Source organism: Callithrix jacchus, chromosome 14 (assembly GCF_049354715.1).
Source record: "Callithrix jacchus isolate 240 chromosome 14, calJac240_pri, whole genome shotgun sequence".
Taxonomy (NCBI): Eukaryota; Metazoa; Chordata; class Mammalia; order Primates; family Cebidae; genus Callithrix; species Callithrix jacchus.
In genome coordinates this window covers 88,199,595-88,267,649 of record NC_133515.1, presented here as the reverse complement: position 1 = coordinate 88,267,649, position 68,055 = coordinate 88,199,595, and the positions used below count along the sequence as shown (strand labels likewise).

The 68,055-nt window shown below is 47.8% G+C and overlaps 2 protein-coding genes and 2 non-coding genes across 5 annotated transcripts; all 4 read left to right on the top strand.

Annotated features, from left to right (window-relative positions):
* The first annotated feature begins 28,301 nt into the window (after positions 1-28,301).
* SLC35F6 (solute carrier family 35 member F6) lies at positions 28,302-46,386 on the top strand. The gene is made up of 6 exons (XM_002757954.7): positions 28,302-28,445; positions 37,157-37,229; positions 37,927-38,098; positions 38,347-38,559; positions 39,263-39,373; positions 41,213-46,386. Exons 1-6 carry the CDS (start codon positions 28,369-28,371, stop codon positions 41,680-41,682), a joined length of 1,116 nt encoding a protein of 371 aa, XP_002758000.1. The 5' UTR covers positions 28,302-28,368; the 3' UTR covers positions 41,683-46,386.
* LOC118147498 (U6 spliceosomal RNA) lies at positions 33,609-33,715 on the top strand. Its single transcript, XR_004733955.1, has one exon. It is a non-coding gene; the product is annotated as a U6 spliceosomal RNA (small nuclear RNA).
* Positions 46,387-50,517: 4,131 nt separating the features above from the next.
* On the top strand, positions 50,518-50,581 carry LOC118147584 (U7 small nuclear RNA). The gene has a single exon (XR_004734028.1). It is a non-coding gene; the product is annotated as a U7 small nuclear RNA (small nuclear RNA).
* Positions 50,582-52,715: 2,134 nt separating this feature from the next.
* On the top strand, positions 52,716-61,510 carry CENPA (centromere protein A). 2 transcript variants are annotated; one of them, XM_035273586.3, is made up of 5 exons: positions 52,716-52,980; positions 58,851-58,960; positions 59,457-59,534; positions 59,847-60,028; positions 60,741-61,510. In XM_035273586.3, the coding sequence occupies exons 1-4, from the start codon at positions 52,887-52,889 to the stop codon at positions 59,979-59,981; spliced, it is 417 nt and encodes a 138-aa protein (XP_035129477.1). In that variant the 5' UTR covers positions 52,716-52,886; the 3' UTR covers positions 59,982-60,028; positions 60,741-61,510. The 2 variants fall into 2 exon arrangements, with proteins under 2 accessions (XP_035129477.1, XP_035129478.1); XM_035273587.3 differs by lacking the exon at positions 59,457-59,534.
* The last annotated feature ends 6,545 nt before the right edge of the window (positions 61,511-68,055 follow it).

Below are 68,055 nucleotides of genomic sequence, written 5' to 3'. Positions count from 1 at the left end.
GAGTTCGAGACCAGCCCAACCAACATGGAAAAACCCCACCTCTACTAAAAATACAAAAATTAGCCAGGCGTGGTGGCGGGCACCTATAATCCCGGCTACTTGGGAGGCTGAGTCAGGAGAATCACTTGAACCTGGGAGGTGGAGGTTGCAGTGAGCCGAGATCACGCCACTGCACTCCAGCCTAGGGGACAGACTGAGACTTCATCTCAGAAAAAAAAAAAAAGAAAGAAATCCTATTCCACCTCAGGCCCTCCCACATTTAGGACCATTTAGCTCCTTCTGCAGGCTCAGCATTGCCCCCTACTCCCAAGCCCAATAGCCTTTCCACAACTTATCTCAGGAAGCTAGAGGCAGAGAGGCTGTCCAGGACCAAGGAAGGATATGTATAGGAGAGACATGTTACCAGAAGAAAGACGCACTGCCCACAGTGACCAAGCCACGCTCCCTCCCTTGCGGCTCACATCACCATCTCCACTGAGCAGCACGAAGCTGTGGCCCCCTCTCAATCCCAAAGTCAGATTCAGGTAAGAAGAGTGAATAACTCTGTTTCCCAGGTAACCCCTGAAAAGTTCAGTTATGAACTCAGTACCTTCTTCTTGCCCAGCAAGGCAAGAGCCTTGATGCTGGAAAAACGGCGTCTTTTTATTATTATTATTGTTTGAGATGGAGTCTCACTGTGTCGCCCAGGCTGGAGGGCAGTGGTGTGATACCGGCTCACTGCAACCTCCGCCTCCCAGGTCCAAGCGATTCTCCTGCCTCAGCCTCCCAAGTAGCTGGGATTATAGGCGCCCGCCACCATACCTAGCTAATATTTGTATTTTTAGTAGAGATGGGGTTTCACTGTGTTGGCCAGGCTGGTCTTGAACTCCTGATTTCAAGTAATACACCCTCCTCAGCCTCCCAAAGTGCTGGGATTACAGGTGTGAGCCACCATGCCCGACCCTTTTCTCAAAGGTTGCAAAGATATACACACAAACACTCTCTCTCTCTCTCTCTCTCTCTCTCTCTCTCTCTCTCTCTCTCCCTCTCTCAGATAATTGTTGTAGCTCCTCTGTTTCAGAGGAAGGATTTGAGTTCAAGGTGGAAGTGACATATTCAAGGTCATGAAGCAAGATAGTGGTGTAGCCAGAATTAGTATCCACATGGCCTAACTTTTCAACACACACACACATACATACACACACACACACACACACACATACCCACACACACACATACACACACACACACACACACATACACACACACACACATACCCACACACACACACACACACACACATACACACACACACACACACACACACCCCAGTTAAGGGCCCAGCCTTCTCTGACTGATTTCAGATGAAGACTGCTAATCTCTGAGGTTGAGTCATTCTGATGCTGGAAATTTACCACATCCACATCTGGACAAACACTGAGACTCACACCCCTGCCCCTCAGTCTCCCAGCTGCAGGGGAGGGCCTCGTGGGTGGTGCCAGCCCCGTAGGGCAAGGACTGTGACGGAACCGACCTCTGGGACCCTCTCTGGCCAGTGAACCGCACCCCCTTGAGCATCCATATTAACAGCATTTTGCATTTGCAGAGCTCTCACGTCACTCTCATTGGATCATCAGAACAGCACTATGGCTTCAGTCAGGATTAACACCACTGTTTTACAGATTACAAAACCACAGCTTAGAAAGACCTGAGGTCCTGCCAGCAGGGACTGTTCCACATTCAGCCTGTCTGAGAGACACTGGGCAGAGCCACAGACATTCCCACGGTGATGGATGCGCTGGGCCAGTGCTACAGCCGAGTCGCAACAGCTCTGGGCCAGCAGTGTCCCGCTGTTCACCAGGCTCCCAGCTCACTGCGTGTGTTCCCATGGGTTGAGGAGCCCCCAGGTGGACATGGTTCACACAGCCCAGTAGCCAAAGGAGAAGGAGTTAGGAACACTTCACCCTCTTCACCATGTGTCCTGAGCAAACCCTGCCCAGAGCCTACCTAGACTCGGGACCAGGAACAGCAAAATGTTCAGCCAATGACCTCTGCTCTTTGACTGGAGGAGACCAAGGTTCCTGGGGAAAAGGTCATGACTTTGACCAGGCTGACTCCATATATATGCTGGACAATGGGAGTGAGACAGCCCCCAGGGACCCTTGCCACGTCTCCCCATGCTCTTTGCCCTTGTTCAAACAAGCACTAGGAGCAGAGCAATGAGCTCATTTCAAAGTAGACATTCAACGATCTCCCCTTCCTGCAGTTTCTATGAGAGTCCTGGGGAGCCTGCAGCCCCAACGTGGCTAGGCTTTCTCCCCGAGGCCGACAACCCACAACTACAGGCATTCTCCTCCCTCTCTTTTAGTTATCCAGGCTGGAGAGAACTGAGAGCATCTCTTTGTCCTTGGCTGTATATTCAGTTGGCAAATTCCAAGACAAGAGAAAAAGTCAGTGCCTGTTACGTTCTTTCTTTTTTTTTTTTTATTTGTTTATTTATTTATTTATTTTGAGACAGAGTCTTGCTCTGAGGTCTAGGCTGGAGTGCAGTGGCGCAATCTCAGCTCACTGCAACCTCCGCCTCCCAGGTTCAAGCAGTTTTCTTGCCTCAGCCCCCTGAGTAACTGGGATCACAAGCACCTGCCACCAGGCCTGACTAATTTTTGTATGTTTAGTAGAGACAGGACTTCACCATGTTGCTCAGGCTGGTTTCAAACTCCTGACCTCAGGTGATCCGTCCACCTCTGCCTCCAAAAGTGCTGGGATTGCAGGTGTGAGCCACCAGGCCCGATCTGCTACTCACCTTTTGAGCCAGGCCTCTCCTGTGCTAAAGCTGAGCAGTTGCCCTTTTCAATGTCAATGCCAGACTGCAGCTTAGTGCCACTGGGCAGCTCCAGGCTTTTGATGATGCTTCAGGTGTTGAAGCCTGGCTCCACTTAAATCTCTTCCTGCTCTCTCCTAGCCGCACATCACCCACTAATTTGGTAATCCAGCCTTCTGTGCCATTACTCAAGCCTTTGATGAAAATATCAGCGGACAGAATCAGATAAGGGACCCTTAATTCAGGGTGACATTTATTCTGGCGTGTTCTTGGTGAACTGTTGCTGGCTCTGGCTATTCATCACTCCTTTTATCTGTTCTTGAAAATTATCTGTTTAATCAAAGCCAGCAGGTGGCTGGGCTCCAGTGATATCAGCACAGCTCCCTAGTCCCTAGATGTCAGTGACCTGGCTGGGGATTTGAACTTGCTAAAGATAGAAGGTACTTCCTGGCCAGGCACGGTGGCTCATGCCTGTAATCCCAGCAGTTTGAGAGGCCAAGGCAGGTGGATCACAAGGTCCAGAGTTCAGGACCAGCTTGACCAACATGGTAAAACCCCATCTCTACTAAAAATACAAAAATTAGCCAGGCATGGTGGGGTGTGCCAGTAATCCTAGCTACTCCGGAGGCTGAGGCAGGAGAATTGCTTAAACCCAGGATGTGGAGGTTGCAGTGAGCCAAGATTGTGCCACTGCACTCCAGACTGGGAGACAGAGCGAGTCTCCATCTCAAAAATAAAAGAAGGTCTTTCCTTGCCTGACAAAGCCTTCACCCTTTCTCCCCTAGCCACCACCATTTTATCTGGGCTTCTTCATTTAGCCAAGCTCTGCCCTACCCAAACCCCATCCCTAGCTCCTGACCTGGGCATGGCCCTTCCCAGCCCCTTCCCAGCTCAGACTTAAGCCCATTCTTCTCTCAGGCACCTGTTCTGTCCTTGAAGAGAGGGAGCAGGAGAGCTATCCCTTAGCACTCAGGACAGCCTCCAAGGGCTGAGATCTGCCACAGGAAACTTGGTGGCCAGGGCCCTTAGATCAGCTGGGGCTGAGGTGTGTGGGGGAAACCGTAGATATGAAGCATGTGCCAGGAGTTGGGCTGAGTGCTGCCCAATTCTCCCAACACCCCTGCAGAGGGAGGCACAATGATCTCTATCCAGGGGTGAGAGGACTGGGGCTCAGGGAGGTCATCTTACTTATCCAAGGTCAACCAAGTGGCAGAACCAGATTTTGAACCCAAGGCCAAACGGCTCCACCTTCCACATCCATCCAGCTGCCACACCCTCCAGGCTTTGGGGCCACATTGTTTTCTTGCCTTCCCAGGTGTGCCTCCCAACCCCATCCCCACTCCTGAACAACTGGATGCTGCTTCACACAGAGTAAGCCAGAGCCCATACTTTCCTGATCCTTCCTTCCCAGAGGGAGCAGCAGGTTGGTGGGGTGACATCAGGCTGTAGGGAAGCCACTTCGTTGTTCCTGAGACCCAAGTTTGGAGTTAATCTCCAAATCTGGCACCACAGACACAATAGGAACCCGCTGCCACCGCCCCCTCCAGCCTCATCACAGTGAACAGATGGGCAGACCCCTCTCCGGGGTCTAAGTAGGGCACTACCGAGGTTGCTGGGAGGCAGGGAGGGAGGCCAGTCAGCTATGGTGGGGGAGGGGGGCAGTGGAGGGAGTAGGGATGGGACAGACCCAGCTCTGCCCCACCCTGCCCTAGCCGCCCAGGGTTGATGGGATTCAAGGGTCAGCGCTCTGCTGCCACGGTGGGCTGGCTCCAGCAGATCCTCAACACACATTTCAGGGGACTCATGCACCCAGTCGGGTGACCATACAGACAATATTTCAGGTCGTTCCTGGCTCCAGTTCTGTAGCCTAAGCTCACTAGAGCTGAGGGGCCACACACCTCCCACTTGAGTTCCAGAATGAGGCTTGGGCAGTGCAGAGCCCAGAACCCCTACGTCCTGAGCAGGCCCAGCCTCTGCAATTGGCCCTCACTGTCACAGGAGCACAGCAATAACAGAGAAAAATGAAGGAAGCCACCTGTCAAAGCCAAGGGGCCCTTAGGAACTGTGATTCCAATGCTTCATGTTTCAGAAGAGAACAGTAACACAAAGAGGGGAGGAAATGGGCCTCTGGGCTCCCTGGCTAGCGTGCTCTCCATCTGCACCAGCTGCAAAACTCTATCTGTAACAGGTCAAAACTGGAAACAGCCCGTGTGTCCATCCACAGGGAAATGGATATATTAGCTGGGTATATGTGTGCCAAGGAATATTACACAGCCATGCGAAGGAAGAAGCCAAACAAACAGGGGCACATATGGGAGGATTCCATTACTCTAAAGCTCTGGAAAACAGAAGCTAATCTAGAGGGGAAGAAAGCAGATGAACAGTTGCCCTGGTCCAGGGGAGGGGGCAGGGATTAAAAAGTGGAGCAGCCAGGTGAAGTGGCTCACGCCTGTAATCCCAGCACTTTAAGAGGCCAAGGCAGGTGGAGTCCTTTAGCCCAGGAGTTCAAGACCAACTGGGCAACATAATGAGACCTGGTCTCTACTAAATAATCAAAAAAATTAGCCAGGTGTGGTGGCGTGTGCCTATAGTCCCAGCTACGCAGGAGGCTGAGGCAGGAGGATCACCTGAGCCCGGGAAGTCTAGACTACAGCGAGCTGTGATTGTACCACTGCACTCCAGCCTGGGTGATAGAGTGAGACACTGTCTCAAAAAAAAAAAAAAAGCAGGGGGTGAGGGGCAGGAGGGGAGCAAGGGAAGGTTTGGGGCAAAGGACACATTTGCTCTCTGTGATAGCTTCACAGGTATATACACTGTCAACTTACCAAATTCCACATTTTAAATACATGTAGTTTTTTGTATGTAAATTTCATCTCAAAGAAGCTGTTTAGGAAAAAACAAAGCATGGAGGCTTTGTTCACGGCCCACCAGATGAGCTAAGCACTCCCACCACACTCGGGAGGGGGTGTAAGTTCCCCATGCCTCTTGATGAGAGGGTCACCGGGGAGGCCACCAATGCTTCTGGTCAACTTCTGCCCACCCCAGACCATGCCAGCTGTCACCACAGGTGTCATCAATGTCACTTGAAGCTGAACACATATAGTATATGAATGTTATAAGCAACCATGAGGTCCCCATAGGGTGTTGCTGGCACAAGCCAGACATCAAGCAAAGGTCAATGGGGCAGGAGCTAACCTAAAATGTTGTGCCTCTGCCTAGGGAAACAGGGTCTCTCAGGACCTACGAGGCTGAGGGTAAATGGAAAATCCCCAGAATCTTTGAAACTGCATTTATTTGGCTCTTTCTTCACCTATTAAAATTACCCTCGGGCCGGGTGTGGTGGCTCACACCTGTAATTCCAGCACTTTGGGAGGCCAAGGCAGGCGGATCACCTCAGGTCGGGAATTCAAGACCAGCCTGACCAACATAGAGAATCCCATCTCTACTAAAAATACAAAATTAGCTGGGCATGGTGGCGAATGCCTGTAATCCCAGCTACTCAGGAGGCTGAAGCAGGAGAATGGCTTGAACCTGGGCGGGGGAGGTTGTGGTGAGCCAAGTTCATGCCATTGCACTCCAGCCTGGGCGGCAAGAGCAATACCCCATCTCGAAAAAAAAAAAATTACCCTCCTATCTTTTTCCAGGAGTCCCAGAGGGCCTCATCCCATCTAAACCACTATGGGGTGACTTCCTCAGCTCCTGGGCTGGCACAAACACCAGGGTGAGGGACAAGATGCCATGTGACCCAGTCATTCTGCTACCTGCTGCTTAGGGCTGGAGCTGCTCAAAGAGACAGGGTCCTCCTCTCCTATTACAGTTGGGACAGGTGGGCTATCCTGCTGTTCAGGCTGCAGAGTCTGCCTCAAGGAGCACAGAACTCAAACCCCACCTACCTACTGTAGCACTCCATTTTGCAACTTCAGAGCATGGTGTCTTGTGCTCCAAATTTTCATGGTGGGTTTAGTGAAAACACTTTGGGTTTTTAGTCACAGCCCCCTCTGTGAATTAGCCCTCTGTCCTGAGTGCATGAGGACTGGGCTGCGTGGTAGGAACCAATGCTTGTGAGCTGTCTGCTTCACTTCAGATGAGGCTGGCCAAGAAGCACCACAGATCCTGATGAAACTGCCCCTAAATCCCTTCAGCCCGGTCAGGCAGGTCTGCATTCCCGGATGAGTCCAATGCTGGTCCCATGGGGACCCACCACCCTCCTCTAGTACTAGCAACTGGGCCCCAGGGACAGACCTGGATAGGACCCACTCCTGCCTGCCACCGTGAGTGTGGGCATAGGGCTCATGGAGCTTTGCAGAGAGAAATGAAGGTCAGGGTAAAGGTGTGTGGGCTGAGTACCAAGTGAGACAGAGAGGGCTCCAAGGCTGGGGAGGCGAGGACACGGGGCCGGGCTGGCCCTGACTGAGCTTGGAAGGAATGGTGGGATTTAGCACTTGGCAACAGCATTTCAGATGCAGGAAACTGAGCACAGTCCCCACAGGGGAATGGCCCCAGAGGGCTGGAGAACAATGAGAAGAGCCCAGGGTCTCCTTAGGAAGGGGAGGAAATGGGGCTCCATGAGTCCAGGGCTGTGGCCATCTCTTTTGTGGTTTCATCTCTGGAGCCTCATGCCATACCTACACATCAACAATGGTTGTGAAGGTGTGGGAAGGAGGGATGGAGGAAGGGAAGGCAGGGCAGAATGGAAGCGAGACATTGGAGGCATCCACCAGACAGGATGTTCAGCCCTTAGCTCTGTTACTCGCAGGCAACAGGGAGCCAGCAAAAGTTTCAGAGTGGAGGAAAAATGCATGAATTTAGAGTTTCTAGAAGATTCACCTGGCATCACTCACTCCTGACGGATGTTCCTAGCCCAACACCTGCTCTCTGTAAGAGCACTCTCTCTACACCAGCCCAGGTAGGTGCACAGCAGGAGGGCACATAGCAGCCCTTCTCTGTGGGCTGGGAGGGCCTGGGATGCCCCAGCTGCTGCTTCCAGAGCTGAGAACAAGCTACTCCCCTGCCTGGCAGGGAGGCCAAGGAGAGCCTGTGGCACAGCCAAGGGAGAAGATTGTCAAAACACTCTAATGGAATCTTCCGGGCTCTCCTCGGCCTCACATTTGCACAGCAGCCTCCAGCTTAAGAATCAGATGTCCCAACAGCCATGCCTTGGTGGGCCCAGCAGCCCTGCCTTCAGGGCAGGGAGCAGAAGCTATGACGGGTAGGAGCGTATTGAGGCTGGAGATAGGCCAGTACCACGTGTTCACGGGGCTCCCTACCACCTAGCAGCTCAGGAGCCTTAGAAGGCCCACATCCCTCCCCTAGGACACCACCTCCTGTGGGGTCAGCCCTTGGCTGGGAGTGGTGGGGGGCAGCTGAGGGGCTCCAGGATGCTGCGGACAGATTGCTGCCAGAGCCAGGCTGCTGTCAGGCCATGTCAGTCCAAGCACCAAAAGTGAACAGCAGGCCGGGCGCAGTGGCTCATGCCTATAATCCCAGCACTTTGGGAGGCCAAGGTGGGTGGATCACCTGAGGTTGGGAGTTTGAGACAGCCTGACAACATGGAGAAACCCCGTCTCTACTACATATGCAAAATTAGCCGGGTGTTGTGGAGAATGCCTGTAATCCCAGAAGCTGAGGCAGGCGAATCGCTTGAACCCGGGAGGCGGAGCTTGTGGTGAGCTGAGATCATGCCATTGCACTCCAGCCTGGGCAATAAGAGCAAAACTCTGTCCCAAAAAAGAAAAAAAAAATGAACAGCAGTTCCCACTTCCCGCCTCTCAGGGCTGCAAAAATGGGCCTCGTAATCTTCCATACCCAGCACAGCACTTTCTAGTGGACCCTTCTGTTCACTCCCTGAACCTGTGAAGCAGGCAGGGCAGTCAAACTGTGCCCACTCTACGAATGAGGGCTTCATGCTTCCACTAGGCCCGAGGACCTGTCTAAACCCCATGGCTAAAGTGCTCAGGAAGAGGGTGCTTCGGCTTCCCAGCCAGCCTCAGCAAGGAGGATGGATGTGCAGCAGGAATGTACGGTCTCACGGTGGGACCACGTGCGTCTGCCTTCACAGAAAGCCCCTACAGAGACCACCTCTTCCTACCCCTCCATTTGCTAATGAGGAGGCTCCATGCAGAAAGCTCAGACAAGCTCAGAGTCACACCAGAAAAGTAACAGAGCCAGGCTATAGCCAAAAGCTGCTCTGATTTGAGCAATCATGAAGAGGACCTCTCCCTTCCTTCTGATTGGTTCATGGTGAAAAATCTGACCATTGCTTTCAGACAAAGCCTCATGTCCGTGGGGACACCCTGAGAGCAGTCAGGAAGTCATCCAAGATCCCCAGGTGACACCAGTAGCAGGGTCACCAGGTATGACAAGGTTTCCCTTCCCGGCCTCAGTCAGCACAGAGCAGAACAAATCCTCATGTGATTTTCAGCCAGAGCTGGAAGGAGCCCAAAGGCATCTCAACCTGCCTCATTTCACCCCTAGAGAAACTGAGGCCTGATAAGGACCCACGAGGCAGTCATGACCATCTGTACTTTCAGTTGCCGTAAGAGACCAAGAATCCAGGAGCGACTGGGACAGGTGAGCCAAGGAGGTCCGCAGCAGGGGCAGGGGTACATGTGGGTACTGTTATAAAGGACAGAGGCCTAGCTCACTCCCTCCCCTACCTCACAAGAGACACTCTGAGGCCTGTTCACCCAGGGGCCTGCGGGCCAAGTTCAGAAGATCTAAAGCAAGGAAGAGAACCACTACCTCTGTTGAGTTTCTATCTGATGCCAGGCAGGAATCACCATGCCCTTCTCACAACAAGTGAGGTCCAAGTGGCTGCGTGACTTGCCTGAGGTCATCCACTCCTTGGACTGAAAATGCAGTGTTCTTCCAATCCGCCTCCTTCCTCTCAGTCCTAGCTGCTGTCCTGGTATTTGCTTTGGGGTGGAATTGCCCTACCCGCCTGCTCAGCCGGCACCCCTGAGGTGCCCTGTGGCACCTGAGCTGGCTCCCTCCGATCTGTGCTCTGGGGTCTCCCCATGTCCCTGTCATCCCCTAGCCCCTGCTGGAGGGCTGAGGCAGCTGGAACTGCTTCTCCCCACCAGGCCTGCCAGGACCAAGTCACCAGACCTACCCCCTCAAGAATCACTGCCATTAGGCCACTGGGAATCTGCATTTTAACAGGAAGGTTCTGGAAGCACTGTTTTGGAGAAATAAAGACTGTGATCTTCTGCTCTCAGGAAAGACTTTGGTTCTGTTTTTGAGGAAGGAAGACCAATTCCCACTCCATTCCACCAAGACCAAAGCCAGCTGATATGCTCCCTTAGTGGAATTAACAAGGATCCTCTTCCAGGAGGTACAACTTCATGTGGTGAGCAAATAGCCCCCATCCATGGGAAAAGAAGAAAGAAGAAAGAAGAAAAAGGAGTCCCTTCCACTAAGCACATAGCTCCAAGATTCCTTCAGCTGAGAAAGAGAAATACAGAGGCCTCAGGCGGAAGTTCCTCCCACCGGGTCACTTTCATTCGGAAGAGTGTCCCACTGCCGCGTTTATCCTGCCGGCACCACTCCCCACTAACGCCAGTCTCTGCTCTGGAAAAAAGGTCACTTTGCCCGGAGTCGCTAAAAAGTACACATTGACAGCCCTAGTGGTTTCCAGCAGTTTCAAATGCTGGCTTCAGCCAGAAATGTCTTAAAAGGCCACCCGCTCTTTTTAATCCATAGCATTTATATTTTATAACCTTTAAGCAGAACGATTTTAAAGCAAAGATATACAGGACTTTCCTCACATGTCCCCATAAAATGGAAAACCTGGGAGATATCTGCTAACTTGGTGCAAAAGTGATTGCAGTTTTTGCCATACATTAGACAACTAGGGAATTCCTTCTGAGCCCAGCAAGGATCAGCTCCTACAGGGTACCACTGCCTCACACCAGGGATCTCCCTCCTCTGAGCAGCTTTGATGCCTACCCTCTGGTCTAGGAGCCCCAAGAGAAAGTGTCCTCTGTAGAGGCAACTTCCCTGTTATATATAAACATAAGAGCTACATTTACTGAGTTTTCTAATGTTTCAAGAACAAACATTATTAAAAGGATGACAATCAATATCACAATTGACAGGTTAACCCCATTTTACAGATGGGAACAGTCTCAGAGAGGTCAAGAGACCTGCCCACCCCTGATTCCACGGCCCAGGCGCTTCATGGCTCTCTGCCCCAGCCAAGGCCTCCCCAGCTCACAGGGAGCCTGAAACCTCCTGCCAGCCTGCAGTCTCGCCAGCCTCTTACACTAGGCCACCCTGCCCTCCTGGTTGAGGGCACTCAACTGTGTCCTCCACCATCTGACTCCTGGAGAAACGCAGCCCTCGGCACCTCTTTTTGTTTTTCTGCATCTCCCTGAATCACACCCTATTTGATGCTTTCTTTTTTTTAAATAGAGATGGGGGTGCCGTGCAGGGTGGGTGGTTCACGCCTGTAATCCCAGAACTTTGGGAGGCCAAGGTGGGTGGATCACTTGAGGTCAGGAGTTTGAGTTCGAGGCCAGCCTGGCCAACATGGTGAAACCCCATCTCTACTAAAAATACAAAAAAAAAAATGGCACATGCCTGTTATCCCAGCTACTCAAGAAGCTGAGACAGGATAATCGCTTGAACCCGGGAGGCAGAGGTTGCAGTGAGCTGAGATCGTGCCACAGCACTTCAGCCTGGGCAACAAGTGGGAGACTTCGTCTATAAATAAATAAGTAAATAGAGATGAGGGTCTTGCTATATCACCCAGGCTTGTCTCGAGCCCTGGGCCCAAGGAATCCGCCTGCCTCAGCCTCCCAAAGTTCTAGTATTACAGAAGTGACCTTTTTGATACTTTTGATATTAAAATTCCCTCTGGTGACACCCATCATTTGTAAAAGCTGGATGGGGCTAGCAGCATCTCCCTTTAGCAGCAGGGTCAGTGCGCCATCTGGTGGTTGTCTATGAGCCTCGCATTTGGCAGAGCCACGGGGGCAGAGCCTGGGATCGGTGAGGCCCCTAGCAGTCAGGTGTTCCAGCAGAGGTTCAGAGATGGAAAGTGAGGGGCCTTAAGGCACACAGCAAGTTAGAATCCATCTCCAGGACCATAATCCAGCCCTTGGGCAGCAAGACTGTGCTTCTCGAATGTCCCTGGTGTTTTGGAGAAGCTGCATATCTGGAACCATATCTGATAGTTGTGAAGTGAAGGCAGAGTCCTAGTCTCAGGATGCACCATTTTCCTGGCACGGCATCCTCTATTCGGTTTATCATTTTGAATAGATCAATTTACACATGGTATAAAATGCAGTGAAAAGTGAGTCTCCTAGCCAGGCGTGATGGCTCACACCTATAATCCCAGCACTTTGGGAGGCCAAGGTGGGCAGATCACAAAGTCAGGAGTTCAAGACCAGACTGGCCAACATGGCAAAACCCTGTCTCTACCAAAAAATACAAAAATTAGCCGGGCATGGTGGCACACACCTGTAGTCCCAGCTACTCAGGAGGCTGAGGCAGGAGAATTGCTTGAACCTGGGAGGCAGAGGTTGCAGTGAGCCAAGATCATGCGATTGCCCTCCAACCTGAGTGAAATGAGCAAGACTCTGTCTCAAAAATAAAAATGAGTCTCTCCCACCTAGCCCTCCACCACACAATTATCACTTTCCACACCTCCACCCAGAGATTTTCTCGGTATTTACAAGTATAATATATACATGTATTTTAACTTTTTACATAAATGATAATATATCATACACAGGGCTTTTTTTTTTTTAACAGGATCTCACTCTGTAGCCCAGGTGGGAGTGCAGTGTAGTGGCGCAATCTCGACTCACTGCAACCTCCACCTCCCTGGCTCGAGCAATCCTCCTACCTCAGCCTCCTGAGTAGCTGGGGCTACAGGTGCACACCACTACACCTGGCTAAATTTTTGTATTTTTTGTAGAGACAGGATCTTGCCACGTTGGCCAAGCTGGTCTCCAACTCCTGAATTCGAACAATCTGCACACCTTGACCTCCCAAAGTGCTGGAATTACAGGCGTGAGCCACTGTGCCCAACCATACATGGGGCTCTTAACAACACATCCTGGAGATCATTGCACATTGCACATGAGCGCATCCTCATTTCTTTGTAAAGCAACACTGTATTCCCTGTGCGGCAGTATACGGAGGTGCCAAAACGTTGTTTTGTTTTTCGTTTGTTTGTTTGTTTTCTTTGAAATGGAGTTTCACTCTTGTCACCCAGGCTGGAGTGCAACGGCTCTATCTTAGCTCAGCGCAACCTCTGCCTCCCAGGTTCAAGCAATTCTCCTGCCTCAGCCTCCTGAATAGCTGGGACTACAGACATCTGCCACCACACCCGGATAATTTTTGTATTTTTAGTAGAGACAGGGTTTCACCATGTTGGTCAGGCTGGTCTTGAACTCCTGATTTTGTGATCCGCCCACCTCGGCCTCCCAAAGGCCTATAATCCCTGGTTAAATTATAATCCCTATAATTTAGCCAGGAGTGAGCCACCGTGCCAGGCCTCATAATGTATTTAACTACTCTTTTTAAGGTAGAAATTTGGGTGATTCCCAATTCATTGCTATGAAAAACACATAGGGAAAACATGTTAGAATAAATTCCTGGAAGTGGAATTGCTACAATTGTCAGTTTTCATTTTGGTCTCATAGACCAGAAAACCCAACATAAGAGTTTAATTATGTGAGGTCTCATTATCTTATAGCAAACAAGCCCAGAAGAAGATAGTTCAGGGGCACATGGCAGCTCCAGGCTGGGACAAAGGGTGTGAATATGTTAATTTTATAGATATTACCAAATTGCCCTTTTCAGAGGCTGAACTGTCTTGATTTCCACCATCAGTGTACAGTGTTTTCTTACAGCCTGACCAATAGCACATTATCTTAATTTGTTTGAAATTTCCCCACTGAACAGGTGAAAATGATACTCATTGTACTCTTACGCCACTTTTGCAGGCTCCAGCAATCCTCCCAGCCTCAGCCTCCCAAGTAGCTGGACCTACAGATATGTGCCACCACACCCAGCTAATTTTGTTTGTTTTTTGCAGAGATACTCTTCTCACTTTGTTGCTCAAACTGGTCTCCTGGGCTCAAGCAATCCTCCCATCTAAGCCTCCCAAAGTGCTAGGATTACAGCATGAGCCACCATGCTCAGTCTTATATTTCTCTCTCTCTTTTTTTTTTCTTTTTGACACAGGGTCTCGCTCTGTCGCCCTGGCTGGAGTGCATTGGCACAATCTCAGCTCACTGCAGCCTCTGCCTCCTGGGTTCTGGTGATTTTCCTGCCTTAGCTTCTCGAATAGCTGGGACTACAGGTGTGTGCCGCCACACCTGGCTAATGTATTTCTCTTAATATGAGCACTGTTGAACATCTTTCATGTGCCTAAGAGGTACTTCTTTTCCCATGGATTGTCTGTTATAGTCATTGTTCATTTTTCTTTTGTGTTTTTGGCCTTGTTTATATTAATTTTTTGTTAACAGCTTTATTAAGATACAGTCCACATACTGTAAAATTCACCTACATGAAATGTACAATTCAGTGGTTTTAATATATTTACAGGGCTGTGCAACTGTCAGCACAATCAAATTTTAGAACATTTTGTCTCCCTGTCAAAAGAAACCCAGTACCCGGCCGGGCACAGTGGCTCAAGCCTGTAATCCCAGCACTTTGGGAGGCTGAGGCGGGTGGATCATGAGGTCAAGAGATCGAGACCATCCTGGTCAACATGGTGAAACCCTGTCTCTACTAAAAATACAAAAAATTAGCTGGGCATGGTGGCACGTGCCTGTAGTGCCAGCTACTCAGGAGGCTGAGGCAGGAGAATCACTTGAACCCAGGACGCGGAGGTTGCAGTGAGCCAAGATCGTGCCATTGCACTCCAGCCTGGGTAACAAGAGTGAAACTCCGTCTCCAAAAAAAAAAAGAAAAAAAAAAACCAGTACCCATTAGCAGTCCCCCCACCATGCATATACCATACACCTTCGTGCCCCCTACCAAACACCCCCACACCAAAGCAACCACTAATCTACTCTCTGTCTCCAGAGTTTTGCCTATTCTGGACATTTCATATAAATGGAATTATACAATATGTGGTCATTTGTGGCTGGGATCTTTCACTTCACATAATGGCTTCAAGGTTCATCTGGGCAGGCATGGTGGCTCATGGCTGTAATCCTAGTAATTTGGGAGGTCGAGGTGGGCTTATTACCTGAGGTCAGGAGTTAACAGCCTGGACAACACGGCGAAAACTCTGTCTCTACTAAAATGCAAAAAATTAGCCAGGCTTGGCAGCATGCGCCTGTAGTCCCAGCTACTTAGTAGGCTGAGGCAGGAGAATTGCTTGAACCCAGGAGGTTGCAGTGAACTGAGATTGAGCCACTGCACTCCAGCCTGGGCAACAGAGCGAGACTCCATCTCCAAAAAAAAAAAAAAAAAAAAGGTTCATCTATGGTGTACTACATATCAGCACTTCATTCCTTTTTCACTGTTGCATGATGTTGCATTGTATAGATACGCCATACGGTCCTCTTTATATGTCAAGGAAATTCAGCCTGTGTCTGTGGTGTGAACTGCAAATACTTTTCACAGATTGTCACATGCCTTTTATATTATTTACGTTTTTTTCCCCATGCAAGATTTTGCGTCACACTCAGAAAGTCGTTCCTACTCCAGAACCATTACAATGCCTTCAAAATGACTCTTCTATGTTCCTTTCTACAGATTTTACAATTTATTTTTTTCTTCCAGTCACATCTTTTATCTGGCTGGAATTTGTTTCAGTGTAAGGTAAAAGGTGGGAATCTAAACTTATTTTTTACAGATACCTACCCAGTTGTTCCAATTTAAGTAATCCTTACTGATTTGAAATGCCACATTTGTACTGTATTTACTAAATTTCTGCATGTGTTAGGGTGCATTTCTGGACTTCCTATTCTGTCACAGTTACTCATCTATCCATGGACCAGTACCACAGTGTAAAGATATAATAGAAAATGTCAAATATGCAAAAAATTGGAGAAAATAGTACAATAAGCCTCTATGTACACAGAACTCAGCTTTAACAATCACTGACTGGGCATGGTGTCTCATGCCTGTCATCTCAGCACTTTGGGCCAAGGCAGGCAGATCACCTGAGGTCAGGAGTTCGAGATCAGCCTGGCCAACATGGTGAAACCCATCTCTACTAAAAATACAAAATTAGCTGGGTGTAGTGGCACCTGCCTGTAATCCTAGCTACTTGGGAGGCTGAGCCAGGAGAATCACTTAAACCCAGGAGATGGAGGTTGCAGTAAGCCAAGATCATTCCACTGCACTCCAGCCTGGGCAACAGGGCGAGAATCTGTCTCAAAAAAAAACAAAAACAAAAACACCAGTCATCAACTTTCTTCCATTCCTGTCTTCTAAGGGTTTTTCCCCCCTTTCTCTTCTCTTTTTCTTTCTTTCTTTTTTTCTTTTTTTTTTTTTTTTTTTTTTTTTTTTTCAGAGATGGGGTTTTGCCATATTGCCCAGGCTGGTCTAGAACTCCTGGACTCAAGCAATCTTCCCACCTCCTAAAGTACTAGGATTACAGACATGGGCTACTGTGCCTGGCCTAGAAGATTTTAAAGCAAATAATTTCACCTATAATCAGTTCACTCTGTAACAGCTAAGGACTTTTTTTTTTTTTTAATGTAATCATGATACCTCTTATCACAACTGTGGTAGGAAGAATCACGGCCTCCCAAAAATGCCCATGCCCTACTTCCCCAAGCCTGGGAATAAGTTGCCTAATGTGACAAAAGGGACTTTGCAGATATAGATCTTAAGATGGGCAGAGTATTCTGGATAACCCAGGTAGTGCCAGTGTAATCACAAAGGTCCTGTGAAGGCAAGAGGATGAGAGTCAGAGATGTGACTAGAGAAGCAGTGGTCAGAGTGATGTGGGGCCAGCAGCCAAGGAATGCAGGTGGCCTTTTGAACCTGGAAAAGGCAGGGAAATGGATGCTCCCCTGGGGCCTCCAGAAGCAGCACAGTTCGGCCAATACATTGATTTTAGTCCAGTGACTGAATTTCAGACTTCTTCCCACCAGAAATGTATAAGTTTCTGTGGTTTTAAGCCACTCACTCTGTTTGTAGTCATTACAGCAGCAACAGGAAGCTAATATACCACTAAATTAGCAAGAAGTCATTCTATAGACCATGTTTACTTTCTCCCAAATGTTCCAAAAATATCTTTTGTTTTTTTATTTTTGAGATGAGGGGGGTCTCACTTTACTGTCCAGGCTGGAGTGTAGTGGCATGATCATGGCTCACTGCAGCCTCAGCATCCCCAGGCTCAGGTGATCCTCCCACCTCAGCCTGCCAAGCAACTGGGACTACAGGCATGTGCCACCACACCCCGATAATTTTTTTTTTGTAGAGATGGTGTTTAACCATGTTACCTAGGCTGGTTTGGAACTCCTGGACTCAAGTGATCCTCCTGCCTCCGCCTCCCAAAGTGTTAGGATTACAGGCCACCATGCCTGGACAAAAATATCTTTTTACAGTTCATTTTTTCACAGTTCGTATTACTTTAAATGTAATTTGTAGGGCAGTGTGTTTTTTTTTTTTTATTGTCAGGTTTAAACTAGTTCATAAAAATTGAATCCAAATAAATAAATACATGGAGTTGACCGGCTCACAGTCCTTTGCTATTGACCTGAGCAAGTCACCTTCTTTCTGGGCCTGGGTTTTCTACTCTGAAAAGCAAGGGGTTGGATAAGAAGTTATCCCAGGGGCAACCCATGCCTGGGCTTCATGAGATCTGGGAATACCCTGAAACTGTGCAAAGGAGGAAAGTGTTCTCAATCTGTGCATGCTCAGAATTTTCTGGATGCCCAGCCCCAGACTACTGGAGTTGATGATCTGCGTCAGTAGGGTGTTAAATACAAGGCCAGGACCAGGCACAGTGGCTCACGCCTGTAATCCCAATACTTTGGGAGGCCAAGGTGGGTGATCACGAGGTCAGGAGATTGAGACCATCCTGGCCAACATGGTGAAGCCCCATTTCTACTAAAATACAAAAAAAAAATTAGTCGGGCATGCTGGTACAGGCCTGTAGTCCCAGCTACTTGGGATGCTGAGGCAGGGAATTGCTTGAACCCAGGTGGCAGAGGTTGCAGTGAGCTGAGATGACTTCACTATACTCCAGTCTGGCAACAGAGCAAGACTCTCTCAAAAATAAATAAATAAATAAAATACAGGGCCAGGTGCAGTGGCTCATGCCTATAATCCCAGCACTTTTCGAGGCCAAAGGATGAGGATCGTATGAGCTCAGAAGTTTGAGACCAGCCTGGGCAACATAGCAAGACCCTGTCCCTCTCTTTTTTTTTAATTAACACATTTTTTAAAATTTTTTTAAAAAGAGAAGGGTGTTAAATACAGGAATCTAGACTTCCCTAGGGTGAAGGCCATGTCCAGGGAGGCTGGTATCAATTTAGATATATAACTGAGTCCTCGGGAGAAACAGCACATTAGAAAGGAAAATGTGCCTGAGATGCACCAATTCAATTTAGCCGCTGTCATGGTCACCCTCTCTGAGCAAGGGCACTGAGCTGGATGCCAGACCAGCAGGGTGCCAGACTGAGAAATGAAATGCAGGATGCATATCTAATTTGAATTTTAGATAAATAATGAATCATTTTTTACTCTAAGCGTAACTGTAATAGATTTGTTGCCTGACACTCCTGTCAAATCAATACACCCACACACGGGGTTGCAACAGAGAAAAAGGTTTCATACAGGGCCAACTGAATGAGAAGACAGGAAGGAAACCTCAAATCTATCTCCCCAAGGAGTTGGGGGCTAGGGTGTTCTTTTTTTTTTTTTATGTTTGTTTGTTTTTGAGACAGGGTCTCTCTCTGTTACCCAGGCTGGAGTGCCGTGGGGCAAAAATGGCTCACTGGAGCTCGACATCCTGGGCTCAAACAATCCTCTGCCTCAGCCTCCCATACGGCTAGTATCACAGGCATGTGCCCATGCCTGGCTAAATTTTTTGATTTTTTTATAGAGACAGGGTCTTACTTTGTTGCCTTGACTGATCTCCTGGGCTCAAGCAATTCTCCCACCTTGACCTCCCAAAGTGCTAGGATTTCAGGTTTAAGCCACTTCGCCTGGCCTGGGGCTAGGGTTTTTAAGGGTTTTGGAGAGGCCTGAAGTGTGGAGATCATTGATTAGGCAAAGAGTGCATGAAGTCACGGGACGAGGAGTTGAAGAAACTATTCTTTTGTTGCTTTGGTTCATCTTTGGGGGTCTTCAAACTGGTTGGCATCAGCTGTTTCACTGGAATTCACGGATCTGAAAAACATCTTAAGCAATTCTTAAAAGCCTTATGATTCTTTTCTTTTCTTTTTTTGAGACAGGATCTCACTACGTTGCCCAGGCTGGAGTGTGGTAACACAATCATGGCTCGCTGTAGCCTCAACCTCCCCAGCCTCAGGTGATCCTCCCACCTTAGCCTCCCAAATAGCTGGGACTATAAGCACAAATCCACCACACCTGGCTAATTTTTGTAGAGACAAGGTTTTGCCATGTTGCCAGGCTGGTCACTGAATTCAAACAATCCACGTGCCTCTGCCTCCCAAAGTGCTGGGATTATAGGCCCAGACAAGCCTTATGATTCTAAGATCTATAGGAAAAATGGGGATGCAAATGGTCAGTATCTAGTGCTATGTGATTTTCTGTTACAAGGAAGTGGGTAAAAGCGCAGCCTCATTAATGCTTAATTACAATTGTATTTCTGTCCAGAATGTTTGTTAACCTTGTGAGGACAGCTTCAAAAGTCTGTCCTAAAGTCTAGGGACATATTCATACTACAAAGTGGCTCATTGCTTACCTGAAATCAAATTTAACTGGGAGTCTCTGTTTTATCTGAATGTGACTTGATCCTGCTCCTAGAGAACCAAGCTTCCAGAATCCAATGACCACCTCAGGATTAGTGATCAGGGCTGGGCGTGGTGGCTCACACCTGTAATCCCAGCACTTTGGGAAGCCAAGGTGGGTGGATCACCTGAGGTCAGGAGTTTGAGACTAGCCTGGCCAACATGGTAAAACTGTGTCTCTACTAAAAATACAAAAGTTAGCCTGGCATGGTGGTAGGCATCTATAATCCCAGCTACTCAGGAGGCTGAGGCAGGAGAATTGCTTAAACCTGGGAGGTGGAGGTTGCAGTGAGCCGAGATCGTGCCACTGCACTCCAGCCTGGGTAACTATGTGAGACCTTGTCTCAAAAAAAAAATTAGTGATCAGCACCAATGGGAACAAGAGGTGGGAGCAGGGAGGTGGGCAGAGACCAAACAAGATGATAAGAAAGGAAAGAGAGGCCAGGTATGGTGGCTCATGCCTGTAATCCCAGCACTTTGAGAGGCCAAGGCAAGCGAATCAATTGAAATAAGGAGTTTGAGACCAGCCTGGCCAGCATGATGAAACCCTGTCTCTACTATAAATCCAAAAATTAGATAGTCTTGGTGGTGCACACCTGTAATCCCAGCTACTTGGGAGGCTGAGACAGGAGAATTGCTTGAACCCAGAAAGTGGAGGTTGCAGTGAGTCAAGATCGCACCAGTGTACTACAGCGGGGGTGACAGAGCAAGACTCCATCTCAAAAATAAAAAAGGAATTTAAAAAAGAAAGAAAAAAAGAGAAGGTTTGTGAATGACCTTAGGAGGGCCTGCAGCTAGAAGGAACAAATGAGTTATAATCTGATCATCTCCGGTCACCATAGAAACCAGCTATAAATTCAGCCAGAATGAGCTGATGAGCTCCAATATCCACGCCTCTCTGCCAGTGTAGACAGTCCACACTCCCTTCCCCCAAGACCTACTCTTGTCAGACCTGCTTCCAGGTGAGGACCTACCCCAGTCCTCTGCCTCCCAAGCCCCTTGTATCTCTTTCTAGCCACAGCTTCAGGCAGCTGCCCATCAATACCGAACCTGCGGGGAGAAACAGGCAGCAAGACACCCAGTCCTTGCCCAGGAGGAAGTCACATTCTAGCCAGGGAGTAGACTACACCAGAGGGAAACCACCCAAGGATACGCAGAGAAAACTTGTTTAAAAACAAAAACAAAAGCAGGTCTGACCTGGCGTGTCTGCCAGCATCTTTCTGTCCTTTCCAGGGTAAAGCAACTCTCTCTTAATCCAGAATGTAATTACACTGATGGGGAAATGTTCAGTCTTTCAGACAAGCCACAGGCTGGCAATAAGCATTGAATACAAATGCAGGGTTTGCAGTGACTGGAAATCAGAGGCTGCTTGCAGGTAGCATGCAAATGTGTTCAAAATGTCCCCAACTTTGGGAGAAAAGGCTGGAAGTCTGGATCAAACTCATATGCAAACCATGAGGAGTAATTTTGAAGGCACAGCAGGCTAAGGGCTTTCTCCATACCTCCTATTAAGTGGACTCTGGTCTTACAGCAGTGTAGTAATTCTTCCCAGGGGCTTGCACTGTACTTCCACATCTGTCCTCTCGCTACACAAGCTATGAATGTCATTGCCATTTTACGGATAGGAAAGTGGGGCTCAGTGACCCAAACATGATCACTTTGCTTAAAGTGGCAAACCCAGCCAAAAGCCCTCCTCTGACTTTTCCCTAGTTAAGGACAATTTGCATAGGCATCCTTGCATGTCTGAAGATTCTGCATTCTTAGGGATACATGAAGAAATTCCTATGTCTCCCACCACCCCATCCACACTTGAGGATTCTGTGACAGAGGCACCCTTAACAGTAAAATTCCTTCCTTTGCTAGAAATTTGCTGAATTCATGGCTGGATACGGGGGCTCACGCCTGTAATCCCAGCACTTTGGGAGGCCGAGGCAGGCAGGTCACCTGAGGTGGGCAGTTCGAGACCAGCTTGATCAACATGGAGAAACTTGTCTCCACTCAAAATAAAAAAAATTAGTCAGGTGTATTGGCACATGCCTGTAATCCCAGCTACTTGGGAGGCTAAGGCAGGAGAATTGCTTGAACCTGGGAGGCAGAGGTTGTGGTGGGCCAAGATTGCGCCACTACACTCCAGCCTTGGCAACGAAAGCAAAACTCCATCTTAAAAAAAAAAAAAAATTTCTGAATTCCATCCCTTTCATGATCTGTAACTTTATATAAGCTGTTTTTTTTAATCAGCTTTAACAAATCAAATTGAGCAATTAGGAGACAATTGTTCTTCTGACAGCTGACCTCACCAGAGAAGGAAGGCTGGCTGAACTTTCACTTTCTAAAGACACAGAAAAGGAAGGAGAAATCTGTCCCACCTCACCCTAGCCCTTGTCTTCACTGACTGCAGGCCACAGCCAGCAACTGGCTTCTCTGGGCTGTGACCTCAGGGATACCAGGAGTGCAGAAGGGTGATCCAGGTCCAGCGTTAACATTTGTGCTGGTCTGCAGATATAATATTTTACCCCGGAAATCAGGGTTTCCAAAAATATTAGGCAAATTTTTATCCAATGTACATATTAAGTTCTGTCCCTGAAGTCCATCAAATAATAATCTGATTTGTGAAAATAAGTAATTCAAAGTTTAAGCTGTTGGAACTTTAAAATATACTGAGCCTTAAGGGAATGTGATTGTGAGGCCTGGGTCACATGACAGGCAGCTGTAACCTAGGGAGCTATAACCTCTATTTCTCTGATTAGATTAGCTTCTTTCTTTGCCTACATTGTTTTGTAAAATATAAATGACTAAAGGGTGCCAAGGAAGACCCCTTTGCTTCACTGTTGATCTTCATTACAGATTAACTTTTTGGGGGCGGGGGACAGTCTCACTCTGTTGCCCAGGCTGGAGTGCAGTGGCTCAATCTCAGCTCACTGCAACCTCTGCCTCCTGAGTTCAAGCAATTCTCTGCCTCAGCCTCCGAAGTAGCTGGGATTACAGGCGCCTGCCACCAGGCCTTGCTAATTTTTTTCGTATTTTTAATAGAGACAGGGTTTCACCAAACTTGGCCAGGCTGGTCTTGAACTCCTGACCTCATGATTCACCTGTGATCCCAAAGTGCTGGGATTACAGGTATGAGACACCATGCCTGGCCATTACAGATCAACTTTCTGTACAAAGATTTCATGACTATCACGTTGTCTAAGATGGGATGTTAAATACACTCTTCTAAATTGGAAAGGAAATAAAAACAAGTTGTAAAGAAAAGAAAACAAGCTGTATAGAAAAGAAAAACTAATTGTTGTAACTCATAAACCAGCCTCTTGTAGAAAATGGTATAATCCTACTAAATGTCTTTGTTTACTGCCCGTATAATCAAAACCTTAACTTTTTGGTTTTACCCCAGGACTTCCAGGATGTGAAAGACCTTAACTTTGAATTTTAAAGTGCTGGCCCCATTTCTCTGCAGTCTGTGTCTCCCAGGTGGCTACCCCCAGCTTTTCACTTTCTTTATAAACTCTTTAAAATTGAACTCTGATCATTTTTATTATTTCAGGTGGATAGATAGATTTTTCAAAGTCTATGCATGCACATATTCACCCTGATTCTGTTACTGGAAAGGGGTCCCAATCAAGACCCTAAGAAAGGAGTCTTGGATCTCAAGCAAGACAAAAGAATTCAAGGTGAATCCACAGAGTAAAGTGAAAGCCAGTTTATTAAGAGAGTAAAAGAATAAAAGAATGGCTACTCCATAAGCACAGCAATGACATGGGCTGCTCACCTGAGTATACTTATAGTTATTTCTTGATTATATGCTAAACAAGGGGTAGATTATTCATAAATTTTCCAGGAAAGGGATGGGGATTTCCTGGAACTGAGGGTTCCTCCCCCTTTTTGACCATAGGTCATTTTTGTTGCCATCTTGGTTTTGACCAGCTTCTTTACTGCATCCTGTTTTATCAGCAAGGTCTAGCAAGGTCTTTGTGACCTGTATCTCATGCCAACCTCCTGTCTCATCCTTTAACTAAGAGTGCTTAACCTCCTGGGAACGCAGCCCAGTAGGTCTCAGTCTTATTTTACACAGCCTCTATTCAGCATAGAGTCACTCTGGTTCAAATGCCTCTGACCATTCCTCTCTATTTTTCTCAGAATTCCTGTCCCTTAAGGCCATGATACCTTAGCCCAGGCTCACTACTAACTGAGGGCTCTAATGTCTATTCTAGTTTTCTCCCCTAAAGCACATTCTAGCCAGGTGGCAGAGACCTGGAGCCTCACTGTAGGTGAGCCCGGTGTAAGGGCTGATCAGCCACCCCATGGTGTCCACGTGGTTGTCTCTGGCTGGGATGACCCTGCCTTCCCCACCTGGAGAAATCCTGCTCCTCCTACAAGTCCCTGCTCAGGTTCCCTCTGATTCCAGTTCCACAGGGCTACTATGAAAACCGAGGCCAGAGAGGTCAAGCTCCAGGCACAGGCCTGACACAGACAGGGCACCTGGTCCAGGACAGTTCTGATTGTCACTGTTGTCCCCTCCTTGCCCACTCCCTTAGTTAATCCATCCTTCCTTCAACCCCCTCTGCCTCTTACACATTCTCACCTTGCTACATGGTTAATGCAGTACTGACCCCTCTCCTCCACTGAATCTCAAATTCCTTGAGGACAGTGACCTTGTCTTGCTTCCATCTTCCTTAGGACCCCATATCTGGCTCTAGGCCTTACACTTAGTGGGCTCCATGTGTATTTGCCAATAAATTCTGTCTCCTGGATCCACAGACAGCAGTTTGATGAATGGTCAGAACATTGTGATAAATCAAAATTCATCATATGATGTGGCTGTAGAAACAGACACTGTGCTGCTAGTGACATCATGTCGGTCTGGTCATTAATAATGATCATTAGTAATGTTTACTTCAGGATGTTTCCTTGGTCTGGGCACACGGGGAAAATGGTCCAGAGCCTCACCAACTGAGTCACTGTGGCCTATAGGAATGGCCTCTGAAAGGGATGGGTGTCTGCCACTGCAGGCTGCCCCAGTCTGCCCCTTGGGCTGTATTTTATTCATTCTAAGTCTCACTAAACATTTTTTATTTTTTTTTTTGAGATGGAGTTTCGCTCTTGTTACCCAAGTTGGAGTGCAATGGCGCAATCTCGGCTCACCGCAACCTCCGCCTCCTGGGTTCAGGCAATTCTCCTGCCTCAGCCTCCTGAGTAGCCTGGATTACAGGCACGCACCACTGTGCCCAGCTAATTTTTTGTATTTTTAGTAGAGACAGGGTTTCACCATGTTGACCAGGATGGTCTCGATCTCTTGACCTCGTGATCCACCCGCCTCGGCCTCCCAAAGTGCTGGGATTACAGACGTGAGCCACTGCGCCTAGCCTGTACATTTTTTTTTTGAGATAGATTTTCGCTCTTGTTGCCCAGGATGGAGTGCAATGGCTCGATGTCGGCTCACCACTACCTCGGCCTCCCAGGTTTTCAGCGATTCTCCTGCCTCAGCCTCCTAAGTAGCTGGGATTATAGGCATGCACCACCACACCCAGCTAAGTTTTGTATTTTTAGTAGAGATGGGGTTTCTCCATGTTGGTCAGGCTGGTCTTGAATTCCTGTCCTCAGATGATCCGCCTGCCTCAGCTTTCCAAAGTGCCCAGTGCTGGTTTTTCTCACTGCTCATCATACGCTATTTATAATGCATTAGCATGCTAAAAGACACTCCCACCAGCGCTGCAGCAGTTTACAGATCCCATGGCAATATCTGGAAGCTAACCTATATGGTCTAAAAAGGGGAAGAACCCCCTTCCCAGAAAACTCATGAATAATCCACCCCTTCTTTGGCATATAATCAAGAAATATCCATAAAAATAGCCAACCAGCTGCCCTCAGGGCTGCTCTGCCAATGGAGTAGCTATTCTTTATCCTTTACTTTCTTTTTTTTTCTTTTCCTCTTCCTCTTTGAGACAGAGTCTCCCTCTGTCGCCCAGGCTGGAGTGCAATGGTGCAATCTTGACTCACTGTAACTTCTGCCTCCCAAGTTTAAGCAATCCTTCACCTCAGCCTCCAGAGTAATTGGGATTACAGGCGTGTGCCAGCAAGCCTGGCTAATTTTTTGTATTTTTTAGTAGAGCTGGGGTTTCACCATCTTGGCCAGGCTGGTCTGGAACTCCTGGCCCCATGATCCACCCGCCTTTGCCTCCCAAAGTGCTGGGATTACAGGCGTGAGCCACTGAGCCCGGCCTATCCTTTACTTTCTTAACAAAATTCTTTTTACTTTATGGATTTCCCCCAACTTCTTTCTCATGCCTGATCCAACAACCCTCATTTGGGGTCTGGATCAGGACCCCTCTCTGGTAACAAAAGGGCCTTGCCTCTGGCATGACAGGGCATGGGTGCAGACTAGAGCACGGGGGAAGATATATAGGAGCAGATTTTTTTTTTTTTTAGACAGGGTCTCACTTTGTCACCCAGGCTGGAGTGCAGTGGCACGATCTTAGTTCACTGCAACCTTCGCCTCCAGGGCTCAAGTGATCCTCCTGCTTCGCGTTCAGGATCCTCAAGTGATCCTGAGTAGCTAGGATTACAGGTACTTGTCATGACACTTGGCTAATTTTTGCATTTTTAGTAGAAGTTTTGCCATGTTGTCCAGGCTTGTTTGGAAATCCTGAGCTCAAGCCATCTGCCCGCTTCGGCCTCCCAAAGTGCTAGGATTACAGATGTGAACCACCAGGACTGGCCAAGAGCAGGAATTTAAAAGACAGAAACCCCTGAGGACTAAGCTTCGATTTGTTTTATCTTGCCCAAATTCCTTATCTAAGAGTTCTAGAGACTCATACCCTACAAACCATAAATTCTCATCAGATAGGTTTTATTCAGCCCTATATATTGTGACTTACTTTCTAATCTGACTCTGGCATAATATTACGTGACAAAGTAGAAAGTTTTACCCAAAACATGTTTCTTTGCCATATCTTGAAACAGCCCTTCAAATCTGCCCTTTGTTGGGGAAATTTTGCATCTGTTAAGAATCTCTATTGTCTGTAATCCCAGCACTTTGGGAGGCCAAGACGGGTGGATCACCTGAGGTCAGGAGTTCAAGACCAGCCTGGCCAACATAGTGAAACTCGTTTCTACTAAATATACAACAAAAAAAAAAAATTGCTGGATGTGGTGGCAGGTGCCTATAATTCCGGAGGCTGAAGCAGAAGAATTGCTTGAACCTGAGAGGTGGAGGTTGTAGTGAACCAAGTTTGCACCATTGCCCTCCAACCTAGGTGACAAGAGCAAAACTCCATCTCAAAAAAAAAAAAAATCTCTATTAGCGTAGATAGATCTTTTCCCCTTTCTCCCCTACACCCTCCCCTCCTTCCGGCTTTGAGTTGTCCCACCTTTCTAAACGAAACAAATGTATTTCTTAAATGTATTTCATTGATGTCTCCTGCCTCTAAAACGTACAAAACCAAGCAAGCTGCACCCCCACCACCTTGGGCACACGTTCTCAGGACCTCCTGAGGGCTGTGTTATGGGCCGTGATCACTCATATTTGGCTCAGAATAAATCTCTCCAAATACTTTAGAGTTTGACTCTTCATCAATGCCCTCTTCAAACAAACCTAGGGATGGTCTTTCTGCCTGGATGTCTCTGAGCTGTGACCAGAGTCCACAAAGGTGCAGTGAGCAGGGCTTGGTGCAGGGGCCATGCAGAAGAGACAGATTTTTGGAGACTAGGGAACTCCAACGCAAATCCCTACCCTACTGTTTGTTCACCAGCAAGTTCTTAAGCAAATCACTCAGCTTCTCTGGATTTACTGTCCTCAGCTATAAAATGGTATCCTCGGCAACTGGAGCTAGATTCCTTCACCACTTTGGTGAAAGATATGAACTGTACCCAAGGTGGGCAGTGTCAGAGAGGAGCCCTGAAGTGGAAACGTCCAGCGTGGGAACCACCTCTCTACAGGGTCCCCAGGGAACTCCTGGCAGGCCCAGTTCGGGGCTTCTCTCTGACAGAGCCCAGCTCAACCTCTCGAAACGATTTACAAAACTAACATCCATGATGCGCCCTGATTGCACCGTCCCATCAACCCCTTTCACAAACAGGAAGTCCCAAAGATAAAAATAAGAAATCAAGGCAGGGAGCAGTGGCTCACGCCTGTAATACCAGCACTTTGGGAGGCCAAGGCGGGCGGATGACCTGAGGTAGGGAGTTGGAGATCAACATGGCCAACATGGTGAAACCCTGTCTCTACTAAAAATACAAAAAATTAGCTGAGCGTGGTGGCGGGCGCCGGAATCCGAGCTACTCAGGAAGCTGAGGCAGGAGAATCGCTGGAACCTGCGAGGCAGAGATTGTAGTGAGCCAAGATCGTGCCATTGCACTGCAACCTGGGCAACAGCAAGACTCCTTCCCCCCACAAAAAAAAAAAAAAAAAGCAGGAAAGGACAGGGAAGAGAAGAAAATAAAAATAGGATGACCTGGGCCATGATTTGCCACGGCCGCGGTGTGGCCACCAAAGCGCTCCGGCCGACTCAGCAGAGCGCTGGCACCGCGGCTGCCGCGCGCTCCCCAGGGGCGGGGCGAACGGGCTGGCGGGACCGGCGGGGTCACGTGACGCCCGGCCCGGAAGCGCTAGTGCTGGCGACCCCCGGGTGTCGGGGCCCGGCACCGCTGACTGGATCGAGCCCAGCGTCCGCCGCCATGGCCTGGACCAAGTACCAGCTGTTCCTGGCCGGGCTCATGCTCGTTACCGGCTCCATCAACACACTATCGGCAAAGTGAGTCTGGGCCCTGCCGGGCCTGTGGGCCCTTGGCGACCCCGGCCCTCGTTCTCCGCCTTCCTCCATCTCGGCCCTGCCTTTCTGGGTTCTACTTGCCCACTTGCTCCGGTCGGTTCACGCGCTTTATGACCACCCAAGAGATGCGAGATCCGGGGAAGTGCAGAGCCGGGCTGCGCCGGGGGCTGGAGGATCCGAGCCCCGGCTTTGATTTGCTGTCACTTTCAGTCTCAGCGCCTGTTTCCACGACTTTAAACAGGAGGGTTGGACCGCTTCCTTTCCACGGCCCTTCCAGTGCTGGCGTCCGAGCCTGAGCACCTCCCTCCACTACTGGGAGAGGCCCCAGGACTTGTGCCCACGAGCTGCAGTAGTGGCTGTGCAGGCCGAGTGACCCAGTGAGCATGGACGGCTCAGGCTGCAGACAGGGAGGTGCCCCATGAACCCCGCAAGGTGGAAGGGTTAAAGCTGCGCCTTGAAGCTTAGGTGGGATTTTGGAATGCGACTGAGACTTTAAGGCAAGGAAAGTCTATGGAAAGGCCAGATCAAAGTCGTTTGTAACCGGCACCAAATGCCCAGGCTAGATTTTCTCCCATAATCAGAGAAGTGCTTTTGAGCCGGGGAATGACATGTTGAAAGTCATTGTTGATTCACTCCATGGTCCACATGAAGAGTCGTTTGGTGCAGGTGAGACCACTCCAAGGCTGCTGCATAGCAGATGAGCAGAGCTAGGAGGTGGCAGTGAGAAGGGAAAGGAAGGGAGAGTCCAGGTGCCAAATGGTCACAGGCCTGACCCACATGAGCAAGAAACAAGGATCACTCCAGGGTTTCCGCCTGGGAGAAGAGAATTGCCATTAACTCAGACAGAGATGGCAAGTGGGCCGTCCGGTTCTGATGTAGAGGGTGAGATGGGGAGAAAGTTGCCAGGAGATAAGGGACTGAGGACCCAGGCCAGTCATGAGGCTAAGGGACAGGGCATAGCCTCTGTTGTGGGCAGGATGGCAGCTCTTTGCCTCTCTCTGTCTCCATCTCAGGGCAGGGCCTTCCTGCCCCTTCTTTTCACCATAAGGGCTGTAGTGCCCAGTGGCCTTTGTCTGAAATGATAGCAAGTTACGTGGAGATCAGTGGACAGTGACCCTCTCCAAGTCAGACCTCATGTCCACCTGGGCCCTGTCAGGCTCCAGAGCGAGGTGGGGTTGGTGTGGTGTGGAAGAGCTCTCATCAGGAGCCCTCATCAGGAGCTTTTCCACTCTGAAGGTGGTGTTCCAGGTTCTATCTGGCTTCATACTTTGAGAAACTATGAGCCTTTTAAGGAGAAATAGCCATTTCTTACTCATTTTTTAGGCATCTATACCTAGCATATTCTCCAGACATTCTTGGGGCATTTAGAGTTGTTAAAAGTATAGAAACCATCCAGCCTAATCCCCACAATTTATAGAAGAGGCCCCAGGAGAAGTTTCTTTCTGTGACTCAACTGGTTGGTATCTGAATGGGGGCCTCTTTTATGGCTGTGATATCCCAAAGTTCCTCCTTCCTGGGGGTTTCCTCTCACAGCTCCTGAGGCCAGAAGAGACAAGCCTGTGCTTGTGGAAGTTGTAAACCTGTAAGTGGCATCTGCCCTCCTAGCCTTTATGTGTCTTCCCTCCAGGACTGGGCAGCAAATCTCTCAGCCAGCCAAGAGACCCTGCTGTCACCACCCTGCTTGTCCTCCTGCTGGAGCCCGAGCCACTCAAGGTTGACACTGACAGCCTGTGGTTGCCTCTGGCAGTTTCTTGGGCTGTGACAAGAGCATGATGTTTCCCTTCCCAGGTTCTTGGGAAGACAAAAGGCAGGGGATGAGGAAGCACATGTGAGCACATGCTGCCTGCTGTGCTGGGGCCGCAGGTCAGCTTTCCTCTCTGCCCGCTCAGCAGGCTTTGGGAGACTGCAACCAGCCATGTTGGGCCTGTGGCCCCATCCCTGGGTCCTGGCAGGGGACCCCTCCCTGAGAAGTAGCTTCTTCTTTCCCTGGCTGTTTTCCTCAAAACCTCACCAGCGCCTTCTGTCCATCATCTCCCTTAGGCCAAGCCATTTCTATCTGCCTGAGCCAGTGCCCATCTGCAGGTGCTCGTATCAGAGCCCAAGTCTCCTGAATCCAGGACGTTCTGCAGCTGAAGAGCTGGAGTCAGCTGGGCACTGTGGCTCAAGCCTGTAATCCCAGCACTTTGGGAGGCCGAGGCATGAAGATCACTTGAGCCCAGAGGTTCAAGATCAGCCTAGTCGACATAGGGAGACCTTGTTCTTTACAAAAAATAATAAATAAATAAATAAATAAATAAATAAATAAATAAATAAATAAAAAGAACCAGAGTCAAGTAGATGCCCACTAAGCAAGGCTCAGCTCCCCTCCTAAGTTCTGCAAGCTGTAGGACCCTTCCACCCAGCCAGGGATATCAGCCTGACTTCCCTTCATGCCCAGACCAGGAACCTTGCCAGGAAAGTGGGAGGAAGCCTGGAAACCACTAGGCCTCTACTAAAGAAGAGGTGTTCACTCTTCTTCTGTGTTGTTTCTGTGCTAGCTCCAAAGTTTGTCCTTGGTGGCTGCCTCCACCACCCTTGGGTTCCATGAACTGGCATGGGATTGTTGGGCCAGCTTGACGAAGCGTTAAATCAGGAGGACAGTGTGTAGTAGAGTGGAAAGTGCATGAGGCTTGGGAGCTGGAGAGTAGGTGAGGCACTGGACCTTTCTGAGCCTCAGTTTCCTCATCTGTAAAATGGACTTGATGATCCCTGCTCTACCTTCTTACCAGACACTGAAGATCTACTAAGAAAGGTTTTCTTTTCTCTCCTTTTTTTTTTTTTTTGGGGGGGGGGGCAGAGTTTCACTCTTGTTCCCAGCTGGAGTGCAATGGCGCAATCTCAGCTCACCACAACCTCCACCTCCTGTGTTCAAGCAATTCTCCTGCCTCAGCCTCCTGAATAGCTGGGATTACAGGCATGTACCACCATGCCCAGCTAATTTTGTATTTTTAGTAGAGACAGGGTTTCTCCATGTTGATCAGGCTGGTCTGGAACTCCCGACCTCAGGTGATCTGCCTGCCTTAGCCTCCCAAAGTGCTGGGATTCTTTCTTTTTTCTTTTTTTTTTTTTGAGACAGGGTTTCTCTCTGTTGCCCAGGCTGGAGTACAGTGGTATGATCTTGGCTCACTGCAGCCTTGAGCCATCCTCCCACCTCAGCTTCCCAAGTAGATCAGACCACAGACACCCACCACCATGCGCATTTAATTTCTGTATTTTTTGTATAGACAATGTCTTGCCATGTTTCCCAGGCTGGTGGGCTCAAGCACTTCACCTACCTTGGCCTCCCAAAGTGTTGGGATTACAGGCATGTGCCACCATGCCCAGCATGAGGAAGGTTTTCTAGTCCATAGAGATGAGAGGGCTCACCATTGTCACCTCAGAAGCCAGGGCTACCTGCTTTGGCACCCCAGAGGGTAGAGAAGCTTTGGCCCTTCTGTAGGTCCCCGGCAGGAGAAAGAAGGGGACTCACTGGGCTTGAGAAGCTAGGGACACAAGAGGAAGTGGCAGAGATTCTGTGGGAATGGCCACAGCTAATCTGCCCGAGCCAGCCCCATCACCACTTCCTCAGTCTGTGTTCGCCACCCCCGCTCACATGGACTTGCACACTTCCCAGAATGCTGAGCTTTGAGTTTGGGCCTGGCCATGCTAGGGAGTGACTCACCACCCAGCGCAGGGAGCCCACTCCCCAGCCTGTCTGCCCACCTGCCAAGGCGCAGGGAACTCTAGGTCCCCATGGGCCTCCTGCTCTGGAGGCCATTTCCCCAGAATGCAGTGTTTGCAGAGAAGACAGGCTCATCTGCCGGGCTACGCCTCTTCTCCCACCAGCCAGGGGAGGGAACTCAGAGGAGAGCTTCAGAGCATCAGGGAGGGGGCGCATGACTGCATGCTGAGCTTCTGGGTACTGGCCCTGTCTGGACACCTGAGGAGCTGTGGGCCCCTTGAGCCCTCTCTGGCACTGGATTCCTGTCTGTTAAATAAGGAGTTTCATTGAGCTGATGGCTGAGTTTCTTCTATTTCAGCATTGTGGCTCTGTGAACTGCAGGGACAATAGCCTGAGGCCCCTCTAGCCACCTCTGCCTCAGCCAACAGGACAGGTTCCAGATGTTTTTCCAGAAGCTTTCAGGCTGAAGCGCAGCTGGGGCCATGCTGAGCGCTACAGGGGGGAGATGGCTTCTGCTCAGTGAAGGGAAAGGGGAGGGGGCAGAAAATGAGTTTGCTGAATACCTGCCATGTGCCGGGTCATGTATATATCCTTGTATCGTGTGTTACTTCTGACAGTTTGTCAGAGTTGGTATGATTATTCCTATAACTCGTCCAGCCTGTGGGATTCAAAACTCTGGGTTTTCTCTGTATTCTGCCTTTTCCGAGTTTAAATTCAAGCAAGGTTTGGACCCTGGAACTGCCTCAAGCCTCAGAGTTCTCATCTAAAATGAAGATCCTTGTTATAAGACTTAACGGGACAGCCCCCATAAAGTGCCCTATGAATTATGCATTTAAGGAACCAGGGGCCAGGTGCGGTGGCTCACACCTGTAATCCCAGCACTTTAGGAGGCTGAAGCAGGTAGATCTCTTGAGGCCAGGAGTTTGAGACCAGCCTGGGCAACATAACGAGGCCATACAAAAATTAGCCAGGCATGGTGGCCCATGCCTATAGTCCCAGCTCTCAAGAGTCTGAGGTGGGAGGATCACCTGAGCCTTGGGAGGCTGAGGCTGTGGTGAGCTGTGATCATGCCACTGCACTCTAGCCTGGGCAACAGAGTTAATACCCTGTCTCAAAAAAAAATTAAAAAAAGATGTTGGCTGCAGGAAGTGCCTCATGTCTGTAATCCCAGCACTTTGGGAGACCAGTGTGGGTGGTCAGGAGTTCAAGACCAGCCTGACCAACATAGTGAAACTCCATCTCTACAAAAAATATAAAAATTAGCTGAGCGTGGTGGTGGGTGCCCGTAATCCCAGCTACTTAGGAGGCTAAGGCAGGAGAATCACTTGAACCTGGAAGGTAGAGGTTGGAGCGAGCTGAAATTGCACTGCTACACTCCAGCCTCAGTGACAGAGCGAGGCTCCGTTTCAGAAACAAACAAGAACAAAAACAAAAATCAAACATTGGTGCTTGCCTCAGCAGCACATATACTAAAATTGGAATGATACAGAGAAGATTGGCATGGCCCCTGTGAAAGGATGACACGCAAATTCGTGAAGCGTTCCATATTTTTTAAAAATTAAAAAAAAAAAAAATCAAACTTTGCAAAGCACTGACAGCAAAGTGCTTCCCACCTTAGGGGTCATTGCTGTCATCCCCAGGTAAACTGGGGCCGGATTTTGGCTCTAGCCTGTGAGGCTGGGGTCCTTCTGATTCTGCACAATGAGCCAAAGCCCGTCTCCAATTCAGGATGAGAAGCCTGGCTTTCTGCCCCAAGGTACCTGCAGGCCTGAGCGTCTCAGGCTGGGCAGGGCAGCCCATACTGCCGACACCCAATCCCTTGGACTGTCAGCCTAGCCCAGGCCGTCAGATACAAAGAGATTCCATTTCCCTAGCTGGGAGCGCTGCCAGCCAGGCCTGTCTAGGCAGACCTACTCATGGAGAAAGCGAAGACAAGCCTTATGGGAGGTGGGGAGCACAGCACCAGCCCTACAGCCAGCTCCCCAAGAAGCACCCCAACCTTGGGGAAGGACAGACCCCAAGGGGTTCCCCCTATGGACCAGCTTGTTCTATCAGCAGAGGGACCTCAGACTCAGGTGGGAAGTAGGATTCATGGAAACATGGCCTCTACACTGCAGTACCTGGCCTGTTTACTGGGAGGGATCTGGGAAGTCTCATTCATTCAACAAAAAGTGTTGAGCTTCTGTAGAGTAATGTGCCAGGAGCAAGGGATTGAGAGATGTGGCAGCAGCTGGGTGCTGAGCTCTCTCAGATGACTGAATGGGGAACCAGAATGTGCTGTGTGTGTGAGTTGTCATTACTATAAGTGACTCGGGCATTAGCACAGCATGAATTCTGGGTGGTGACCCCACTGCCAGATCGGGGAGGACTTTTTAAGCCTACCAGTCTGTGATCTGGGTGTGGTACCAGAATGAGGAAGCAGCTTCCAGACCTGCCCCCTGCAGAAAAAATAATAATAATAATAATAATAATAATGATCCTTGCCTGAGGCTTCTGGTCAACCTTCATGGACTTGGCACTAGCTCCCTTGTCCCTCCTAGAGGAGCCTTGGCTCATGGCCTGGGGATTCCCATCTCTCTGACTTCACTTGCTCTGGGCAGTTGGCTCTGTGCCCTTGGTAAGGCTTGACCTCTTCTCTCTTCCTTGCTTTGCCTGTGTTTCACTCAGTTGCCTCAGGCAGGCCTTCGCAGGGAGCTCTTTCTGCAAAAGCAAAACTGGATTCAAGAGCAACCTTGCTGGATTGAGCCATACAGTTGGTCTGTGGCCCTTACCCACGTTCCATGTCCTGTCCTGGCCAGGGACCCAAGAGCCAGCAGCAAGTCAGGCAGAAATTAGGTACCATGGGTGCAGTGGCTCATGCCTATAATCTCAGCAACTCAGGAGGCTGAGGTGGGAGGATTGCTGGAGCCCAGGAGTTCAAGACCAGCCTGGCCAGCATAGCAAGACCCTATCTCTAAAAAAAAAAAAAAGAGAGAAAGGAATGAGACTGCAGCCCATGAGGTCAGGTGTTTTCCTGACCTGGGGTGGAGCCTTCCCTTTCTCCCAGACTCCCTGTTCCATAGCAGGGCTTTCTTTTCCCCATTGAGACTGGGACTGGTTATCGCCTGGTCCCCAAGCCATGCCAGGCTCCAGGTTTCTCTCTGCCTTCCACCCAGTTCTGTCCAAACTTCTCCCTTCAACTCTCCTTTGATCCTGCTATTCCCAAAAACGACAAGCACTCTTAACTACCCCACTTTCTCCACATCTCCAGGAGCAGGTGGGGCCTCTCACTGTGGAATAGATTTGCCATAGCCCTGTTTTCTTCCCCCAACTCAGGCATAGAGAAGCCAAAGCTGGACAGGGTCTTTGTCAAACCTAGACTGCAGCACAACCAGTGGTGCATGCTCTGGGCACTGCGGGGGAGGTGCAGGAACCAAAGGACTCCCCCACCCTTTGGGAACTGAGGCTCGCTGCAGAGATGAGCCAGTGGCAGTGCAAGGCTGTGCACTGCAATGTGACTGCCCTAGAAAGACATTTCAAGGAAAGACATTTAATAAAAAGAAGTCCTGAGTCTTGCACTTTAGAGACATCCACTGCCTACATATGGCATGCTGCAGTGAGAGCAGGTTGGCAGCCCACAGGAAACGGCTCTGGGTCTGTGTTGACTTGAGTCAGCACGTGATGTGACTGATGCATTTGGAGCTGTGTCAGTGAACCCAGGGTGTCAACATGAGGGAGGGGCCATGCCTTGCCAGCCTCCGTCTGGGCCAGATCACATGCTGTTGGCTCTGGGCCTGGGTCCACTAGCATACTTTTCAGAAGTCAGTGGCCAGGGGTGAAAGGTTAGGGGAGGCTGGAGCTGTTTAGCCAGAAGATGAGAAGATTCAGAAGAAGGTCAAAAAGCCCCCAGGTACCTAAGGGCTTTCAAATGAAGGATTAGACCAGACTCCACAGAACTAACCAAGCCCAGCAAAGATGAAATTCAAGAGAAGGAATGTTCATGGACAGATGGCAGACAGTTGAGAGTGATTGGTGGTTAAGCTGCCCAAAGCTCTATGCCACAGAGGATTCTGGGCTTATTGGGGAAGTATGTCATAATCAGTTATTACCATCTGCCAGGTGCTGACTGGGAGGTAGCATCATGAGTATGATGTCTGCCACCTGCTTGAAAGTCAGCATTAGAAAGATCTTCCAAACTATTCAGGTGCTTTGAAGGTAAGCAGGTGGCTGTATTAGGTGGTCATTTCCCAGGGCCCAGATAATCCTGTAGACCAGAACTTCTTGATATTTTTCATGCCGTGGGACCCTTTGACAGTCTGGCATAGCCTATGGACCTCTTCTTACAGTAATGTTTTAAAACGTGTAAATAAAAAGACCAAGGATTACAAAAGAAGTAATTAAATGGAAATACAGTTATATAATACTTAAAAAAGCATATTTGTTTTATAGTGATATAGATACGCTTTTTTCTTTTTAAGATAAGGTCTTGCTCTGTCACCCAGGCTGGAGTGCAGTGGTATAATCTTGGCTCACTGCAGCCTCCGCCTCACGCCTGGCTAATTTTTGTGTTTTTAATAGAGATAGGGTTTCACCATGTTGGCCAAGCTGGTCTCAAACTCCTGACCTCAAGTGATTCACCCACCTCAGCCTCCCAAAGTGCTGGGATTACAGGCATAAGCCACTACGCCCAGGTATATAGATATGCTTTCTACTACATTAAGTTATAAGTGGGTCTGACTACTGTAATTTTCATGAGCGATGAGTGTAAATGGTACCTCACAATGTATACAGTGACTATAATGACATGAGGGTATCTATGATTTCTGTGCATTACAGAGGCACAGACACAGTAACTGGAGGAAATGCCAAGTTAAAACTCCTTGATGTGGAGACTGGCCCCTTTGAGAGGTAGTCCCACTCTGGGGCCGAGTCACCCAATTAGGAGGTGTGAGCCTCTTCACTAGCACCAGGGCAGAATGCCGCCAGGGTCTGACCCTCCTTGTCTCTCCTACAGATGGGCAGACAACTTCATGGCCGAGGGCTGCGGAGGGAGCAAAGAGCACAGCTTCCAGCATCCCTTCCTCCAGGTATCTAGCCCTGTCCCTCCTACCTCCTATTTCCCGGGGCTTAGACCAGGCACCCCCACCATGGCCAGGCTGTTTCCTGATCTAGAAGTAGAGCCTTCTCCTGCTCCCAAAAGAGCCATCTGCTTTTCTCTCTCCCTTCCCAAAGCAGAATCCAAGGTTTAGAAGAGGGCAAAGAACACCATCCTCTGTGAAAGTCCTGGCAAGTGGTCATGTCCTCACCACATCCAAGTCAGGATACGTGGAAAACATCAGCCCTAGTGACTAAAGTCAGCTCTCTATCCCCTGAGAGCCCAGACCGCAATTGGAACAGGGCAGACACCATAAATGGAAGACACTATTTGTTGAACTGAGAATCAGGAGACTCAAATGTCAGCTCCGGCTCTACCAGCAACTTGCTTGGTGGCCTTACATAAGTCTTTGAGCCTCTGTTGCATTTCTCCACCTGCAATTTGGCCTAGACAGGTTGTTTTCAGAAAGGGTTCTGCACAGCCTTAGGGTTCGTCAGGATGTATGGGGTCTTTGGGGTGGACCTGGGAGGCAGTCTCTGGCCTCCACGGCAGCTCTGCATTTGTCTATTATACATGTTGGAGTTATGGGTAAGCTCTTGCTTGACAAAAGTTTGCATTAAAAAAAATAGTCAAAGATGATCCCCAAGGTCCCTTCCAGCTCTGAAGTCCTCGGATTTTCATCCCTGCAGGCAGTGGGCATGTTCCTGGGGGAATTCTCCTGCCTGGCTGCCTTCTACCTCCTCCGGTGCAGAGCTGCAGGGCAATCAGACTCCAGCGTGGACCCCCAGCAGCCCTTCAACCCCCTTCTTTTCCTGCCTCCAGCACTCTGTGACATGACAGGGACCAGCATCATGTATGTGGGTGAGTAACCAGGCCAGGCTGAGAAGGGCTCTGGAGGCTGTGGCTGAAGGGGCTACTGATGAAACAGCCCCATCTCACCCGCCTCCACTTCATCCCACCATTCGCCCAGACTTCACATGCACAGGATCACAGGCAGGACTGATCGAGCACTTAGTAGTAGCTCGGCATGCCTCCATCCCCGAAAACTCCTTAGTGACAGATAGCCTTTGCCTTCAGAAGCTAACTGTCATTCGTTTCTCCTCTCCTAGCTCTGAACATGACCAGTGCCTCCAGCTTCCAGATGCTTCGGGGTGCAGTGATCATATTCACTGGCCTATTCTCGGTGGCCTTCCTGGGCCGGAGGCTGCTGCTGAGCCAGTGGCTGGGCATCCTCACCACCATCGCAGGGCTGGTGGTCGTGGGCCTGGCTGACCTCCTGAGCAAGCATGACAGTCAGCACAAGCTCAGCGAAGTGATCACAGGTGCGGCCAGGGGCAGGGACATGGGGCTGCCCTATCCTGCCCAGTCCTCCTTGGGAGCCCAGCACAGACTCATACAGGCTCTGCCATATGCAATATGCCAAGCCCTGGGTGAGGGGGGTAGCCCTGGAGGTGATGGATAGAATGTAGGGAAGACTGCAGAGGGATGTGGGCTGCACCAAGGAAGAGTGGCAGGTCAGGGAGGGTGAGAGGCTGGCTTGTCCTTTGATACAGAGGCAGACATGCAAACTACTGGATTTCGTTGTGGAAAGGAATGGGTGCTTATTGAGCACTTACCAAGTGCCCAGCCTAGTGCTGAGCACTGTGTGTTCATCATCACAGTGACCCCCACAGGCCCTGAAGGGATGCATCACAGCCCATTTTACAATGAAGTGACCGTCCTGGGTCACTCAGGGTCAGGATCAACCAAGAAATGTCTTAAAGCCTGCTGCTTCTTGAAAGACCTGCATCTCACCCTGTGGGGCAGCTCTCAGACACAGGCAGGCCTTTGGGGCCTCAGCCCAGCACTGTTGGCCTGCCCCTCAGGGACCAGGGGATCAGGGACAGGCAGTGTTGGCTCTGCCTGTGAACTATAGGGGGTCCTGCAGAGATCAGGGGCTGGCATGTTGTGTCCCTGTGGCCATGCTTTCCTGGCCCCCAGCCCCAGTGCAGCCCTGGTCTCATCTGGGTCCCTCCTTCCCTACAGGGGACCTGTTGATCATCATGGCCCAGATCATCGTCGCCATCCAGATGGTGCTAGAGGAGAAGTTCGTCTACAAACACAACGTGCACCCACTGCGAGCAGTTGGCACTGAGGGTGTGTATGGAAACAGGGACCTGGAAGGAGCTGGGTGGAAGAGAACATGGGGAGCAGAGCATAGGACAAGGTTCCAGGGTTCACTGGGCGGCGGAGGGGGTGGTGAACTTCCTGCCCCCAACTTGTCTTCCAGATGTATTCTGACAAATATTCTGACCCCTGCTGTGCCAGGAGCTAGAGGAGACCAAGGACAGAGATGAATGAAATGCAAGCCCTTCAGAGGAGGTGACCAGCAGGAAGAAAGGGCAGTCAGTGAATTTAAGCTTGGACCACTTGTGCTCAACTGATGTCTCATTGATCATGGCTGTCTGAGTCTCTCAGGACAGGCAGGGTGGCATTCGAGCTGCACATTTCTTTTTTTTTTTGAGACAGAGTTTTGCTCTTGTTACCCAGGCTGGAGTGCAATGGCGTGATCTCGGCTCACCACAACCTCCGCCTCCTGGGTTCAGGCAATTCTCCTGCCTCAGCCTCCCAAGTAGCTGGGATTACAGGCACATGCCACCATGCCCAGCTAATTTTTTGTATTTTTAGTAGAGACGGGGTTTCACCATGTTGACCAGGATGGTCTCGATCTCTTGATCTTGTGATCCACCCGCCTCGGCCTCCCAAAGTGCGAGCTGCACATTTCAACAGGCAGTAGTAGGAACAGGGAAGTCCAAACAGAGCAAAGGCACGGGGGGCTAGACATGAATTTGAAAATCAGTAAGGAATAATTTCAGTGCAGCTGGGAATGGTAACTTATGCCTGTAATCCCAGCACTTTGAGAGGTGGAGGGAGGTGGATCACTTGAGGTAAGGAATTTGAAACCAGCCTGGCCAACATGGCAAAACCCCATCTTTACTAAAAATAAAAAATTAGTTAGGCATAGTGGTGGTTGCCTGTAGTCCCAGCTACTCAGGAGGCTGAGACAGGAGAATCTCTTAAACCCAGGGGAGTGGAGGCTGCAGTGAGCTGAGATCGTGCCACTGCACTCCAGCCTACACAACAGAGCAAGACTCTGTCCCAAAAAATAATAATAATAATTTGACTGCAATATAGGTTTAATGTTGGGGAAATAATGAGGAATTAAGTAGGGTCAGGTCATGTCATTAGAGAACCTTACCATCAGGCAAGTAGATTTAGACTTTAAATGACAGGCAGGGAGGAATCACTGAAAGTTTTTGAGCAGGGAAGTAACTATCAAAATGATGAGATTAGCAAGACAGAGCTGTGCTTTCAAAGAATGGCCTGGGGGCTAGTACCTGTTGGGGAGCAGCTCTTGTCTGGCCCCCAGTGAGCTGAGGAGCTTAGGCAGAATGTGAATCAGCTATGTCACCGAGCATGCTGTCTATTTCCACTCATTTCTATTTTCAAGCCAGACCTTAATGAATGAAGCAATGCATAGACTTACCTTCTGGCGCAAGCTCCTTGTCAGAGACCAGTAACACACTGAACTAGAAAGCTGTGTTTTTACAAACTTGTGAAAATAATGTAGTCCGTTGCAGCTGGTAGTTCTGTTTTTAGATGAATAGAATTTTAAAATATCAGAGCATTGTATACTATAAGGGTAGTTATGTTTTCATGAGTATGTGTGTGTCCGTGAACCTGTGTTCATGTGAACACATGTACTGGGTCACAAAATAAAATGTATTTCTTACTCTTGATCCTAAGTGAAAGTGGAGAAGGGTCAGCTGGAACCCATATAATAGGCCACAAGCTCCTGATGAGAGGCTGAGGGATGTGAAAGGAGGGAGCCGGCTTAAGGACCCCTGGGAAGGAGTGACCAAGATCAGAGGAGGCTGAGCTGGTGGGCCGTACTCGGGGGATGGCGAGCGTGTAACTGTTTCCTCTACTCCCCAGGCCTCTTTGGCTTCGTGATCCTCTCCCTGCTGCTGGTGCCCATGTACTACATCCCCGCCGGCTCCTTCAGCGGGAACCCTCGTGGGACACTGGAGGATGCGCTGGACGCCTTCTGCCAGGTGGGCCGGCAGCCGCTCATTGCCATGGCACTGCTGGGCAACATCAGCAGCATCGCCTTCTTCAACTTTGCAGGCATCAGCGTCACCAAGGAACTGAGCGCCACCACCCGAATGGTGTTGGACAGCTTGCGCACTGTTGTCATCTGGGCACTGAGCCTGGCACTGGGTTGGGAGGCCTTCCATGCACTGCAGATCCTTGGCTTCCTCATACTCCTTATGGGCACCGCCCTCTACAATGGGTTGCACCGACCGCTTCTGGGCCGCCTGTCTAGGGGCCGGCCCCCGGCAGAGGAGAGCGAGCAGGAAAGACTACTGGGTGGCACCCGGACTCCCATCAATGATACCAGCTGAGCTTCCCTAGAGGCTTCTACTGCCACCTGGGTGCTCCACCCTGAGACTAAGGCCACACAGGCTGGTGGACCTCCAGTGCCCTGTCCCCAAGGCCTTGCCCTATCCCCTCCCTACAGAACAACACCCAATCCTCTTTTTCTCACCACCACCTGCAGGGTAGTGTTACCCAGCCCCCAAAGGCCTGAGTGCAGTGACAGACCCCAGCTCTGGGCCCCCTCCTACAGCACTAGAGCTAAATTACGAAGTTGAATTGTAGGAATTTACAACCCTAGCGTCTGAATCATAAACTAGACTACCATAATTATCTAGTTTATGAGTCACAGTTAGATTTGATTCTCCAAAGAAGAAAAGTCAGTGAGCAAATTTAAACCAGAACTAAGCATTATGTTTTCTTTTTTCTTTCTTTTTTTTTTTTTTTTTTTTGAGAGACAGTGTTTTACTCTGTCACTCAGGCTGGAGTGCAGTGGTACAATCTTGCCTCACTAGAACCTCTGCTTCCTGGGTTCAAGTGATTCTCCTGCCTCAGCCTCCCAAGTAGCTGGGATTACAGACACCACTACACCTAGCTAATTTTTGTATTTTTAGTACAGATGGGGTGTCACCATGTTGGCCAGGCTGGTCTCGAACTCTTGACCTCAGATGATCTGCCTGCCTCAGCCTCCCAAAGTGCTGGGATTACAGGTGTGAGCCACCATGCCCGGCCAGAACTAAGCATTATGTTTTCTAAAACTTCTAAAATCCTCCCTAAACCTGTCTGGATATCTGGGTTTTAACCCAGACTCTCCCTCAAACTCACGCACATTACCTAATTGCTCTGGGCCTTGATGTTATGCTCTGGGAAGTAGATGTTGATGCTGTGGCCTTAGTGCTTTCTGGCCCCAGCATTCCATGGGCCTGTGATCTTGACCAACCTGAGAAAACAGTAATAGCCCATCCACTGGAAATACCCCTCTACCCACAGCCCCTCCCTCCTGTGCTAAGTTTTTTTTGTTTTTTGTTTTTAAGAGTCTTGTTCTGTCACCCATGCACAGCTTACTGCAGCCTAAAACTCCTGGGCTCAATCAGTCCTCCTGCCCCAGCCTCCCAAGTAGTTAAGACTAACAAATATGTACCACCATGCCTCGTTTATTGTTTTATTTTTTTTTTTTGCAGAGATGGGTCTCACTGTGTTGCCCAGGCTGATCTCAAACTCCTGGCCTCAAGTGATCCTCCCATCTTGGCCTCCCAAAGTGTTGGGATTACAGGCCAGAGCCATCACACTTGTCCCTGTTTTCCTGTCCTCACTCTCACCTCTGAGGCCTCCCCTGACTGGGAGATATTACAGGGGAATTGCAGGCAGCCTGTGTTAATTGTTTTTATGAACTCTACCTGCTACTTAAAGACAAGGAAACTGAGGCCCAAAGTTCTAGGTTGTTTGGCAAATGGATCTTTTACCCTCAGGTCCTACAAGGTCCTGGGGGAGCCTCAGTTCCAGCAGCCACATGATTCTGCAGCAGACTGGGACCTAGAGCACATCTGGATCTCAGCCCCACCCCTGGCAAACTGCCTGCCTAGAGAACCCCCAAAATGACAGATTCCCCAGGATTCCACCATTTAGAGTAATTCTGGCATCCTGGGCATTGTGTTAAGTAGCTTAACTTTCATTCTGTCTGAGAACAGCCTTCAGAGGTAGGGACAGATGAAGAACCTGTGCCCCAGAGAAGGTTAGGTGACTTCCTCATGGAGCCAGTATTCCAACCTAGGTTTGCCTGACACCGACCTGTGGCCCCACTTCTCATGCTGGTCTCTGTGGAGTCTTTGGGATGGATCTCTTAGGGCTGGGCTGGAAGCCTCATGTACTGTTGTCCTCTAGGTAACCTTACCCTGAAGAGAAGGGGTGGCATCAGGAACCGCAGGGAACTGAGCAGCCTCTTTCCAGTGCTGCTCCTTGAAACAGTTGAGTGCAGCCTCAAGCCATTTTCCTGGGCAACTCAGTCATAAACAAAACACCAAATGCAGAGCTGTTGACAAGTGAAGCCCTCAGGTTGTGTGGGATTCCAGCAGGTTATTATAGCTTGTTGGGGGGAGGGAGGGTCCATTCCACCAGCTTTGAATCCCAGGGTCCCCTGAGCTTCTCTGACACAGTGTCTAGCCCAGAAAGAAAGAAGTGGACAGTGAGGATGATGGAGAGATTACAACTGCCTTGTGTAAAACCTGGGATCTTAGAGTGTTATTTTGGACTTTATTTTTTAAGAAAAGAAAAGGAAAATTGGCAGTGGTATTAGTCCATTCTCACATTGCTATAAAGAAATACCAGAGACTGGGTAATTCTTTATAAAGAAAAAAGGTTTCATTGGCTCACAGTTCTGCAGGAGGTGCTACACACTTTTTAAACAACCAGATCTCACAAGAACTCACTCTCAAGAGGACAGTACCAAGTGGGATGATGTTATACCATTTATGAGAAATGCGCCCCCATGATCCAGTCACCTCCCACCAGGCCCCACCTCTGAGATTGGGGATTACATTCCAATACGAGATTTGGGTAGGGACACACATCCAAACTATGTCAACAGTATTGGACTTTTTTCATGAAAGAGAAGGGGACAAGAGGGTATCTGGAGCTAGCTTCTAGAATGTTGGTATGGAAAAACTCTCTAATGTATGAAAAGCATACCAGTTGCCTAGTCTTCCATTTATTGTTCAGATGAAGAAACTAAAACCCAAAAAGGGGAAAGAACTTCCCCAGGGTCACACCGCCAGTTACAGGCAAAAGCCAGATGTCCTGGTTCTCAGTCTTACCTGTCCCATTCTGCCACAGATAGTGCAGCCAGAGGCTGGGTGCAGTGGCTCACACTTGTAATCCCAGCACTTTGGGAGGCTGATGCAGGTGGGTCACCTGAGGTCAGGAGTTCAAGACCAGCCTGGCTGACATGGCCAAACCCCATCTCTGCTAAACAGACAAAAATAAGCCAAGCGTGATAGCACAATCCTGTGATCTCAGCTTCTCGGGAGGTGTGCAGTGAGCTGAGGTCATGGCACTGCACCCCAGCCTGGGTGAGAATGAATATCTCAAAAAAAAAGCTTAAGAATAAAGATAAAAAGAAAAATTGTTTTTGTATAGCTGTACAATGTGTCTAAGCTAAGTGTTATTACAAAAGAGTCAAACATTTTAAAGTTAAGCTTATAAAGTTAAAAAGTTATATTAAGATAAGGTTAATTTATTATTGAAAAAGGAAAATTTTTAGAGACAGTCTTGCTCTGTTGCTGTCACTGGAGTGCAGTGGCATGATCCTATCTCACTATAGCCTTAAACTCCTGGGCTCAAGCGATCCTCCCGCCTCAGCCTCCCAAGTAGCTTTCACTACAGGGAATGCGCCACCATGCCCAGCTATTTTTTTTTTTTTTTTTTTTTTTTTTTTTGCAGAGATAGGATCTCACCGCATTGCCCAGACTGATCTCAAACCACTGGGCTCAAACAATGCTCCTGCCTTGGCCTTCCAAAGTGTTAGGATTACAGGGGTGAGCCAGTACACCCAGCCCATTTTTTACACTATTTTTTTACTGTACCTTTTCTAGGTTAGATTATGTTTACATGCGCAAATACCATTGTGTTACAGTTGTCCACAATATTCAGTACAGGAACATGCTGCACAGGTGTGTAGCCTGGGAGCAATAGGCTATATACCATATAGCCAAGGTGTGCAGTACCTTATACCCTCTAGGTTTGTGTAAGCACACTTTACGATACCACAATGACAAAATCGTCTAACAGTTGCACACAGCATATCCCCATTCTTAAGCATGGGAACTATATAATGCCTTTGTTATATATACATGGCTGTATAATAAGGGCTATATGATAAGCCAGAGTTACCAGGGCACTTTGGAAACATTTATTTTTATTTATCTGAGGCAGAGTCTTGCTCTGTTGCCCAGGCTGGAGTGCAGTGGCGCGATCTTGGCTCACCGCAACCTCTGCCTTCCGGGTTCAAGTGATTCTCCTGCCTCTGCCTCCAAGTAGTTGAAACTATAAGCATGCACCACCACCCCTGGCTAATTTTTTTGTATTTTTAATAGAGATGGGGTTTCACCATGTTGGTCAGACAGATCTCAAACTCCTGACCTCAAATGATCCGCCTGCCTCAGCCTCCCAAAGTGCTGAGATTACAGGCATGAGCCACCATGCCCAGCGGAAACTGTTTTATAAATGAGAAATTGATTCACAAAAAGGAGTCAGGGGAGGATAAAGACAAAAGATCACTTTAGTGGACAGAGATGTGTCCAAAGTAGTATTTTGCAGATAAGATATTAATTCTGTACTTGGTCATATACAGTATGCTAGCAAGTGTGGGGGCTTGTCCGGGGGACGCTGAGTAAACTATGAGGTCAGTGAGGATATAGAGCAAACCGCTAAGGGTATGTGAGGCGCAGGGTGCCAGCTGGTGAGGATGAGACTGACTCTGCTAACAGTGCACCCAGAAACAGACACCCAAAGGCATAGGCCTTGGCAGTTGGTGTGTGACTCCTGATTGCCACAGCACCATGTGGGACTCAATGAGACATGGGTGTGATTCCTAGTTCTGCAGGAATTTGTAAACAATTACTCAAGCATGCTGCTTCAGCTGGTGTCTCAAACTGCCTTTTCTGTACTGAAAATCTGGGCTGTGGACCTCAGCTGATGAGGAACATTCCTATCACATAAACCTTATGGCATTATCTGAATGTTTTAATGCCTTTTGCCTGTTTGTATAAAAATGAGAAGAGGGATTATCTGCAAAATGGGGTAAAAAAAAATGAGGGTAAAATGAAAATGCTATTTGGTGATAAATACCAATCTCATTAATAATACAATTGACGGAAGACGGCAGTCCTTAGGTGTGTGAAGACAAGGGAACCTTCCACACTTCAGTCAAGATACTGAAGCCAGGCACCGTGTATGCAATGTGGAGGACTGAGTATTAATGACATGTGGGAGACAGATCCACAAATACTGTCTAAAAGGCAAGATGTCATTAGGATTTGGTATCATTTAGCTCCCTGGAAATGAAACCCATCTGTAATTCTAGCATTTAACTTTAGCATATTTGACTTTTTTAGGTTTTTAAGAATGCATCCTTCATGAAAATAATGATCTGAGTGCCTGACCAAAAATTCCTTAAGGGCAGAAACTGAATCTTATCTATATCTCCTCACCCTGCCTGCAGGCAGCTCAGCAATTCTGAATATAATTAATGAGTAAAGCAATTCAACATAAGCTGTGAATAGTTGGGTTTCAAAAAAATCAATTTTTGGTGGGTTGCAGTGGCTCACACCTGTAATCCCAGCACTTTGAGAGGCCATCACCTGAGGTCAGGGGTTCGAGACCAGCCTGGCCAACATGGTGAAACCCTGTCTCTACTAAAAATACAAAAAGAAAAAAAATAGCTGGTCATGGTGGCATGCATCTCAGGAGGCTGAGGCAGGAGAATTGCTTGAACCCAGGAGGCAAGCTTGTAGTAAGCTGAGATTGTGCCACTGCACTCCAGCCTGGGCAACAGAGCAAGACTCCATCTCAAACAAACAAAATCAATTTTCACTTAAAGGCTCTTGCATTGAGAAAGTTTCTGTGTGAAGTGGATAGAGAAGGTAGGGTTGGAAAAACTCATTCACTCAAGGACATTTTGATTAGCCAACTTAAAATCATCAGAGCCTTGCATGATTGAGGCGGTCTCACCCAGACCTCCTCAATCAGGTGTCCTAGATACATGGGTGTTTAACCAACACCCAGATGACTGCTATCACCAGGGAAGCTTGTGGAACATGGATTTTAGAGATCCTAAGGGAAATCAATTTCTAGCAACAGATTTGTGGCCCCAGCCTAACCAAGCTCCTAGGGGCCCCAGCTCTTGTATCTCCCTCCTTGGAGTGTCCTATGGCACTGAGCACAGAATGAGCAGCCATATGTTTGCTGCCTGAGAGGGACTATCAGGGAAAGAAGCAAAACAAAACCCCAAGAGGTTTGGGGTGAGGAGAATATCTAATGCTGACCAGAATGTATAGCCTAACCAGGAAGCTGGGCCGTTTTCCAACCAGTTCTTGAAGTTTGTGGCCATTGGCTCCTGATCTGCTGTTCCTTTCACCTATCCTCATTACCCAGAGGTCTAAGGGAAGAATCTAAATAGCTGATCTCCTTCTACACAGGCTAAGGAAGGTTCCCACAAGAAGTCCTCTCAGGAAAGCTGAGCAGCAGAGACGAGCAGCCCAAGATCAAAGGGCGACAAGTCTTATCCCTCAGCAAAACCTGTGACTTAGATCCAGGCCCCTTGTCATTTTATGTTTTATTTTTTGAGACAGTCTTTTTTTTTTTTTTTTTTTTTTTTTAAAGGTGGGATTTCACCATGATGGCCAGGCTGGTCTTGAACTCCTGACCTCAGGTGATCCACCCACCTCAGCCTCCCACAGTGCTAGGATTACAGGCGTGAGCCACCGCGCCTGGCTGAGACAGTCTTGCTCTGTCACCCAGGCTGGAGTGCAGTGGCACAGTCTTGGCTAACTGCAACCTCTGCCTCCCAGGTTCAAGTGATTCTCCTGCCTCAGCCTCTTGAGTAACTGGGATTACAGACGCGGCACCAGTGTGCCCTCTAATTTTTGTATTTTTAGTAGAGACAGGGTTTCGCCATGTTGGCCAAGCTGGTTTTGAGCTCCTAACCTCAGGTGATCCACCCGCCTCAGCCTCCCAAAGTGCTGAGATTAGGCGTGAGCCACCACACCCAGCCTTGGCAACTGCTTTTTGTCTTTACCCAAGAGCGACAAGGAGTTAGGCACAGGCTCAATGCGAGAGTTCTCCCTTTCTCTTCATGCATTTTCCCTTCATGCCACCAACAGAATCCTTTTCTTAATTGCTTTTTTCACACTCTCCCCCACTGCATATTCAAAGCAAACACATCTCCTTCAGCCTGTTACCAGCAAGGGGAAACACCAAAGAAGTCAAGGGAAGGGTTAAATTTCCAAAGCGCTTTCCTAAACAGTGATTCTAGATGGTGATTTTAAAATTTTTCATTTCATTATATAACCACCCTGTGTGGCCGGCATTATTATCACTGTCATATAGATAAAGGACTGAGTCCTAGAGGAGTAAAGAGCTTTATTCAACATTCCACTAGTAACCAGCTAGTAAGTGACAGAGCTGGAACTATACCCCAAGCTTCTGAGTCCCCATTTCCAATGTACTAAGCCCTTTTTTTTTTTTGGTAATTTTCAATTGAGACAGGGTTTTGCTCTGTCACCCAAGCTGGAGTCCAGTGACATGACCATAGCTCACTGCAGCCTCCACCTCCCAGAAGCAATCGAGCAAATCTCCTTCAGTTCACACACACACCTGTATCTGGATCCTTAGCCTGGATTCGCCTCCCTTTACCTGTCAAAAGCCAGTCCTTCCTTGCACTCCACAGCTCCCATTCCTCTGCTCCCATGTCTTGAAGAATTTTCTGCACTCCCTATGTCTATTCCCTCACCTCCAGCCTCTCTTTAATCCACTCCACTCTGGTTTCCATCTGCATCACTCCATTTGAACAGCTTGTTCCAAGATCACCAACAGCCAGTAGGAAGCAAAGCCAAATGTGGTTACACTGCATTCATCCTTCTTGACCTCTCAGCAGGAGCAGTTGACACAGTTGACCAAGCCCTTGTTCTTGCAACTATTTTTCCCCATTGACTTTGTTTTGTTTTGTTTTTTTGAGATGGAGTCTCACTCTGTAGCCGTGGCTACAGTGCAGTGGTACAATCTCGGCTAACCATTCACCTGAAGTCCCAGCTACTCAGGACGCTGAGATGGGAGGACAGCTTGAGCCTAAAAATCGAGGCTGCAGTGAGCCATGATTGCACCCCTGTACTCCAGCCTGGGTGACAAAGCAAGACCCTGTCACGCGCACGCACACACACACACACACACACACACACAGAATAATAAATATATATGTGCGTGTGTATATGAAATGAACCTGTGGCTCAGCCAAGTGCAGTGACTTTCCTGAGAGCCCACCAGCTCTACCAAGCCCCTCACCCTACATTCTCCATCCACCTTCTCTGGAGGTCACGGAACCCTCATCACCTACATTTAGCCAAACAGGATAAGCTCTGTTCTCCAGAAGACCTGCACCATCTTACCTCCTCTCAGCCTGTGACCTCTGCTTGGCACACTGTACACCTCTCTCTCTTCTTCCCTCCACCTTTCCAAATCTTTCCCAATCACTGTGATTATTCTTCACCTTTTTGAGGAAGGTTCTCAAATACCCACAACTTAAACTGCCTCCACCAAGGAGGTTCCAGCTCCTTCCTCATGGCACATGTCTTATCCACAATGGTTTATAATACATAGCAATGGCTTTCAACAAGCGCATCTTCCTTTCAGTCAACACCTCCATCACAGTTCAAACCTGCACAAGAGGTTTGCATTTCTACCTCAGACCATGGCTGTGTGCCTTTACTATTACTTTTTTTCATGCATTATTCTATTGCATACTCTCAAAATACCATTTGGTGACCTTTTTTTTTTTTTTGAGACAGGATCTCACTCTGTCACTGTCACCCAGGCTGGAGTGCAGTGGCTTGATCATGGCTCACTCCAGCCTCTGCCTCCTGGGTTCAAATGATTCTCATGCCTTAGCCTCCAAAGTAGCTGGGACTACAGGCATGAGCCACTACACCTGGATAATTTTTGTATTTTTAGTAGAGATGGGGTTTCACCATGTTGGCCAGACTGGTCTCTGACCTCAACTCCTAACCTCATGTGATCTGCCCACCTTGACCTCCCAAAGTGCTAGGCTAACAGACGTGAGCCCGGCCTACAAAATGTTTTTTAAAAAAATTAGCCGAGTATGGTTATAGCTCTTTTTAGAATTTGTCTAGCAGGCTTTCCAGTTTTTGCCAGAAAGCCCCATTAAAAAAAAAAATTAGCCATGTGTGATGGTGCATTCCTGTTAGTCCCAGCTACTCAGGAGGCTAAAGTGAGAGGACTGTGTGAGTCCAGCAGTTCAAGGCTGCAGTGAGCTGTGATTGCACCACCACACTCAAGCCTAAGCAACAGTACAAGACCCTGTGTGGGGGAAATATATATATTTATTTATTTATATTTATATATATACACACACACAGACACACAACATAGAATTTACCACTGGCCAGTTTTAAGTGTACAGTTCAGGCTTTAAGTGCATTCACAGTGCTGTATAACCATCACCACCATCCATGTCCAGAATTTTTCATCTTCTCAAACTAAAACTCTGCACCTATGAAATACTAACTCCCCATTCCTCCCCCAAACCCCCATTCACTGGCAACCACCATTTTACTTTCTGTCTCTATGAGTTTGATTATTCCAAGTACCTCATACAGTATTTGTCCTTTTTTTTTTTTTTTTTTTTTTTTTAAGACAGGGTCTCACTGTGTTGCCCAGACTGGAGTGCAGCAGCACAATCATGGCTCAGTTCAGCCTCAACTTCCTGGGCTCAAGCATCCTCCCACCTCAGCCTCCTGAGTAGCTGGGGCAAGAGGCACACATCCCCTACTTGGGATTTTTTTTCTTTTTTTTTTTTGAGATGGCACCCAGGCTGGAGGGCAATGGCATGATCTCAGCTCACTACAACCTCCCCCTCCTGGGTTCAAGCGATTCTCCTGCCTCAGCCTCCCGAGCAGCTGAGATTACAGGCGCCTGCCACCAAGCTGGGTTAATTTTTATATATTTCATAGAGACAGGGTTTCACCATGTTGACCAAGCTGGTCTTGAACTCCTGACCTCGGGTGATCCGCCTTGGCCTCCCAAAGTGTTGGGATTACAGGTGTGAGCCATCGCACCCGGGCCCAGCATTTGTCCTTTGGTGACTGCCTTAAACTTAGCATAATGTCCTCAAGGTTCATCTATGTTGCAGCACCCGTCGGAATTCCCTTCCTTTTTTTTTTTTTTTTTTTTTTTTGAGACGGAGTTTCGCTCTTGTTACCCAGGCTGGAGTGCAATGGCGCAATCTCGGCTCACCGCAACCTCCGCCTCCTGGGTTCAGGCAATTCTCCTGCCTCAGCCTCCTGAATTCCCTTCCTTTTTAAGGCTGTTTCTGCCTTTGGGCTGTTGTGAAGAATGCTGCTATCAACATGGGTGTGGGAATATCTGTTCAAGTCCCTGGCTGTATTTAAATTCTTTTGGATATTTAGCCAGAAGTGGAATTACTGGATCATCTCGTAATTCTATTTTTGATTTTTTGAGGAACCACTAATACTGTTTTTCACAGCAGCCGCAGCATTTTACACTCCCACCAGCAATGCACCAGGTTTCCATGAAATCACTAATTTTATAACTAACGTTTTTCCTGATTACAGACAGTACACGTTCACTGTAGAACATTTAGAAAATTCAAGAAAGAAAATTTAGAAAATTTAAATTCCCCTTATTCCACATACAGGAACATGACTTGAATTTTTATTATCCCCAACAAAGAGGAGAAAGGGTTTTTCTGGGACGATTGCGTTGCTATAGTGCCGAGGCCTGCCCTGCACGGATCTCATCCTCAAAGCCCCTCCGATCCCGGCGTCCCCGCGACCCCAAGCATCAGCCAAGTTCATGCAGTTGAACTGGCTTCTGAGTATATACGTGGATAATTCCCCGGAGGGCCGCAGACGCGACATGGGGTGGGTCTGGGTTGCTAGGGCAAAACATAAAATGTTTGAGGAAAGTGACTTGTCTAGAGAAGCACGTTCTGCAAACGCACCATCCACGTTCCAAACTGAGCATCGGTGTTTTGACCGAAGGGCACCTGAGGACATCAGTACAGTCCTGCAAAGGCCAGCACCCAGATCAGCAAGCAGAGAGCAGGAGAATTCCCCGCCCCATCTCACTTCTTTAAGTGCCTATTGGCTGATTTCACCATTAGTCCCCGCTGGCCTGCTATCACCGCCGCCGTTTGTGTCTCGGCCAGTACTCTCATTGGTCCTATCCGCAGTCGCTCTACGTAAGGGGCGTTCCAGAGTCAGCCACTGAGAGTCGCTGGATTCGGGTTTTAAAAAACGCGGGCGGTGAAGTGGGCGGAGCGAGCGATTTGAACGCGAGCGGCGCGGAACGTGGTTAAGCACCGGCTCCTCTAAGGCTCGCGGTCCAGGGCTCTCCGAGCCTACCCAGACGCCAGCCTTTTGTCCCTGGACCCGGCAGCCCAAGCAGGAGCCGTGGGGCCGGGCGCCAGCACTCTCCGCGGCGCGCCATGGGCCCGCGCCGCCGGAGCCGCAAGCCCGAGGCCCCGAGGAGGCGCAGCGCGAGCCCGACCCCCAGCCCCTCCCGGCGGGGCCCCTCCTTAGGTAACCGGCTGCGGCCCTGTCTCGTAGAGGAGAAAACCGAGGCTCGCAGGCGGAGCCCGGATCTCCCGAGTCCCGGTCGCGTGACCTTCCCCTGCTGGGGGACAACACGGTTCCGCTGTCCGGCATCCGCCCCGGGCACGAGCGGTGTCAGCCCTGCGAGGGACTGGAGCAGGCGGTTCGAAGCGGGAAGGGACCAGCTCCTAACGCCGCCTGCTTGTTAGGACTAGCGGTTACCCAGCGCCCACCGCCAACCAGGCATTGCGTCCCTACTGTTCGTGCGTTATCTCAGCTTCAGGTCGTACGCGTTTTATAGCTAATGAAAAAGCCGAGGCACAGACAGGCCAGGGAGCTTGAGCAGAGTCACATAACTTGTTCTGGCGGACACGGGATTTCCAATCCTCTGTGTCTGTGCTTTTTTAAAATTGCAAAAGTATTGACTGCTTTCAGTGACGATTTCAAACTGCAGTCCTCTTAGGAGGCGTCTTTCAGGTTTTTTTCCCTTCCGGGAGAGACTGTTTAGACCTTGAACCGAGGCCCTCTGCGATGCTCACTCTGTTACCTTCCAGAGCTTATGTCCGGCAAAGAGGGGCCGAAGTCTGTGTCTTCACTGTCTGTATGGTGGGCTGGTGGATGGGAAACAGGGGCAGGAGGACGCAGATGCCTGTATGGTACGCGTGGCAATAGCTGCTTTACTTATCTCTAAACTCTTGCTACATAGCCATGAACAAGATGGGGAAAGTGTATTGTAAATTTGTTTGTTTTTTTTAGAGACTGGGTCTCCCTGTGTTGTCCGGACTGGTGTCAAATAAGTGATCCTCCTGCCTGGGCCTTCCAAAGTGCTGGGATTACAGGCATGAGCCACTGCGCCTATAGGCTTTTTGTGTTTTTTGTGTTTTTTTGAGACCCATCGCCCAGGCTGGAGTGCTGTGATGCCATCAGGGCTCACTACAGCCTCAATTTCCCAGGCTCAGTGATTCTCCCACCTCAGCCTCCTGAGTAGCTGGGACTACTGGCATGTACCACCACGCCTGGCTAATTTTTTGTAGTTTTAGTAGAGATGGGGTTTTGCCATATTGCCTAGGCTAGAGTAGGTTTTTCTAGATGTTGCTGTCGTGAATGGGATGTTTTTTCTTTTCCAAAACATGAGTATTTAACCTTTGCATCCAGCCGACTTGCCGAATTCTCATGCATCCTAATAGTCTTTTAGTTGCTTCAGTTGGAATTTTTAAGTCGACTATATGTCACCTGCAGATAACTTTTGAGTCTTCCGTTTTCGTTTCTACACATTTTATTTCTTACTGTATGGTATTAGTAAGGCCCTGAGATTCGCCAAGAGCAGTGTTTTGGCCATCTTTGTCTCATTTGTAATTTTAACAGGAATATTAAGTGTGATGTTTGCTGTTCCTTTCCAAGGTAGAAACATCCTTCTATTCCTGGTTAAATGGAAGGTTTCTCTCAAATGGGCTCTCAACACTTCTTGGTAGTCCTACCTGCTTTGTCTGGTATTCTCTAATTTTAGAGACAGAGTCTCACTTTGTCATCCGGGCTGGAGTGCAGTGGTGCTATCTTGGCTAATTGCAGCCTTGACCTCTTGGGCTCATGTGATCCTCCGGCTTCAAAATGTTTTGACTCTACAAAAATATTGCCCAGCATGGTCTTGAACTCCTGGCCTAAAGTGGTTCTCCCGCCTTGGCCTTCCAGAATGATGGGATTACAAGAATGAGCCATCTTGCCTGGCCTTTGTCTGGAATTCTTGCTTTTTCATTCTCCCCATGACTATTTCTTTTATTTTCTTTTCTTTTCTTTTCTTTTTTTTGAGACGGAGTCTTGCTGTATCACCAGGCTGGAGTCAGTGGCATGATCTCGGCTCACTACAACCTCCGCCTCCTGGGTTCAAGTGATTCTCCTGCCTTAGCCTCCCAAGTAGCTGGGACTACAGGTGTGTGCCACCATGCCCAGCTAATATTTTATTTTTAGTAGAGCGGGGTTTCACCATATTGACCAGGATGGTCTTGATCTCTTGACCTCATGATCTGCCTGCCTCAGCCTCCCAAAGTGCTGGGATTATAGGTGTGAGCCACCACGCCTGGCCCTCATGACTATTTCATACCTTTTCCTCCCTCCATGACTTCCTACAGCTCCATTCCCCCCACTCACTCTTAGCTAATGATGGCCTTGACTAAGTTCCCCTTCCTATCAAAGCCACCCCTCCTTCTACATGGGCTCTTGGTCATATCCTTCTTTCACCTACAAGGAGCTTTCTGTTGTCCTTTCTACCTGTGCTTAGATAAATCCAGACACTTCACATTAGCATTGGCAAATGTGCTCTAGTATTTATGATGTTAAGAGAAAGTACAGGAGTGTTTCCTTGACCCCACATTCTCACCTCCCTATACCTCCCATTTCTCTCTACTCCCCCTTCATAGCCATCGTTTTAAAATAGCCAGACTTAGTTAGGTCTACATATGTTGTGTCTGATTCCTTCCATCCTAGTGACCCTACAACCTACTCCAATCTGACTCCCCACAACCACTACCCCTTGAACTACACCTGTCAGGGTCATCAGCACCTTTTGTATTGCCAAATCCAGTAGGCAGGTCTGTGTTCTTACTGTGTCCCGGAAGCATCTGACACAGTGGGCCTCTTTCTCCTTGAAGCGTGCTATTCCCTAAGCTTCCATGCCACTGTGGACTCTGGCAGTTCTGCTTATCCTTCTTCACTGCCTATGCTGCCTCCCTCCAGCTCCTTGACATTGGACTTCCTTGACATCCTTTTCCTTTCTACCCCCTCTCTAGATGATCTCATCTCCTTTGTGGCTCTAAATACCACTCCTACTTGACAGCTCTCAAGTTTACAAATACCTGGATCTCTCCTCTGACCCCAGATACCTATATCTAACTGCCTTTCTACCTGAATGCTCTTGGTTATGTTAAACTTAGCACACCCCAAACTGAACTTCTGGTTACTCTCCTCCAGCCCCTTCATCCTCAATTTCCCCATTTCAATAAATGGCACAATCACCCACCCAGTCGTTCAAACCATGAGCCTGGGAGACCCCCATCTTCAATACAGATGCAGGTTCAGATAATTCTACTTCCAAACTGCATCCTTAATCATTCCATTTTCACCATCTCTACTCCCACCAGCCTAGTCCAAGCCACCAGCATCTCCCAAGAGCAACTGTGAGAGCCTCCTAATCAGCGACTACTCCACTTCCTCTTGTCCCTTTCCAGTTCTTTCCTTACACAATAGCTGGAATGACCTTCGACATCTCTATCCTGCTAAAAACTCTTCCCTGGCTTCTCATTACGTTAGGATTAAATTCCATCTCCTCATGTTGGCATTTCAAGACCCAACTACTACATTTTGATCCCAGTTCTTTTCCATGATCTCTCTAATTGGTTACTTTTCGTAACCACTTGTTCTTGGGTCATGAATTTCGTATCTCTGTTAACTCACTTAGGTTATTATCCATTTTTCTCTCCAAGTTTCCATCTCTTTTCTCTAGTAACTCAATTTCTTCTGGTATTGGTTATTTGTTTGTTGAGTTTGGTTCTCTTTCATGGGCACTCAACATTTCTTGGCAGTCCTAACCCCCTTCTCTGGTATTCTTTCTTTAATTTTAGAGACAGTCTCACTTCCTCTTGTCCCTTTCCAGTTCTTTCCTTACACAACAGCTGAATGGCCTTCTTAAGTTGCTGGATGATCTTTAGTTGTGTTCATCCTCACATTTTCTGTGAAGATTCTGCTATGTCTGTTTATTTTTAATTTTATTTATTTATTTATTTTCAGACATAGTCTCACTCTTGTCACCCAGGATGGAGTGCAATAGTGTGATCTTGGCTAACTGCAACCTCCACCTCCCAAGTTCAAGTGATTCTCCTGTCTCAGCCTCCCAAGTAGCTGGGATTACAGGTGCCCACCACCACACCCGGCTAATTTTTGTATTTTTAGTAGAGACAGGGTTTTGCCCTGTTTGCCAGGCTGGTCTCAAACTCCTGACCTCAGGTGATCTACTCACCTCAGTCTCCCAAAGCGCTGAGATTACAGGCATGAGCCACTGCACCCAGCCCTATCTCTGTTTATGAAAGACTGCCTCCAGTGACTGGGTTGCTAACTGGTGGTAGGGAGGGAGGGAGATGTGAGTAGCTTGTCTCCAGGGTATGGATCCTCCCTCTTTGAAATGTCACCAGTCTCCTGGACACTGCTGTGTTTCATTGACCTTTGTTCTCTAACCTTACCCAGGGATGGTCTCCTCTGCTGGCTGCCTGGCACAGGCCATCTCTGGATTGTCTTACCTTCCCCACTTGCTCTTGCAGCTCTTCTGACGCTTTGTGATTAGTTCACTGTATTAAACGCCTTCTATTTGACTTGGTACAGTCTTTTTTTCTTGGCTGGATCTTGAATAACATTTCTGAAACTAATTTTATCCTTCAAAATGTTATTTTTGTTTGTTTAATCAACTTTTCAGAAGTTCACTCATTTTGGTCCTTGGTTGTAATTATGGGGCAACTGAACCATTTTTTCTTTAACTTTCATTTTTCACTAATTTATTATCTAATATTTCTTTTGTTCTATCTTGTTTTGGTTTACTTTAATAACTCTAATACTTAAGCTGAATGCTTAGCTCAGATATCTTTTAGTGTTAAGGCTATGCATTTTCCTCTAGTACCATTTTGGCTGTATCGCATAGGTTTTGGGATATGGGCTTTTTTTTTTGTTATTCATTTCTAATTAGTCTGACTTGATTAAGTTTCCTCTTCAACACAGGGTTAGTTAGAAGAAACTAGTTTTTTTATTCATGGGTTTTTAATTTCTGATTAGAGAATTTGGCTTTTTTTGATTTCTACTTTTGAGAATGTTTTTAAGCTTATTTTATTTTTTTGTTGTTGGAACCAGGATTTGAACCAAGGGCTCTGACTCCACAGCCCAGGTGCCTAACACTGGCACTGAGTTAGGCCACTCCTTACACAGGTCTCAGCTTGGCCGCTAATAAGGGCTGGCCAACTGTCTTCACCTCACTGGGCCTCAGGATAATCAAGATAAAGGAATTGTACTAGATAGTCTCTCAGATTCTTTTCAACTGTAAAAAACAAACCAAGATCTAAAAACAAAATAACTGAGCTTCCAATCTAGGTGGGAAGGATCTAAGACTTGTACAAAGTCCTGCAAAGCCTAGAGGAGGCAGTCACCCATCTGTTTGGAAGGGATCAGCATTTGGGAAAGGCTTCATGGAAGAGTTAGCATTTAAAAGCAGCTGCAAAAAAAAAAAAAAGCAACTGTAAGGCCAGGTGTGGTGGCTCACACCTGTAATCCCAGCACTTTGGGAGGCCAAGGCGGGAGGATCACCTGAGGTTGGAAGTTCGAGACCAGCCTGACCAACATGGAGAAGCCATCTCTACTAAAAATACAAAAAATTAGCTGGGTATGGTGGTGCATGCCTGTTATCCCAGCTACCTGGGAGGCTGAGGCAGTAGAATCACTTGAACCTAGGAGGCGGAGGTTGCAGTAAGCCAAGGTCATGCCATTGCACTCCAGCCTGGGCAACAAGAACAAAACTCTGTCTCAAATAAATAAATAAATAAAATAAACTGCAAAAGATCACTCATTTGTTTAACAAATATTTAGCACCTATCTGCTGCTTTCTAGTTGCTGAAGATAGCAGCAAAGTAACTGAATATCAGGTTGGTACAAAAGTAATTGTGCGTTTTGCATAACTGCAATTACTTTGCACCAACCTAATAAAATAGACAAAAATCCCTACTCTGTGGAATGGAGGCACATAGTCTAGCAATTTGGCAGCTTACCTGACTCAGCCAAGCTGAGAGGCACTACCTACTGTCCACTGAACTTACCCTTTTTTTGCTCAGGTGCTTCCTCACGTCCACGTGGTTATCGAAGGCAAGGTTGGCTAAAGGAGATCCGAAAGCTTCAGAAGAGCACACACCTCTTGTTAAGGAAGTACCCCTTCAGCCGCCTGGTGAGCTCTGGGAGCTTCCCGCCAACCCCATGCCACCCTCCTTTTTCAAATTTTCCCAGGTAGTAGGGACCCTACTGTTTCTTACCTAAATGGCCAGGGGACCTCTTCTCTAATCTGGTAGGGGGAGCTTCATTTCTGAAAACATGAGCCCTCCAAGAGCACCTTGTAATTCTTTATGGAATTGATTTCTAACCCCCACTGCCTGAAGTTTTTGACTGTATCAATAGGAACTCTCTTGTTTGTCCACCCTTGGAGCCCTTTTCCTACCCAGGAGATTGCCTCCCATCACCCAATTACTGGTGATTTCTCCATCACCACTAAGATCTGCTGGTTCCTAAGCTCCCAGGAGTTAACACCTGCTCCTAATTAGGTCCTAAGATAAGGACCAGGAAAAAGTCATGGAAAGGAGGATTCTCTGGAACTCACGGAGAGCAGCATTGTCCCTTGAATCTCTCTTCTGTTACTCCCAACCCTCTCCATCCCCACTCCTTCATAGGCAAGAGAAATAAGTGTTAAATTCACTCGTGGTGTGGACTTCAATTGGCAAGCCCAGGCCCTATTGGCCCTACAAGAGGTAAGAAGGTGCCAAGGCACGATTGGGTAAGGGCTGAGTGGGAGAAAGAGGCAGCCTAGAATTCTCCAGGGCTGACCGGAGTGTCACATGCTGAATCTGACCTCCTGGAAAAGAACAAGGTAACCCTGAGGGTTTAGAGGCTGGATTCTGTGTGGTGATAGCAGAATTTCCTGGCAGAGTTCAGTCTCATTCTGTGAACAGTTTCCTACAGTCCTCTGAGCCCTCAGAGCTTAAGGTTAGTGGGTCTCCAAGAAAAAGCAGCTCATGCCCATTCATCTGTGTCCGTCGTTCTTTTTCTCTTTCTGTCTCCAGGCTGCAGAAGCATTTCTAGTTCATCTCTTTGAGGATGCCTATCTCCTCACCTTACATGCCGGCCGAGTTACTCTCTTCCCAAAGGATGTGCAACTGGCCCGGAGGATCCGGGGCATTGAGGGAGGACTCGGCTGAGCTCCTGTGCCCAGTGTTTCTGTCAGTCTTTCCTGCTCAGCCCGTGGGTAAGTGCAGCCGCTTTCTCATGACTGGAGCTGGAATTTCTCAAGGAATTTCCTTTCTCCATCCCTAGTTTCTCACCACCTTACCTTCCCTTTGTTCTCTAGTATAAAGGTTTGATCTAGTTTTGACTGTCTGGCACTATGTGGCTTGTGCCCTTTTGTACAGTGTTAGATAAAGCTATCTTTCTATTAAATAATGGACAGATGACCCTAATTTTTTTTTGTTGTTGTTGTTTATTTTATGAGACAGGGGTCTCACTCTGTCACCCAGTCTGGAGTGCAGTGGTGCCATCGTGGCTCACTGCAACTCCTGCCTTGGCCTCCCAAAGTGTTGAGATTATAAGAATCAGATGACCTCATTTTGATTAATAGAAAGTTTTCTGGCCGGGCACAGTGGCTCACGCCTGTAATCCCAGCACTTTGGGAGGCCGAGGCGGGCGGATCACGAGGTCAAGAGATCGAGACCATCCTGGCCAACACGGCGAAACCCCGTCTCTACTAAAAATACAAAAAAATTAGCCAGGCGTGCTGGCACATGCCTGTGATCTCAGCTATTCGGGAGGCTGAGGCGGAAGAATCACTTGAACCCGGAAGGCGGAGGTTGCAGTGAGCCGAGATTGTGCCACTGCACTCCAGCCTGGTGACAGAGCAAGACTCCGTCTGTTGTCTTACTTTTGAAAACGGCTTGTTAATAAGTGTGCTTCCTTAATGTCAGGGATGATGCCAGGGACTCTCTGGAGCCATGACTAGACCCAGTGGAGTCTGCGATGCTGTCTGGACTTTGCTGTCTCTGAACAGTGTGTACATGTTGCTTTAAACTTTTTTTTGGAGAAAAAGACTGCATGACTTTCCGCTGTAACACAGGTAATATATGAGACAATCGACATCGTTCCTAAGGCCTGAAAATAATTTTCAGATAAAGAGACTCCAAGGTTGACTTTAGTTTGTGAGTTACTCATGTTTTGGGATTTTGAAACCATCAGATTTGTTGTGGTATGGGAGAAAAGGATATATACTTATTATTTTAGATCTGTCTGTACTATTTGCATTTTTTACCATATGTACATTTGTACTTTTATTTTACACATAAGGGAAAAAATAAGAGAAGACCACTTTGATCAGTTGCATGGAAGGTGGGGCATATCCAGCATAGACCTCTGCCCTTCAGAGTAGCCTCACCATTAGTGGCAGCATCAAGTGACTCAGTGGTCTGTGCTTGTCAACAGATGAGGAGCTTTTCAGAAACTTAACTGGGGATGAATAGAAGATCTGTAAGCTTTGATGTTCTGGTTCCTTCTAGTCAATTCCTGTCAAAATCAATTCAGAAATTCTAACTTGTAGAATTTAACATTTTACTCTTGTAAATCATAGAAGATGTATCATATCAGTTCAGGATTTTAAAGTACTTTTTCGATGCTTTTACATGTATTTTTATAGTTTCTTTATAGACAGATAATAAAAATCAAAATAATTATTTAATGAAAATGGAGTTACTCCTATAGCATAGAGATTATACTGTACTTTTTATGTGTTAACAATAAGTTCTTTGTATACTGTTTGCAGACAGGCACAATTTAAGCAAGATAAGTGAGGAATGTGGTTTTGCCTCTGATGGAATAGAATATGCCAGATGAAAACCTTGCCCTTCTGTTGTAACTGAGAGCAATTTAAAAGATTTCCAGAGACATGGAAAGTGTCACCCAAAGATATGAGATCTGTATGTGGTGAAAATGATTAGTGAGGGGAGACTACTAATAATGATGTGTCAGTCACCTGAGTTCAGAGACAGATTAAAGAGAAACACCAAGTTCTATTGTTTAATAATTTTCTCCCCTCAAGACAGAGTCTCACTCTGTTGCCCAGGCTGGAGTGCAAGAGTGCAATCTCAGCTCACTGCAACCTCCGCCTCCTGGGTTCAACCAATTATCCTACCTCAGCCTCCTGAGTAGCTGGGATTACAGGCATCTACCATCATGCCTGGCTAATTTTTGTATTTTTGTAGAGATGGGGTTTCACTGTGTTGGCCAGGCTGGTCTCGAACTCCTGACCTCAAGTGATCCACCTGCCTCGGCCTCCCAAAGTGCTGGGATTACAGACGTGAGCCACCTCACCCTGCCTGTTTAATAAATTTTAAGCCTTTAGAAAAATCTCTTCCTGTTTGACATCAACTTATGCAGGCATTTGCATAGATAAAACTTATCTAGCCACAAATATATTTAATGTTCTTGTCAGTGTCATTAGTTAGAAGAGTATAATCTTCCTCTAGTTTTCTTTAAATTGACACTTCTCAGCTCTCTTGAAATTGTACTAACCACTATATTGCTGCAGTACATGTACATCACAGTCAAATGCCAGGCAGGATGCGTGCTCTTGGCACCACACAGTATCCGTATGATGACATGAGAATAAGTGGTTTACATCATGATATTGTCACATAATATTGTTACAGTTTTAAATTTTGAGCACTTATAATGTGTTGGGTTTTTTTTGTTTTGTTTTTGTTGCTGGAGTGTGGTGGCATGATCTCAGCTCACTGTAACCTCCACCTCCCAGGTTCAAGCAATTCTCCTGCCTCAGCCTCCCGAGTAGCTGGGATTATAGTCCTGCACCATGATGCCTGGCTAATTTTTGTATTTTTAGTAGAGACAGGGTTTCACCATGTTAGCCAGGCTGGTCTCAAACTCCAGACCTTGTGATCCACCTGCCTCGCCCTCCCAAAGAGCTGAGATTACAGGCATGAACCACTGTGTCCAGCTGGGTTTTTGTTTTACATATTTTTTAATTTTTAATTTAAATTTATTTTTTGTAGGAGCAAGGTTTTGCCATGTTGCCTAGGCGGGTTTCAAACTCCTGAGCTCAAGCAATCTGCCTGACTCGGTCTACCAGAGTGCTGGGATTACAGGTGTTAGCCACCATGCCTGGACGTATTTATTTTTGAGAGAAAGGTCTCACTCTGTCACCAGGCTGGAGTGCAGTGGAGCAATCAGCTCATTGCAGCCTCAAATTCCTGGACTCCAGCAATCCCCCCAACTTGGCCTCTGAAGTAGCTGGGTCTATAGATGCTTACCACCACGCCCTTGTTTTATTTTTTTATTTTGTTTTTCCCTACTTTCAGGGTGATTTCATCAACTTTTTTTTTTTTTTTTTTTTTTGAGGCGGAGTTTCGCTGTTGTTACCCAGACTGGAGTGCAATGGTACGATCTCAGCTCACTGCAACCTCTGCCTTCTGGGTTCAAGCAATTCTCCTGCCTCAGCCTCCTGACTAGCTGGGACTACAGGAGCATACCACCATGCCCAGCTAATTTTTGTATTTTTAGTGGAGACGGGATTTCACCTTGTTGACCAGGATGGTCTCGATCTCTTGACCTCATGATTCACCCACCTTGGCCTCCCAAAGTGCTGGGATTATAGGTGTGAGCCACCGCTCCTGGCCTCATCAACGTTCTTTTCCAACTTTTCAATTGAATTTTTTATTTCTGCTTTCACATTGTTAATATCCAATTAACTCCTTATTTTGGGAATGTTTCTTTTTTATAGTATTACAGTCAGTCAGGTTTCACTTTAAAAAAAAAAAAGGGCTGGGCCTGGTGCCTCACGCCTGTAATCTCAGCACTTTGGGAGGCTGAGGCAGGCAGATCACAAAGTCAGGAGTTCAAGACCAACCTGACCAACATAGTGAAACCCTGTCTCTACTAAAAATATAAAAATTGCTCGAACCTGGGAGGTGGAGGTTGCAGTGAGCCAAGATGGTGCCATTGCACCATCTTGCTTGGGCGACAAGAGTGAAACTCTGTCTCAAAAAAAAAAACAACAGAAACAACTCTAAATATTTCTAACAAAGAGGGATTTGGTGGAAGGGGTCTGTAGTAATGTCAGGAAGGCTGATGAGTCAGAGAAGAGGATGCCCAAAGATCAGGAAGCTGCCAGCGCCCACTGCCATTGCTGCCCTACTGGAAGCACAGCCTGGCCACCATTGCACTAAAACTGTACCGCCGCCACTGAGTGACATCAGGATCCCTCACTCGGATTATTGCATCATGCCCAGCTCTGCAGTGTCATTTTGATGTGTCTTAAGTATGGATTTCTTTCGTTCTTTTTTTTTGAGTCAGAGCCTTGCTCTGTCACCCAGGCTGGAGTGCAGTGGCATGATCTCCAGCTTTTTCAGTTTTCTTTGATAGGAGAGTGGTCCAAATGAACTTTTCTACCATTTTTGGAAGTTGAAGTTTGATAGTTTGATGTGTCTCTTGATTTTCTCATACTCATCATTCCTTTGGTATGTACTTATTGCCATTAAAATAAACAAAACTAAATGTATTCAACATCAAATGTAATGCATGCTGTCATATGTAACAATCAAGACACTCAGTTGCAAGTCTGGGGACTCCAACACAAACTGACTGAAGAGGAGGTTCAAGTAACTGAAAAGCCCAGAGACTTTTCTGGTTCTTCCACAGTCAGATCAAGGGCTCTAACAAAGTCAAGAGATTTGGTCTCTCTTCACCCTTCACTGCTCCTGTTAGTGTCACTTTTAGGCCTCCAGAACCTGTGAATTTGTCGGGTCACATGGCAAAGAGGAATGAAGGGTGCAAATCAACTGACATTAAAATATGGACATTTTAGAAGAAAAAAAGGGCACAGCAAAAAATGGGGAGAGTACCTTGGATTTTTGGCTGGGTCCAATGTAATCACAAGTGCCATTAAAAATGGAAGAGGGAGAGAGAAGAGTGTTAGAGATAGGAATGGGAGAACGGTCTGGGGGAGGCAACATTGCCGACATCAAAGACAGAGGAGAGATCACAGAGTGACCAATCTAGGTGGCCTCTAGCAGTGAAGATGCAAGGAAGCAGATTTTCTTCTAGAGCCTTCAGAAAGAACAGGCCTGCCAACACCTTACTTTTCAGTCCAGCCAAACTTGTGTCAGACTTCTAAACTACAGAACTGTAAGAATAAATTTGTGTTTTATCTAAGCCATTAAGTTGTTGCTAATGTGTTACCGCAGTAGTAGGAAACTAACACAAGTGGTTTCCCAAGGAAATTTGAGGCTTAACAGGTAAGAGAATGTAGATAGGGCAGACAAAAATACCAGATGTCTACTGTACCACATATGGTGTTATGATAGACATTGGCTTTTGTCCACAGTTCTAGGCTCATAATTCCCATAGCCCTTGTTAGTCTTTTGTTGTAATATTGGTGCATGTTAGGCCTTGGGAAATAGAATCTCTCCTCCTCCTGCCCCCCTTTCACCTGCCCCAAAGCAGGACTCTAATCTTTCCCAGGCTTTCAGATTGTGGGTCTCAACATCCTCCCCAGAGAGGCTCCCCCTATACCCTGGGGGAAGGAATGCTGAGGTCCTGAAGCTTCCATAAAAACCCAAGAGTTCAGGGAGCTTCGGGATACCTGCACATGTGGAAGTTCCTGGAGGGTGGTGCCCCAGGGAGGGTTTGGAAGCTCTGCATCCCTTTCCCCATCCCTTGCCCCATGTGTCTCTTCATCTGTATCTTTTTTTTTTTATGCATTTTATTTCATTTTTGTTTGTATTTATTTTTTGAGACAGAGTCTCTCTCTCTCTCTCTCTCTCTCTGTTACCCAGGCTGGAGTGCAGTAGCATGATCTTGGCTCACTGCAAATTCTGCCTCCTGGGTTCAAGTGATTCTCCTGCCCCAGCCTCCCAAGTAGCTTGGCCTATAGGCATGTGCTACCACACCCGCTAATTTTTTATATTTTTTGTAGAGACAGCATTTCACCATTTTAGCCAAAATGGTCTCCATCGCCTGACTTCGTGATCCACCTCGTCCTCCCAAAGTGCTAGGATTACAGGCATGAGCCACTGGCACCCTACCTATTTATTTATTTTTGGGATGGAGTCTCACTCTCAACCAGGCTGGAGTGCAGTGGCATGATCTTGGCTCACTGCAACCTCCACCTCCCCAGTTCAAGCGATTCTCCTGCCTCAGCCTCCCAAGTAGCTGGGATTACAGGTGTGGGCTACCACACACGGCTAATTTTTGTATTTTTAGTAGAGACAGGGTGTGCGGGGTTCACCATGTTGACCAGGGTGGTCTTGAACTCCTGACCTAAGGTACTCTACCCGCCTTGGCCTCCCAAAGTGCTGGGATTGCAGGCGTGAGCCACTGTGTCCAGCCATCTATATCCTTTGTAATACTTTTTGTAACAAACTGGTAAATGTGTTTCCCTGAGTTCTGTGAGCCACTCCACCAAAGTAATCAAACTCAAAGAGGGGGTCATGAGAACCCTAACTTGAAGCCAGTTGGTTCCAGAGGCCCAGACTTGTGACTGGTGTTGGGGGGTGGGCAGGCTTGGGGACTGAGCCCTCAACCTGTAGGATTTGACACCATCTCTGGGTAGACAGTGTCAGAAATGAATTAGAGGACCCCTACCTGCTGTCCGCTGCTTGTGTGGGGAAACTACCCCCAACATTTGGTCACAGAAATATGCATTGATTGTTCTGCTGTGAGAGTGACAAAAACATGGTTAGAGTTTTCCCTGCACACCATGTGAAGCACTATGTCACAGTTAAAAATTTTTTAAAGCCAAATGGCACCTACATTTTTTTGCCATGTCTTTCGATGGCAATAACCGCAATTACTTTTGCACCAACCTAATAATATACTTTTGCGCAGCATTAGAGTTTTTTAGTTTATATACTTTGGAATTGTTTTAATGCTGTTTGCAGAAACTGAAAAACCCCGTTTTTTTTTTCAAAAAAATTCTAAAGTATAACATACATACCAAAAATTCAAATTATACAGATTAAAATTTTACGGCTCAATTAGTTTTCACAAATGGAAATCAATGCACCCCAGAAGCCTGCTCCATTCTAGTCAATACTTACTTTGTCAAAGATAATTGTTATCCTGACTTATTTTTTTTTGAGACGGAGTCTCACTCTGTCGCCAGGCTGGAGTGCAGTGACACGATCTTGGCTTACTGTAACCTCTGCCTCCCAGGTTCAAGCAATTCTGCCTCAGTCTCCTGGACCCTGTCTTTTTTTAAATAAATAAATAAAAGGCCGGGCACAGTGGCTCATGCCTGTAATCACAGCACTTTGAGAGGCCGAGGTAGGCAGATAGCAAGGTCAGGAGATTGAGACCAACTTGGCTAACACAGTGAAACCCCATCTCTACTAAAAATACAAAAAATTAGCCGGGTGTGGTGGCACATGCCTGTAATCTCAGCTACTCCGGAGGCTGAGGCAGGACAATCACTTGATCCCAGGAGGCAGAGGTTGCAGTGAGCCGAGATCACACCACTTCACTCCAGCCTGAGTGACAGAGGGAGACTTCATCTCAGAAATAAATAAGTTAATTAATTAATTAAATATTCTGTGTAATTTCATAAATCTGTGTTTGTGCACTTTTCTGAGAAGAGCCATGACTTTTTTGAGATCAAGTCCACCCTCCATGATGGTTATGAACCCCCTTTCTAGAATTCTGTGAGTTATTTTGCCTCCAACCTCACATTAATATTCTCAGTAAGCATATTGCATATTTTTGCATAGATTTTTAAGAAATGTGTAACAAAGTTATTTGACACATATTTGTTGAATATTTGCCTCAGTAGCCTCAATTTTCCATCCCATTGGACATCCCTCCACTTGAGTGATGGAGTAATAATAATTGATACAGCTTTTCAGCATATAATGCTCTTTCAGCACTGTTCTGATGCTCTCAACTGCAGATGACACATCATTTACATAAGACACATTTGGAGACTCCAAGACATTGAGTGGATTGAAAAATCAACTTCATCTGGAAGGAGCAACCAAAGCACTTGGATTGAGAATTTCTCCCCTCCCTTCCTGGCACTGGGCCAATATTGGTACACCACTTGACAGCAGAAGGGTAGAAGCAGATTCCTAATTGTTTCTAGGATCAATTTATGTTCCTTGCTTTTCTGCAACCTATTACAAACAGCCAAATCCATGGCCCCTATATGCTATTTAGAGAAGCCTATTTGTCTACTCCGTATTTACCAGCAGCCCACCTGATTCATTTCTATTTGGCCTGACC

Excerpts from the sequence above, each read along its gene's own strand:
- SLC35F6 (XM_002757954.7), top strand. The coding sequence starts at position 28,369 with ATGGCCTGGACCAAGTACCAGCTGTTCCTGGCCGGGCTCATGCTCGTT. Across the intron at positions 37,230-37,926 it reads TCCAGCATCCCTTCCTCCAG|GCAGTGGGCATGTTCCTGGG; the intron begins GTATCTAGCCCT and ends TCATCCCTGCAG. Across the intron at positions 39,374-41,212 it reads GCGAGCAGTTGGCACTGAGG|GCCTCTTTGGCTTCGTGATC; the intron begins GTGTGTATGGAA and ends TCTACTCCCCAG.
- CENPA (XM_035273586.3), top strand. The coding sequence starts at position 52,887 with ATGGGCCCGCGCCGCCGGAGCCGCAAGCCCGAGGCCCCGAGGAGGCGC. Across the intron at positions 52,981-58,850 it reads CCGGCGGGGCCCCTCCTTAG|GTGCTTCCTCACGTCCACGT; the intron begins GTAACCGGCTGC and ends TTTTTTGCTCAG. Across the intron at positions 59,535-59,846 it reads CCCTATTGGCCCTACAAGAG|GCTGCAGAAGCATTTCTAGT; the intron begins GTAAGAAGGTGC and ends TTCTGTCTCCAG.